Source organism: Cynocephalus volans, chromosome 4, assembly GCF_027409185.1.
Source record: "Cynocephalus volans isolate mCynVol1 chromosome 4, mCynVol1.pri, whole genome shotgun sequence".
NCBI lineage: Eukaryota > Metazoa > Chordata > Mammalia > Dermoptera > Cynocephalidae > Cynocephalus > Cynocephalus volans.
This window is the reverse complement of record NC_084463.1, coordinates 47,470,313-47,542,401: the sequence shown is the minus strand read 5'-3', so window position 1 is coordinate 47,542,401 and position 72,089 is coordinate 47,470,313. Positions and strand designations below refer to the sequence as shown.

General features: G+C 40.5%; 2 protein-coding genes across 2 annotated transcripts; both read left to right on the top strand.

Annotated features, from left to right (window-relative positions):
- The first annotated feature begins 25,358 nt into the window (after positions 1-25,358).
- LOC134374636 (death-inducer obliterator 1-like) lies at positions 25,359-62,878 on the top strand. The gene is given in 15 exon segments (XM_063092480.1): positions 25,359-26,194; positions 26,951-27,272; positions 29,229-29,441; positions 32,715-32,928; positions 52,667-53,111; positions 53,251-53,410; positions 54,554-54,670; positions 54,814-54,864; positions 54,867-54,920; positions 55,183-55,318; positions 55,561-56,065; positions 56,361-56,513; positions 57,246-57,336; positions 58,237-58,432; positions 61,991-62,878. Coding segments are annotated over 15 exon segments (4,173 nt in total). The 3' UTR covers positions 62,671-62,878.
- Positions 62,879-66,647: 3,769 nt separating this feature from the next.
- On the top strand, positions 66,648-67,061 carry LOC134374637 (cytochrome c oxidase subunit 7A2, mitochondrial). The gene has a single exon (XM_063092481.1). The coding sequence runs from the start codon at positions 66,670-66,672 to the stop codon at positions 66,919-66,921; it is 252 nt and encodes an 83-aa protein (XP_062948551.1). The 5' UTR covers positions 66,648-66,669; the 3' UTR covers positions 66,922-67,061.
- The last annotated feature ends 5,028 nt before the right edge of the window (positions 67,062-72,089 follow it).

Here is a 72,089-nt window from a genome sequence, read left to right as displayed (position 1 = left end):
GGACACAGCACCGTCAGGCTGACGAAGGAGAGTTCTGGGGACCAGCAGGACTGACTTCAGCACTTCCTCCCATTTGTAACTCCAGGGGCCTTGAGGAGCTTCTCACACCAACGGCTCTTTTGATCTTCCATTTCCTGAATTTACATCTCCTCCTAAGTCAAGCACATCTTCATAGGTATTTTTCTTAAATTACCTTCAAAAGATTAGGCTTTGTAATATTCCTACTTTCCTTCTACTATCTTTGTAGGAATTTCTACCATAGAAATATATATTTTTAAAATCTAGTTATCATAATATATGCAGAGAGCAGCAAAGGCCATGGGGAAGGGCTTGCATGGGCTGGGTGTGACCTAGTGTTTTGGGACCCGGGCTCTACATACTTTGTACAAAGTGACTGGCAAATAAACCCACGAATGTCTCCATCCAAAACAAGATTCTCCTCCAAAAAACACCACTAACTACCTCCCAGTGCTGCTGGGCCACTTTGGAATCCTGAGATGTGTCTGGCTGATGAGTGGAAAGCCTGGGTGGGGAGGATTCCTGCCAGGGAGCACAGACAGCTGAGATCAGGGTCCTGGGGAAGGAGGAAGAGACACTACCAGGGACCCTGACGTGGCTGATGGAGAGGAAGATGCATGGCAGGCATCCCCAGAGAACGGGACTATCCCCTCAGGACAGTCATCCACAGGCACAAGGACGAAGTAGTGGGTCTTGTCCAGTCCTGGGCCAGTTTGGGTCTGATGATGGGAGTCCCAGTGCTGCAGGAGCCCCTTGGAGGGACGCCCCACCCAGACTAGGGGTGAGGAAAGGCTTTCCTGAGGATCAACATAGTTGGGGTGAGTCGGGCCTACCAGGCAGAGGGAACAGGGTGGGCAGAGGCAGGGAGTCCATAGCAGCAGGTCCTCTGGGGGCCTCAAACGTCATCATGAGAATCTCACTGAATCCTCATAATGGCTCCATGAGGGAGGCTGAACTACTGTCCCCACTTTGCTGATGAGGAAACTGAGACTGAATAAAACTCTCCCCCTCCTAGGTTCTACAGAGGGTGAGAGGTAATATTTGATCCCAGTATCTGTAGATCCCAGGTGTTCCCTCCTGAAAAGGGGGCTGCACCCAGATGCCGCACTAGGGACTCCTCAGCTCTGACGTTCTGTGACTTTGGTCCCAGTGCCCAGAGAAAAACTTTGTATTGTATTGCAGTAGGCTGCACTTGGTACTGGGAGAATCTGCAGTGCCCAGGGCCAACCTTCTCTGCCTTCATGCCACATTCCAGGCATGGGGGCTGATTCTCCTCCCCAAGTTAAGGGCTGGAGACCTGGATGGGCACACCTGGTGGAAGCCAGGTCCAGAGCTCCAGCCGGCTCCAGCACCAACTCTGGCAACAGGACCAGAGCTACAGGCAGCTCTAGAGCTAGTGCTTTCTCCAGAGCTGGTGTCAGCACCAGAGTTATCTCCAGCCCCACCTCCTGAGCAACTTCCAGTGCCAGCTTTACTACCCACTTCAGCCACAGCTGCAGGACTAGAGTTTCAGCCAGCTTTAGACCTAGAGACAACTTCACAACCAGCTCAGGCACTATTTCCAGAGCTAGAACCACCTTTGACAAATTCTTCAGATCTAGAGCTAGTGCCAGCTACAGAGCTAGAGCCAACTCCAGCACCAGTTTTTCCATCAGTTCCTAACAGAGCACCAACTCTAGCTGTAGTTTCATTGCCACTTCCAAGGGTCAGAGGCAGCACTGTCTCTTAAGCTAGAGCCTCCTCCATTGTGATCTCTTAAAACAACTTCTGTCCCAGATCCAGTGATATCTCTAGTGCCAGTTCTAGATCTGGATCCCGCTCCAAAAGCAATCCAGCAATTAGACAACACCAGCTTCAGAGGAAGAGCCATTTCAGCAGCAGCTGTAGCACCAACTGCAGCATTAGAGCTTATCCCAGCTTCAGCTCCACAAGCTAGAGCCAGTGGTAAGTCCAAAGCTACAGCCAGCTCCAGAAGCAGCCCTATCACCAGCTTCAGAGCTGCAGCTAGCTCTAACTCAGGTGAGATCAGGCTTGTGGGGCATCTCAGGTGGCCTGTCTTCTCGTGCACAGCCTACCTGGTGAACAGTACCTGTCACTGATCAGCATCTCCCAGTACTAAGCAGTGTGTGTGTCATCTTTTCTAATCTGAGCCATCCCAGGAGCAGATGCTCTGTCTGGAGACACCTTGTAGTGACCCCCACTCCCAGCTGTAGCAGGATGGCAGTGCTGAGTCCTCACTTCTGTAACTGCTGCAGACTCAAAGGCACTCCTGTGGTCACCACCTCTTGCAGTGCAGTCAGGAGGAGAGATGCTACACCAATCCCAGAGAAGTGTCCAAAACTCTGAGCTCCATTTATCTACTCGGTGCTCTTCCAACAGCCATCTCAGGAGAGTGCATCTAAGCAGGCCAACCATTGTTACCACTGGCCTCCGTGCTGGGACCCAAGAACCTTCCTTGCAGAAGCTGACATTAGACAGCATGAGAATGGCCCGTTCTGCCAACTTCTCAGCACTCATTCCTCCAAGCACTGGATTGGGGCTGGAGTGCAGAGAGAAAGTGAGCCGGGTTCCCTGGAGCACAATCTGAGGTGGAAAGGAGTAACAGACCAAGGAATTAAATATTTAAGTGGGTAAATATTTGTTCACTAGACTGGAAGCCACAAATACTGTCTGTATTTGTTTTCCCTTGCACTGGATGTGCTCTCGGCCCAACACAGTGTCTGCACACAGATAACTCACAATTGAAATAAGGTAAAGGGGTAGAATTCACTGCTTACGTTTATCCCACAGGATCATAACCAAAGACAATGTGTTTTCTCTACCTGTAATGTGTCCTAGAAGCAGAGTATAAGGCTACTTGTGCACATTCATTTTTTAATGGGATGAAGACTCCAGCCTCATTCACCTTCACACCAATGGGATGTCTGTGGTTAGAGGGATGTCATCCCAACAGGAAAGCCCCCTACCCTGGTGGCCGAATCGACCCAAACACAATGCACAAACACCACATGTATATATGTTACATATACTGCAGTGCCTTTTCTTTATCCATTCACCCTTTGATGGACACTTTTGCTGATTACACATCTTGGCTATTAGTGCTGCGATAAACATGGGAGAGCAGGTGTCTCTTTGTCACACTGATTTCATCTCCTTTGGATGTACACCCAGAGGTGGGCTTGCTGGATCACACGGTAGTTCCATTTTTAATTTTTTGATGCATCTTCACGCTGTTTTCCATAATGGCTGCACTAATTACTCACTCTCTTATTTTCTGAGGTCCCGGTTGCAAGACTTAATGGTTTCTGAGAAAAGCCCACATGTGCAAAGGTCTCACATAAGGTAAAAGTCATTTTTCATAGTGAGCACCACTAAGGAGCATTGTGCCCCTCTCTCTGAAACTTTTCAGAAGAGAGCCATAGGGTTCAGCAACAGTATCATAATGTGAATCTCTGTGAAAGCTAAAAAAATTCCACTCTCAGGTAGACCTAATTCTTCCATCTGACCTGTCATTGGGCACAGTGTAGAGTTCTCCTATAACAATTCAGATATGAAGGAGAAATCACTTCATATTTCAAAAATGTGGGCTATATTGAAGCATGAATGAGCCTGGGTGAATGCTTTCTCCAGCTGCTTGACGGTCAAGCCCCCAGATGTTCACCCCAATGACAGAGGCCCTCCAACTCGATCCCAGGTGAGCACTCAGGAGAAAACCTGATTAAACACATGGTGAAAGACACCAAGGAATACCATATGTGGAAAGAAACAATCACCATTCCTAGCTCAAAAAAATGGGCACTGATATGAGGTGCTACATAAAAAATTAAATTTTGTAAAAACAAATTATGTTTGCAAAACAATTGTGTGTAAAAAAAAGTTAAGCTATCCAAATACTAATAATTAATGATTAATTGGCAACTGAATACGATAGATACAAAGTCCTAAGATACACCACATGTTAGATCACATGTTTATCGGTCTTGATTTCATTCATTTCTGCTCTGATCTTAATTATTTCTTTCTGTCTAATAATTTTGGGATTGTCCTTGTTTTTCTGTTTCTTTGAGGTATAGTGTTTGGTTGTTTATTTGAAATCTTTGCATTCACTTCATGTAAGTGCCAATTGCAATAAACTTCCCTTGTAGTACTGATTTTGCAGTATCCCACAGGTTTTGGTATTATGTCTTTATTTTAATTGGTTTTAAGAAAAGTTTTGATATCCTGTTTGATTTCTCCTTCAGTCCATATGTCATTCAGCATCATATTAATTTCCATATATTTGTAGAATTTCCAGAGTTTCACTTGTTATTGATTTCTGGTTTTAATCCATTGTGGTCAGAAGAGATACTCAAAATGATTTTAATGTTTTTATATTTGTCGAGACTTGATCTATGACCTAACATGTGGTGTATCCTGCAGAATGATCCATGTGCTGATGAGGAGAATGTATACTCTGTAGTTGTCAGATGAAATGTTTTGTAGATATCCCTGTCCAATGCTGAGAGGGGTGTTCACATCCTCATCTATTATCATATTCACATCTGTCTCTTTCTATAGATCTAATAGTGTTTGCTTTATATATCTGGTGGTCTGGTTTTGGGTGTGTATATATTTATGATTATTAAGTCTTCTTGCTAGATGGGTCCTTTTATCATGTCCTTCTTTGTCTCTTTTTATGATTTTTGGTTTAAAGTTTATTTTATTGGAAATAAGAATAGCTACTCCTACTCATTTTTGGTTTCCATTTGTTTGGTATATCCTTTTCCATCCCTTTGCTTTTAGTCTGTGTGTCTTTACAGGTGAGGTGAGTCTCTTGAAGACAGCATATAGTTGGGTCTAGCATTTTAATCCCATCAGTTATTCTGTGTCTGTTGAATGGGGAGTTTAATCCACTTACACTTAGTGTGGTTATTGATGGGCATTGTCTTACTCCTAGCATTTCATCACATTTTTTGAGACTCAGCCATGTGGATGGCTGGTAGAAGAGCATGCTGAGAAGAAGAAGCAGTATATGTCAAAGCCTAGAGGTGGAATGTACCTGGGACATTCAGAAGTGGCAAGGAGATCAGCATGGCTAAAAGTGGAGTGGACAAGAGCGTGAGTAGTAGGAGTTGAAGTCACATGCCCAAGAAGTCACAAGCACATTCGTAGAAGCATTATTAATAATAGCCCAAATCTGTAAACAACTCAGATATCTACCAATAGTAGAATGAATAAATTATAATATGATTATATAATAGAATTCTACATAAAAAGAAGAAAGAAAAAAACTATAGGTTCTCTCAATAATATTGATGAATCTCACAAACACAAAGTTTGACAAAAGAGGCCAAATGCTAAAGAATAAAAACGGCTTGACTCCATTTATGTAAATTTTATAAACAAGGCAAAACTAGCATATGTGGTAGTAAGACAGATTAGTAGTTACCTTTGACAGAATAGAGATATGTGTGATTGGAAAGGAAGGACAAGGGGTCTTTTGGCAGGGATGAGGGTATCTAATATCCTGTGTTTGCTTCATGATAATATGCTTAGGATTTGTGCACCTTTCTGTACTTGTATTTACATTTTACTTCAATTTTTAAAAAACGTAATAGTATATGGAAGAATTTGAAATAGCAGATGATTCTTAAAAAGTTTTGCTATAGGGGGAACACAGAAATGGGGTGTTAGCTAAAGGGTTATTTTAAAGATGGAAAAAATGACTGTTTTGGAAACTTTGCTTACTCATATTTACTATTAATGAGAAACAACTGTCCTGTTACGTACTCAGATTTTCTTTGAATCAACTCATTTTCAACTTAAGTTTATTTAAAAAGCAAATTTCTTATCAACACCGTATCACTTGCCATGATAGAAGTAACTGTAAAAATAGAATGAAGTCACTTAGTTAAAATAATTTTCAAATGTAAAAACAACTGAATGCAAATAAAAACCAACCTAATTGAACTACAAATATGAGCACCTAAAAATAAATTCCTCAGTCAGAAAAATGGAGCTGTTAGTGATTATTCAGGAAAAAAGTGTTCCACTAATAATCACTAATAGTCTGTCTGATTATTAGACTATCTAGTAGTCTATCTAATAATCACTGCCACTGCTCGCACATCCCTCATCATCTTCACCTTTATACTTTAAGCATCCTGTTTTTTAACACGTATCTATGTTGAGCTCAACAGAGGGACAAAAAGAAAATACAGCCCCACGCCTCAAGGCAATAGGGTGCTGCTATGCTCGGCACTTGAGGTTGTCCTCAGTTTCGTGTCTCTCCAGTTTAAAGGGAAATTGGGTTTGAGAAAAAGTTTCCACATGCTGCTGACTGAAAAGAATCCCCACTCCCACATCTCTTCTTGGAAAATACTGGTGTCCGTATCCGTGGGTGTGTGGGATGCTGCTCAGCAGTGAATCCAGCAACCCTGCATGAAACCAGGCAAAGGTACGAGACCATCCAGAGGGGCCCCTACCAGTCACTGGGGCCCCAAATCATTTGCTCTATTCTGTACTTCTATAACAATGGAGACAATATTTTCTAAATTAAAAATCAGGGTACCCAATCTTTCAACAACATAGAGTATTTACAGATAAGGACTGTCCAGAAAACCTGGAATTTGTGGTGCCTTATCTAGGACATTCATTTATTAGTCCACAAAGTTAGACTTTTTAAAATCTGTACTAGAGCTAGACATTGAGGATATGAAAATTTGTAGATATAACTCCTGCCCTCAAGGTAAGGTTGCCAGATAAAAATACAGAATGTATGGTTAAATTTGCATTTTGGGATAAACATGGATTATTATTGTTGTATGTCCCAAATATTGCACTAGACATACATATGCTAAAAATGTATCTGTTGTTCATCTAATATTCAAATTCCTGGGTGTCCTATATTATTATTTGCTAAATCTGGCAAACCCACCTCAAACGCTTTTGGACTATTGGGGGACAAGGTGAGAGTATAAGAAATATCAGGGCAAAGGAGTCATCATAGGATACTTGGGTGCATGTTGAACAAATATCCATCTGAGGGAAGACTTCTGGGAACTAGTCATACTGAAACTGAGTCTTAAGGTGAGAATTTATAGAGCATACCATTTATTTCAGAATTTAATAACATCATTATGATTTGTGATCTAGCTTTCTGATGAGCATGTGTTTTGTCTGCAGAACTTGATATTAAGTTCCTTGAAGACGGGCCATCTCTTTGTGTACCCACACCATCTGGGACTGGATGGCACACCTAAGGCATGTATTAAATTACTGCACAAAGTGATTCAAATGGTTTTTTCTTCCCAAAGAGTAAAAATATTCTGTTTGGTGCAATCTTTTTTAACTGGTGGTGTTCTAGTGTCAGTGTTCGAACACTGCAGCCAAAAACCCAGTCTGGAATCTTGGAAGCCAAGTTAGTAGTAAACACATGGGTTGTTTGCAGTGCAGCAACCTCTCATGTTAGTTTCATGATGGATTCAGTGTGGCTGGAATGGGCAGCTTTTTGATTCCGGGGTTCCTTTCTAACACCTGCGTGTATGGTATATTCTTGGTTGGATCTGGGATATTAAAACAGTTACAACAGCTGAGTAGTCCAATCTCTGCCCATATTTAAGTTCCTCTTTGACCTATTGCAGTTTGAAACTGTCTCCTTTTCCCTAGCGGTCTGTCTGTTGGTTGGTTCAAGTTAAGGTCTACTGAAGCCATGGGAAGAGGAAGGGAAGATAACTTTTCTCCTCTTCTCTCCTAGTCCAAACTCTAAAGACTAAAACTGGGAAAAAGCAAAATCCTCCAAACACATTCCCCAAGCGTGGCACCTTTTCAGCAACTTTTAAGGTAATATGTTGGCATGACAGATGTTAGACCGATCATGAGAAGACTTTAAAAGAAGCATGAGAGAAACGTGTAGAGAAGGCAGTCAAACGGAACATTTTTAACAACATTCTTCCGCTTCAATTCCTTGAATTGGGTCTGAATTATTCCTGCTGATCTCTGGGCCCAGAACATACTTGGTGGTCTTGCCTAAGGTTCTTCCCTAATTTTTTCACCACTTTACTACTAAGAGAAGAGGACAGCAATCAGGCCTGGGGTATTACAGGGACTGGAAACCTAGTCCCTGTGGCACCAAAGTCCAAAATGTTCTTAAAGTCTATGCACTCCAAGGCCCCTTTTAAAGTTAGTTTGGTTATAAAGGAAATGTTTTCCCTGCCTTATCTCAAAGATAAATGAAGCCGGACACTAGGTGAAGCAGTAAGGACAGATTGTACTCAGTAACACTACTGCAGTAGGAAAAAGAGTTCAGTGTGAACTGAATTCATTGATTTGTGCAGAGGTGACAGGATGTTTTAAAGAGAGAAAGAAGCTGAAAGAAAACAGGAGAAACACTTCAGGAAGTAGGAGTGGGCACAGACTTCATGCCCCAAAAGCATGGGCAACCAAAGGAAAAATAAACAAATGGGATTGTATCAAACTAAAAAGCTTCTGCACAGCAAAAGAAACAACAGAGTTAAGACAACCAACAGAGTGGGAGAAAATATTTTCAAAATATACATCTGACAAAGGATTAATATCCAGAATATAAAAGGAACTGAAACAACTTTAAAAGAAAAAAACAAGTAAACCAATTAAAAAACGGGCAAAAAAGCTAAATAGGCATTTCTCAAAAGAAGATATACGAATGGCTAACAGACATATGAAAAAATGCTCAACATCACTCAGCATTCAGGAAATGCAAATCAAAACCACACTGAGATACCATCTCACCTCAGTTAGGATGGCTAATATCCGAAAGACTGTGAATGATAAATGCTGGCGAGGTTGTGAAGAAAAAGGAACTCTCGTACATTGTTGGTTGGACTGCAAAATGGTGCAGCCTTTGTGGAAAATGGTATGGAGGTTCCTCAAACAATTGCAGATAGATCTACCATATGACCCAGCTATCCCATTGCTGGGAATATACCCAAAGGAATGGAAATCATCAAGTCGAAGGTATACCTGTTTTCCAATGTTCATCGCAGCATTCTTTACAATAGCTAAGAGTTGGGGGCCGAGCCCGTGGTGCACTCAGGAGAGTGCGGTGCTGGGAGCGCAGCGATGCTCCTGCTACGGGTTCGGATCCTATCTAGGAATGGCCGGTACACTCACTGGCTGAGTACCGGTCATGAAAAAGACAAAAAAAAAAAAAAAATAGCTAAGAGTTGGAACCAGCGCAAATGTCCATCATCAGATGAGTGAATACGGAAAATGTGGTATATCTGCAGAATAGAATACTACTCAGCTATAAAATGAATGAAATACTGCCATTTGCAATGACATGGATGGACCTAGGGAGAATTATAGTAAGTGAAACAAGTCAGGCACAGAAAGAGAAATATGGCATTTCTCACTTATTTGTGGGAGATAAAAATAAATAAATAAATACACAAATGGGGTGGGAAGAAGATATAACAATAACAATTCCTTGAAGTCGATATGACATGCGAACAGAAAGGAGGTTGTTGGGAGGAAGGGTGAAGAGGAAGGAGGGAGGGAAGTTTTGGTAATGGGCCACAATAATCAAACACATTGTATATTGACAAAATAAAATTAAATTTAAAAAAAAGAAATAAGATATCTTGGCAAGGGCAGTGCACATTCCAACCCTCTGTTTGGCTTGAATGGATCTTTTCTGTCCACCAAAATGCACCTCCCATGGTTGGGCCATGGGCATAAAATGTTATATGCATTCTGGATCCTATACCATGTTTGATGGCTCAGGGCTGTGTCCTCTGGAGAAAGAGCCCATTGCCTAGGAAGTTACATGAAGGCCCGTTTTTTTCCATTCCCAAAAATGTACTATAAAGACTACTCGAAATCCTGAAATCCAGGGGCAGCTGAAGAACATGTGTGAAGGCCACCAGGAATCTCCTGAGTCAGCAAGGATACTTTGGATAATCTGACCTGAAAATTTAAAAAATATTAATTGAATTTAGAACTATTGTTTAATTCTGTTTTTGTTGACAAGGACTGAGATCAGACAACCCGCCTGGGTAACCCCCCTCTGAGACATTGAGCTCACACATGGAAATGTTTGGAACCCAGCTTCTCCTGCTCTGCTGTTTCCCAGGAATAAAGTAACATCAGTTTTCCCTTTGTTGACTTCTGTTTCTAGCAATCTCAAGGCCTGGGATGTCCTGCATCGACAGGTGGCATAAAAATTATGGACCTAGAGGGAGATGAGCTGACAGCATTCCTTCCTTACAGCCATGTCTTAGGGACCACAATTCACATGCACATAATTACTCCAGGACTCAGCTGGGTGAGTGTCTGTTTCTCAGCTTCATTAATAGTGACAGCTCAAGACTCAGGTGGGTGGTGAAAGGAAGCAGGATTTTCTCAGTGATGTCTGTAATTCTCTCATAATTTTGTTCTTATATCTCACGGAATTGTAAGTAATCAGTAAGTGTTTCCAGACAAAATATACATTTTGTTAAAGTCAGCACATAAATGAATGGATTTGTGGAAAGAAATTTGAAATTTTGTGATGTTACATTTAAAGTGAAATTTTATTTGACTCTTTATTTTAATAAATTAGTACAACAACAAATTTTAGGAAATTATGATCCTTTTTTATCTTTTAAGGCATGGTAAATCTAAACTAATTCAGAATAATTGAATCAAATTGCTGTGTTTTCTTAAGTTTAGAGATCCTTTAGTATATTTCTAATGTTTTAGGACTATGTAGCTAATAATGTCATAAAACATGAGATTTTTTAACATTTTACAGTAATGAAATTTTATGAGATGACAATATATATGTGTGTGTGTGTGTATATATGCGAATACAGGGTTTTTTTGTTGTTGTTCCCAGAAAACTGTCTGGAAACATTATCTTCTGCTATATATCAAATCTCTATAGAGTGAATGATGACTACCTTATGTAAATGAATAGTAATGTTCATCATAATTTCAAATATTTCTTTAAATTTAATATTTGGTGTTTTCTAAATCTTTGAAAACATAAAATGTTCTATATATTAGCTTGTATGAGATTGTTTAGTGATGACAAAATAATAATTTACAAATGTGAGTGACATGTCATTTCCTTATTAAAAAATCTAAATTTAATCTCCCTACTTTTTTCTCTGAAAGATTCAAATTTCAATAAGCTCAATATGAAAATATAATTCCAAAAATTAAGTAAATTTCTATTTAGTTGTTGAAATTCACAAGTTAACGTGAGTTCAGTCAGTTTAATGCCTTCTAATGCTCATGTGTCTTTAAAATTGAAGACAGAGAGGATGGAATCATGATAAGGTAGAAAATAGAAGAAAGTGGCAGAAATTGTCCATTTGTGGCTCACAAGGGCATCATAACCTTAAAAAACTTGATGAGTAGAAAACTTTTGTTCTTGAGCATTAGAGAAGTTTGTCTTAAATTCTCTCTTGTTAAAAGCCCCTGCATTCCATGTATAGGGAGGATGTCTGAGGATGGGCATGACTGATCCTGACCAGGCTTCCTGGCGCATAGAGGACGGTGACCAGTCATAGGTTTTACAGTGCTGTACATAAAATATAGTGAAATTGATGAGGAATGTGATATTTTTTACTATTATAACAATAAAATAAGACAGAGGATGTTGTTTTGTGATATATAAGGATACATTAAAAAGATCATGGGAAGATTCGCATTATCTTTTAGTTCTCTTTTTCCATGAAGTTTTAATGTACCCTCATAGGTTTATACTTAAATATAAATCGGGAAGAATGTGAAGAACTGTGTTAATATGATATCAGTCCTAAAATAATACAAGTCTAAATATTAGATATTATTATAAATATGAGAAAATAAATGTTATTGAACTTCATTTTCTAAAAATAAAATATTTTTTAATGCAAATAGGGTTTGTAAGTGGCTTCCTCTTTTCATTGCACTCATTCTCTTTTTTGGACATCTGGTCTAAACCCATAGATATTATGATCAGTCTTTGGTTCCTTGTCCATGTAATGATGTTATTTTCCCTACAACAGTTATGATTGCTGATATTCTTTGGGGCTTACAATACTAAGAATATTCTAAGTTGAAAGTAAGAATAGTGAGGATGAACTTGATCTGCATCATCTGTCTTCAGATTATGCTCAGGGACTTCACGCTCAGCCCAAGGACAGCCTGGTTGTCACTGCTCACAGTGAGTGCTGAGATGTGCATTCAGGTTTGTAACTTTTCAAGGCATCAGGACCTTTAAGGTGTTAGGCCCCAATTCTCCTTCACACTCAGACTAGACTATACGACCTCTATGAGTTTTTCTTCTATCCTGTTTCTCCTAGTATGTACCATGTTTTCAAATCCCAGTATTATTTTATGTTGGGGTTGCCAGATTCACCAAATAAAAATACAGGACACAGAGTAAAGTGTAAAATTAAGAAAGAAAAATAACTTTTTAGTATAACTATAAAATCTTTGCATATTTGCACATAATACTTCTATGTAATATCTGGGGATATATTATATATTTTATATATACATGTAATTCATAATAATTATCTGTGAAATGACTTTCATTATTTATCTGAAATTCATGTTTAGCAGACTGTCTTGTGATCTATCTGGTAACACCAGTTCATGGGAACCACAGTCCTCCCCAGTCCAGGCTGAGCACCAGTGCCCTCCAGAGTCTCATCGGAGAAGGATGCACATGATGGAGTAGCAGATACACTCTTTGCTCAGGATGTGATATTCGGTTACAGAGTGGGGCCATGAATTAGAGGAAGTGAGCTGGATATGCCTTGGGGTGAGAAAAGAAACATTAAAATTCTTATCTATGTTACTTTTTCTACTATTTTATTTCATTTTGGTATATGTCCTATAATATACACAGGGCAATAACAAAATGGTTCAGACACGTAGTTATTAAATAATTACACATATATTAGTGGTTCATGACCAAATATTGTTTTCCTTGCACTAGATGGTGAACTTTAAAATGTAGAGACCATTGTGCATAAATCAATATTATTCTGGTGTTTTCCCAAGTGGAACATGCCAACAGATTTCAACTGAGCTGAGAGTGCAGATGTATATTGTTGGGATTACCAGTTTTTTGGTTCTGGCAGTTGAGATAAATAAATGACTTCTTTGCTAAATTAAGCATTTGAAGAAAGAGCAAAAATATATATAAGCATTCCATGTATTTTTGTTCTTTCTTCAAATTCTTAATCTAGCATGTGATAACATATGCTATTATATATATATATGTATATGCTTATTATATATCTATGATATTCATAGATACAGAAGTCATATGTGTGGAACAATGTTCTCCTTCAGCTATAATTTTCTGAGGATGACCCAAGAGCACTTTCTGCTATCTGCATTGCTTTCCATATTTATATTTATGAGCCTGTATAATCTTAAAATCTAATTGAATAGTCTTCTATCTAAAAAGAAATAGAGTGAATGTGTGGATTTTTTGTGTGTGTCATACAGTTGAATTGTTCTAAGCCATAGATTGGTTTAATCTGATAAAATAATAATGCCTGAATTCAGGGAAATATCATGATAAAGTGATTTCAGGATCATTCTGTGAACATTTACAAAGGGTTCTGATACAGATATCTCTTGGTTAAGACAAGAGTGGAATTGTCTGCATTGGTCTTACACAGGGAGGGATCATTCCTAGGTCTACAAAGTGGAGTGGGCGGGAAGGGGAGGAAGGTTGGGGGATAACTGGGTAGGGACACAGAGTACAAAAGTAATTTCTGGTAATGTGTATGCCCCCAGTATGAATCTGGCTCTCACATTATGTGCAAAAGAGGTGACAATTGGGTTTGTATCTTATGAATATCTATAATAAATGAAGGGAGGGAGGGAGGAAGGAAGGAGGGAAGGAAAGAAGGGGGGAGGGAAGGAGGGAGGTAGAGAGGAAGGAAGGAAGGGAAGGAAGGAAAGGAAGGAAGGGAGGAAGGAAAGAAAGGAAAGAAGGAAGGAAAGGAAGGAAGGAAGGAAGGAAGGAAGGAAGGAAGGAAGGAAGGAAGGAAGGAAGGAAGGAATGAAATTGTCTTTACTATTGGAGACCTAAGTATTTTTACAGGCATAGGAGGGTATCCTCATAACTGAAGTCTGAGGAAAAGAATCACCATGTAAATATTTTGATGCAATCTCATCAATGTTACAAAGTAGATAAAAGTACTGCCCTCTTGAAATTGAGAGCTGGGCTTAAGCAATTTTCTTCGTTAGATGAATACTTTACATGGGAGGTCTATGGTCTAGAAAGTAAACTGGGAGAGAGCTGGGATTATTTTGAGGAGATAGTTAGCATAAAGATGTCACACCTTAATCCCCTGATCTTGTGAATATATTAGGGAATGTGGCAAAGGGAAATTTAGGTGCAGATAGAATCAAGGTTAATAATCAACTGACTCTATGATAAGAAGATTATCCTCCATCATCACAATGCTCATCATGTAAAGACAAGGGTAGTTAAATGTAGAGGGTTGATGAAGAAGAAAGAAGTGTCAAAGGATTTGATGTAAGATGAACCACACCCAACTTTTATTAAAAAAACGTTTTGGGGTGATTCTTTTCTAATTAGCATGAAATTTACTTCAGTTCATTTTCACAGACAACCATGGTTTATTTTTATATGCACATCACTGCTCTGGTGGCAAGAATTAAATAAAGATAGTAAAGCAATGCTCTCTAAACAGTGAATCGCAGGTGCTACGGAAGTATAGATAATGTGCACCCTGCACATGTGTGATTGTGGATGTGTTGGTGATTAATGTGTATTGAGTATTTGATAGATAAAATAATATTCAGACTGTACTTTTAAGAATTCATGTAAAAGAAGGTAAATCAGCATAAATGAGTAAAGTTCAAATGATGTTGGTGATAATTTTGACTATGGGGTAAATAACATTAGTGATAAGAGGTCTATTTCTTTTTTTCAGATGTTCCTTCTTTGCCGGTAAAATGATCAATTTCAATTTATATTATTAAAAATGCCTTTCTTTTCCAAGTTGGCATTGGACTCATAGCCAGCACCTTCATTCTTCTCATCTGTATCTTCACACTCTTTCTGGATCGCAGGCCTAGGCCACTGGTCTGATCACCTGTCATTTGGCTCTCATCCACATAGCAGTGCTAACTACTGCTCACTTTCACCCATGAACTGTATTACATACATGTTTTTACTCTGACAGTATCCAGCAATGTCTCCTTTGAAGGGATCATTCTTCAAGTGTATACATGGTGATTCTCTTGGTAATGGTTGTAATGTCACTTAATATGATTATAAATGTGTCAGTTTTGTCATTTTCCATGAATCTTTTTGTTATACATTTTAAACTCTTAGCTCTAACATTGAGAGGGCTAAGTAAATACTCTGATTTGTCAAATTTTATTTGTTTATTTTTCATTTACCAAATTATTTTGTATCTGTTTTTATTAAAATTTGCTTCTCTGATGTGTGTAAATACTGATTTAAAAACAGGTAGGCTAATGTGCTATCTTGATAAAATCCGAAGTCGAATGGAATGCTTCACTGTTTTCCTTTAGATTTAATAACTGTTTGACTCACACAATAAATATGAGTATTAAGTACAGTAATTATAGTCATATTCTCCATCCTATATCAGAAGAAACTTTTGGTCATTCATTAATCACACCAAAGCTTCATTCTTTTAGTGATGACAAAATAATAATTTACAAATGTGAGTGACATGTTATTTCCTTATTAAAAAATCTAAATTTAATCTCCCTACTTTTTTCTCTGAAAGATTCAAATTTCAATAAGCTCAATATTAAAATATAATTCCAAAAATTAAGTAAATTTCTATTTAGTTGTTGAAATTCACAAGTTAACATGTGAGTTCAGTCAGTTTAATGCCTTCTAATGCTCATGTGTCTTTAAAATTGAAGACAGAGAGGATGGAATCATGATAAGGTAGAAAATAGAAGAAAGTGGCAGAAATTGTCCATTTGTTGCTCACAAGGGCATCATAACCTTAAGAACCTTGATGAGTAGAAAACTTTTGTTCTTGAACATTGGAGAGGTTTGTCTTAAATTCTCTCTTGTTAAAAGCCCCTGCATTCCATGTATAGGGAGGATGTCTGAGGATGGGCATGACTGATCCTGACCAGGCTTCCTGGCGCATAGAGGACGGTGACCAGTCATAGGTTTTACAGTGCTGTGCATAAAATATAGTGAAATTGATGAGGAATGTGATATTTTTTACTATTATAACAATAAAATAAGACAGAGGATGTTGTTTTGTGATATATAAGGATACATTAAAAAGATCATGGGAAGATTCGCATTATCTTTTAGTTCTCTTTTTCCATGAAGTTTTTAATGTACCCTCATAGGTTTATACTTAAATATAAATCGGGAAGAATGTGAAGAACTGTATTAATATGATATCATTCCTAAAATTATACAAGTCTAAATATTAGATATTATAAATAAGAAAATGTTATTTAACTTCATTTTCTAAAAATAAAACATTTTTTTAATGCAAATAGCATTGGGTTTGTAAGTGGCTTCCTCTTTTCATTACACTCATTCTCTTTTTTGGACATCTGGTCTAAACCCATAGATATTATGATCAGTCTTTGGTTCCTTGTCCATGTAATGATGTTATTTTCCCTATAACAGTTATGACTGCTGATATTCATTGGGGCTTACAATACTAAGAATATTCTAAGTTGAAAGTAAGAATAGTGAGGATGAACTTGATCTGCATCATCTGTCTTCCGATTATGCTCAGGGACTTCACCCTCAGCCCAAGGACAGCCTGGTTGTCACTGCTCACAGTGAGTGCTGAGATGTGCATTCAGGTTTGTAACTTTTCAAGGCATCAGGACCTTTAAGGTGTTAGGACCCAATTCTCCTTCACACTCAGACTAGACTATACGACCTCGATGAGTTTTTCTTCTATCCTGTTTCTCCTAGTATGTACCATGTTTTCAAATCCCAGTATTATTTTATGTTGGGGTTGCCAGATTCACCAAATAAAAATACAGGACACAGAGTAAAGTGTAAAATTAAGAAAGACAAATAACTTTTTAGTATAACTGTAAAATCTTTGCATATTTGCACATAATACTTCCATGTAATATTTGGGGATATATTATATATTTTATATATACATGTAATTCATAATAATTATCTATGAAATGACTTTCATTATGTATCTGAAATTCATATTTAGCAGACTGTCTTGTGATCTATCTGGTAACACCAGTTCATGGGAACCACAGTCCTCCCCAGTCCAGGCTGAGCACCAGTGCCCTCCAGAGTCTCATTAGAGAAGGATGCACATGATGGAGTAGCAGATACACTCTTTGCTCAGGATGTGATATTCGGTTACAGAGTGGGGCCATGAGTTAGAGGAAGTGAGCTGGATATGCCTTGGGGTGAGAAAAGAAACATTAAAATTCTTATCTATGTTACTTTTTCTACTATTTTATTTCATTTTGGTATATGGCCTATAATATACACAGGGCAATAACAAAATGGTTCAGACACATAGTTATTAAATAATTACACATATATTAGTGGTTCATGACCAAATATTGTTTTCCTTGTACTAGATGGTGAACTTTAAATTGTAGAGACCATTGTGCATAAGTCAATATTATCCTGGTGTTTTCCCAAGTGGAACATGCCAACGGATTTCAACTGAACTGAGAGTGCAGATGTATATTGTTGGGATTACCAGTTTTTTGGTTCTGGCAGTTGAGATAAATAAATGAGTTCTTTGCTAAATTAAGCATTTGAAGAAAGAGCAAAAATTTATATAAGCATTCCATGTATTTTTGTTCTTTCTTGAAATTCTTAATCTAGCATGTGATAACATATGCTATTATATATATATATATGTATATCCTTATTATATATCTATGATATACATGGATACATAAGTTATATGTGTGGAACAATGCTCTGCTTCAGCTATAATTTTCTGAGGATGACCCAAGAGCACTTTCTGCTATCTGCACTGCTTTCCATATTTATATTTATGAGCTGTATAATCTTAAAATCTAATTGAACAGTCATATCTAAAAAGAAATAGAGTGAATGTGTGGATTTTTTGTGTGTGTCATACAGTTGAATTGTTCTAAGCCATAGATTGGTTTAATCTGATAAAATAATAATGCCTGAATTCAGGGAAATATGATAATGTGATTTCAGGATCATTCTGTGAACATTTACAAAGGGTTCTGATACAGATATCTCTTGGTTAAGACAAGAGTGGAATTGTCTGCATTGGTCTTACACAGGGAGGGATCATTCCTAGGTCTACAAAGTGGAGTGGGGGGAAGGGGAGGAAGGTTGGGGGATAACTGGGTAGGGACACAGGGTACAAAAGTAATTTCTGGTAATGGGTATGCCCCCAGTATGAATTTGACTCTCACATTATGGACAAAAGAGGTGACAATTGGGTTTGTATCTTATGAATATCTATAATAAATGAAGGGAGGGAGGGAGGAAGGAAGGAAAGAAGGAAGGAAGGAGGGGGGAGGGAGGGAGGAAGGAAGGAAGGAAGGCGTCGAATTGTCTTCACTATTGGAGACCTAAGTATTTTTAAAGGCATAGGAGGGTATCCTCATAACTGAAGTCTCAAGAAGAGAATCACCATATAAATATTTTGATGCAATCTCATGAATGTTACAAAGTAGAAAAAAGCACTGCCCTCTTGAAATTGAGAGCAGGGCTTAAGCAATTACCTTCGTTAGATGAATACTTTACATGGGAGGTCTATGGTATAGAAAGTAAACTGGGAGAGAGCTGGGATTATTTTGAGGAGATACAGTTGGCATAAAGATGTCACACCCTAATCCCCTGATCTTGTGAATATATTAGGGAATGTGGCAAAGGGAAATTTAGGTGCAGATAGAATCAAGGTTAATAATCAGCTGACTTTATGATAAGATTAGGCTCCATCACGATGCTCATCATGTAAAGACAAGGGTAGTTAAATGTAGAGGGTTGATGAAGAAGAAGTATTAAAGGATTTGATGTAAGGTAAACCACACCCAACTTTTATTTAAAAAATGTTTTTGGGTGATTCTTTTCTAATTAGCATGAAATTTACTTCAGTTCATTTTCACAGACAACCATGGCTTATTTTTATATGCACATCACTGCTCTGGTGGCAAGAATTAAATAAAGATAGTAAAGCGATGCTCTCTAAACAGTGAATCGCAGGGGCTATGGAAGTATAGATAATGTGCACCCTGCACATGTGTGATTGTGGATGTGTTGGTGATTAATGTATATTGAGTATTTGATAGATAAAATAATATTCAGACTGTACTTTTAAGAAATCATATAAGAGAAGGTAAATCAGCATAAATGGGTAAAGTTCAAATGATGTTGGTGATAATTTTGACTATGGGGTAAATAACATTAGTGATAAGAGGTCTATTTCTTTTTTTCAGATGTTCCTTCTTTGCCAGTAAAATGATCAATTTCAATTTATATTATTAAAAATGCCTTTCTTTTCCAAGTTGGCATTGGACTCATAGCCAGCACCTTCATTCTTCTCGTCTGTATCTTCACACTCTTTCTGGATCGCAGGCCTAGGCCACTGGTCTGATCACCTGTCACTTGGCCCTCATCCACATAGCAGTGCTAACTACTGCTCACTTTCACCCATGAACTGTATTACATACATGTTTTTACTCTGACAGTATCCAGCAATGTCTCCTTTGAAGGGATCATTCTTCAAGTGTATACATGGTGATTCTCTTGGTAATGGTTGTAATGTCACTTAATATGAGTATAGATGTGTCAGTTTTGTCATTTTCCATGAATCTTTTTGTTATACATTTTAAACTCTTAGCTCTAACATTTGGAGGGCTAAGTAAATACTCTGATTTGTCAAATTTTATTTGTTTAATTTATTTTTCATTTACCAAATTATTTTATATCTGTTTTTATTAAAATTTGCTTCTCTGATGTGTGTAAATACTGATTTAAAAACAGAGATAGGCTAATGTGCTATCTTGATAAAATCCGAAGTCGAATGGAATGCTTCACTGTTTTCCTTCAGATTTAATAACTGTTTGACTCACGCAATAAATATGAATATTAACTACAGTAATTATAGTCATATTCTTCATCCTATATCAGAAGAAACGTTTGGTCATTCATTAATCACACCAAAGCTTCATTCTTTTATGTTGCACTTCCTGAACCTTTTATGACAACAGTATAGAAAATTTAGAAACATGGAATATGACACATGAGACATAACTACTTGATAGGCACAAATTATCAAAGTAAACTCAAGGAATACATATAGTTAGGCCTACAACAAGTAAAGAAATTGAAATAATTTTTAAAATCTTTCTACAAAGAAAAACAGAATTAGATATCTTGCATGATCAATTCTACTAAATATGAAGAAGAATCAATATTAATTATTCACAACCCCTTTTTTCACAAAAAAAAAACGTGAGGAGAGGACCCTCCTTGGTTCATTCCATGAGATCTATGTTGATATCACAGCCAGACAAAAGCATCACATGTAAGGTATGATATGAATGAGCATCCCTAATGAATGCAGACACAGATGTCCTTTAAAAACTTTACCAAACTGTATCCTGGAATATATAAAAATGACCAACACCATGACCAAATTAGAGTATTTCACAAATGCAATGTTGACTTAACATTCAAAAGTCAATTAATACAATACACAGTATAGTAGACTAAAGAACAGCAAAAACATTACTTCAATTGACACAAAAATATTTCACATATCCAACATCCATTTATAATAAAATTCCTAGCACATTAGGAATAGGAAGGAATTTTCTAGACCTGTAAAGGGTGCCTGTATAAAAGTACTGCTAATATCATGCTTAATGGTGAAAGACTATATGCTTTACCTTAAAGCCTGAGAACAAATCAATAATGTCCACTTTTATCACTTTATTTAATATAGCCTTAGGGTTCAAAACAGTAAGAAAATGGACATTTACAAGGGGTGACATTTTTAACTTTATCATACATTGGCAACCTCTTTACATCTAGAGGCCTCAAGGTAGCAAACATTTTATATTAAAAGGCTGGAAGTTAGTGGAGAGCAGCATGTATACACGGGCCTCTATCATTAGCCAGTACATCTTTGCAATCGGCAGAGGGTGTTTCCTATTGGCCAGATGCAGAGTGTTCCTCCACATTTCCCACTTCTGGTATAGAGGTCTGCCAGAAGGAAGTCAGGGTAGGGCTGGAATACTCAAATGCCAAGGTGGTTCAGGCAGGGAGGTGGAGTGGAGAGAGGTTCCCAGTGCTTCAAGTCCTGGGCCTGGACAATAGGCTCCATTGTGGCACTCCAGGTTTCTACATGCATGTGTGCATGTGCACGCACGCACGCACAAATGTATGCATACATAATATTTAACCTTAGATTCCATAGCATCATCCCTACTTCTAGTTAGTAGGAAGTAGAGCAGTTTTCAGCTGAGAAGAAATTTGTGCTTAGAAATGTAGAAAGATAATTTTAAATTCAGTACATTCAGTCTTACCCTACAGTTTATTTACTTTCCTAGTTTCAGAGAAGCCCACCTTTCTCTTCCTATTTCGAAAAAAAAGTGTTAATATGGTGTGATTGACCATGTTCCCCATGTAATGTGCTGGGTAGTGGGTAGAGTGATACACTAATTCTAAGTTGTGCTAGAAATTTAACAATTTTTTGTTTTACTTTTGCCTTGGTATACATGTTTTTATTTCACAAGCTAACTGAAATTTTATATCAGATTCCCAGTGTTGAAGATATTATAAAAAGATATCTATTTTGCATATATGGAATGATCTGATCTGTTCTGAATATGCCCTTTATCTCATTCTACTTAACAGAAATAACTATATTTTTTCTGATTATTCAGAACTTAAATCCATAAACATGTTTATGTTTTCAGATTAATATAGAATTTGAATTTTTAAAACGTTTTTCATTCCTGAGAACATTGCTTTTATAAATGTTCAGTGTTGTGAAATATAAAAGTGTATTTCCAGGTAGTTTCTGAATTCTTGAAGCAGGCATTTTGAGGGTAGATTTACTACATTAAAGAGATTATGTGACCATGATGATGTCATTGGGTAATCAATGAACACTAAATGGTCACCGTCTCTTTAAAAGGATGAGGTGGAATGTTTTCCTCTCTGTTCTGAGGTCACCAGGGAGACCACAGTTAGAGGTGGCACCTGGAGCAGGTGAGAAGGTAGGAGGTGGTAAGCACTGCTCAGGAGGGTGGGCTCTGGGGCAGATGTGCTAGAAAAAGGTAGATATTCAGGTCCTACCTAGAAATAAAAGCATCTCAAGTGAGTGTTTAGGTGTGGCTATTGAAAGAGGATCTAGAAGGAGAAATGTTATTTAAGTACACGTAGATGAACTGTGCCACATTGATGTTTAGTAATTGTAAACATTAGTCTTCTAAAGATTTTCTTAGTTTTTTGATTAAAATGATGACATAGCTACAGTATTATGAGTTTTTGAATAGTTACATTCATATACAATTTTTTTTTTTTTTTTAAAGTGACCGGTAAGGGGATCTTAACCCTTGACTTGGTGTTGTCAACACCACACTCAGCCAGTGAGCGAACCGGCCATCCATATATGGGATCCGAACCCGGGGCCTTGGTGTTATCAGCACCGCACTCTACCGAGTGAGCCACGGGCCAGCCCCATATACAATTTTATTCAGCCTTTTCACCTTTTGTTCGTGTTTCTCTGCTCTGTCCTGGGTTTTGTTGAGCTGAGTTCACCTCTAAAGCAGGCTTCTCCTTGGAAAGAAGGAGATGCCTGATGGCGGACCTCTGAGCCCTCTGAGCCCTCATCTTCTGTGCCTCTGCCAGCCCCCCCGGGCAAACCCAAGATTGTCCGCTCCTTCCCGGGCTCTCTTAGTCCCTTCTCTCAGAGTGTACTGGTAATATCTGCCTTTCTGTGTTAAAGTCCTTAAAGAGAGGGTGTTATGTGCTTTTTTCTAACTCCCCAGATGTATTTGTGGGTAACATAATGTACATTCAAATATAAGATCACTTGGAAAATGTAGTGCCTTTTTATTTTAAAACTACTGATATGTGGCTTTAGTTACAGTTATTTAAGAGCTATAAAAATTTATTTTTTAATTTTCTTTTAAGATCTCTAGATAAAGTGAGATGTTGAAAATATGAATCCTGTTACTTGTGAACAGTGACCAACAACAACGGTGTTGTGAGGCCTGGCTGTCTACTTGAACCAAGAGATTTTGTCAGCTAGGTTTTTTTGGGTTTTTTTGTTTGCTTTTTGTTTTTTGTTTTGTATTTGGGATTCCAGCAGAAAAAGTATCCAAGCTTTCATTATTGGGCTCGTAAAGTATCAGTTCTGTTAAATGGTAATAACTAAATTTTAACTTAATAAGTTTGTGTCTTCTATTAATAAAGTGGAATTTATTTGTAAGGAGATCAACATAATGGAGCATTCATATTTATTTGAAATATTCTAAACTTTTGCCTAAAGTTTTCATTTGAAAATTATCTGTTAAGAATTAGGTTCACGTGCTAACACCAAGGTCAGTGGTTTGGATCCCCTTACCGGCCAGCCACTCAAGAAACAAACAAAAGGAATTTGATTCACAGCGTCCCTTTATTCCTCCTGCAGAAAGCTTTCCCCACAGAGGCAGGTCCCAGCGGTAGAGGGACTGCATCCACATGCCCTTCTTGGTGAAGGCCCCTCAGACTGCATCTTTAGTAGAAATTCAAAGTGTTATAAGAAAATTGGGACTTGACTTTCTTTTAAAATGTCTGTCAAATTTACTGCAAGTTTGCTGATTTGTGTAAGCAAAGAAACTGTTTCCCAAGAAGTAAAATTTTTAGCAAGAATGAATAAACAATTGTAATTTGGTACTGTATTATAATTATCTATTACAAGTATAATGTAGTATACTGTAGTATAGTAACAGCTCTGCTGTATGTACTGATAAGGAGCATGTCTTTGCTTTTTGTGTTATTTCTCACATTTAAAACCTATGACCTTTTCAGGTCAGCATTGCCTCCTAGATGAGAGCAGCTCAGTGTGATTTGCCCAGTGTCCCCAGCTGGCATGGTAAGCCCCCCTTTGTGTTGCCACCATCACAGAGGATCTTCTGCACAGTACTGGGGGCCTGGGGTTTCCATGCTGATGCAGGGTCAGTGTTGGTGTCTGGTTTAGTTTAGCCATGTTGGGGCATAAAGGAAGGGGTGTGGTCCATGCCTCATCAGTTTCTGGGTGACTGAGGAGTGTGTGGGTCAGGTTTGCAGTCAGGCAGCACCTACGGCTCGATAGGAAACTGGGAAGTGATAACATTTAGATGGAAGCAAAAAGAAAAATTTAGGTTGCAAGTGATCTTAAGTTGTGTGTTTTATGTTTTTAAGGTTTTCATTTTATACCTGTCTGTTCTCTCAGATGGAACATGGCAAAAACCAGAGTCATTAGCATTTAAATGTGATTAAAGCTGGACAGCTTGGAAAAGAATTCTCATGGTATGTACTGTTTTTCAGGTTTTGTTGTTTTAAACAAGAGCAAAAGTTTCACAAACATGATCCTTTAGAACCTATTAGAAAGTGAAAAAAATAGAGAAAAGAGTTATACCTTAAAGCTATTGCCTAGGTTCATATTTTCTAAGTGTCTCAATTATCTGTTGCTGCTGACAATATCCCAGAAACTCAGTGGACTAAAACAATGCCTGTTTCTTATCTCTCAACGTTGTGGAATCTGAGCAGTGCTTCTCCCACATGGCATCCAATAGGATCACTCAGAGTTCAGCCAGCAGGAAGGCTGGACGGAGGGTCCAAGAGCAGCATCCCTCCTGGGCCTGGGTCAGGGCAGCTAAAGGCAAGGGCTCAGCTGTTCCTCTCCCCTGCATGTAATCTCCAGCAGGGTGGTCTGCAGCCTAGGACTCCAGAGCCAAGTAGATGTGGCCAGTCCCCTTGCTGGCTGTCTGTCGACCTCACTCTGTGATCCTGTCTTTACCAAACTTGTGCTGGAGCTTATTTCCTTTGTTCCCTGATCCCTGTTTTGTAAAGCCCTGTCCTTAGCAGGTAAATGGCAGCAGGACACATTTGATTGCTGACTGTTTTTTCCTACCAAACATTACGTATGTAACTATTAAAGTTACCTTAATGAGTCTCCTGAAATCATCTTATGTGCCACACTTCACGAAACACTGGTCAACAGGGCTTACTTCATGCACAGTCCCACATCTTGTAGGTAGAGGATTGTTCCATTTCATCCTGTTCTTATTTACATTTAGACAGGTTGTGCTCCCTCTTGTGTGTGGTTGAGGTTGTGTCATCTTTTTGCTCAGTGGCTTGCTGGTCATGATGTGATTACATTTTCTCATTAGGTATGGAAGGTAAAGGTGACCTGAGCAGTGAAGAGGCACCTGATATGATCAAACCCACAAGGAAAGCCTTCATCAAAACCCAGGGATTCGGAAGAACAACTGTTGCTAAGCGAGAGAGTGTGGGAGATGTGGAGGCAGGCTCACAGGGGCAGCAGCCCCCTCGGCAGCACAGCCTGGCCTTGGGACGCAGTGGGAGGTGGTCACAGTGCATCGAGCCAGTAGAGGAATCCCTTACAATAGTTCAGCGCCGAGGAAGGAAGAACGCTCATGTCTCCTTTGAAGATTCCAGTGAGCCAATGTCTTGTCCAGTCCCAGATGTTGAAACTGCCTTGGAAGGGAGGATAGGAAGTACCTCTGAGATGAAAAGTGGCCCCCATTCTGGTTCCTTGAGTGTACAGGAGCGACCTGCCTCTTCTGGAAAGGGCACAGGAAGCAAGGAGAAGGAGGACACCTCCGACAATGACAGTGATGGCCTGACTTTGAAGGAGCTTCAGAATCGCCTTTGGAGAAAGCAAGAGCAAGAGCCACCTGACAGACCCCTGAAAGGCATCCAGAATCACCTGAGAAAGAAGCGTCGGGAGGAGAATCCCACAGACACTGTGCATGTCGAGGCAGGAACTACTGTCGAGAATGCTCTGCCCAGCAAGCAAGAGCCAGAGACTGTCCAGAGGGTTGTGTCCCAGGCAGTGACCGATGACCAAGAGAGTCAGCGGGAGAGGGCAGCAGCTTAGCAATTTAAAGATGAAGAGAGCAGGGACTCGGGCAAGCCTAAGCCTGAATGTGAGCTGCACGACCCCAACACCCTGGACCGCATGTGTCTCCAGCCTCGTAACAACAGGTGGGTCATGGGAGGACAGGGATGGGCTGCCCCAGCTTTATAAGAAATCTGGGTGATGAAAATAGTGTTTATGTTTGTTTTGATTTTAAATGTTACAAAGCTGGGCTCCATGAATAATTTGTTCATTCAAAAAAGACGAACACATCATTATCAGGGAATGAAAGGCCTGCCTAGAGCCGCCCCTCCCCTGTGGTAGCCACCGGACTTGTGGCTGTTTACAGTCAAAGTGATGAGCATGAGAGGAGGTGAGATGCTCCCTGCCCCCACCCAGCCATGTGCAGCCAGTGGCTGCCGAGTACCCCACACGTGGTCTCAGTAATCTGTCAGAGAGTGCTCCCCTAGACTGTTCCTTGGGAGACAGCAGAGGGCCAGGTGCAGACTGGTTGAACCCCAGTGTGGACATGGGGGCAGCTCAGAGTCTTCGCTAGACTTTGGTGTTAAGGAATCTCTGTTGGCTTGTTGGTGGGACAAAGGCATCACTGCTGTTTTGAGGAGACATATACTGAAGTAGTTAGGGTACAATGCCTTGAAAGCCTATAGCTCACTCCAGCCAAAAAAGGATAAACAAATTTAGTTGAATATTAGTAAAATCAAAAGAGGGCCATATGTGTTCTTTGTTCTGTTCTCTGTACTTTTATGTATATTTGCATTTTCTAAGCAATAGAATGTTAAAACCTATTGGACTTCTTAATTTGTCAAAAAGTGAGTGTTTGTCCCTCACGTCCCATTCCTAATATCACTGTTTTGTGATTTCAGGTTTATGAGTTGCTGTGACCGATGTGAAAAACGGTTTCGTGGTGATTGTGGGGGCGCTTCTCAGGCTCGAGGAAGGCTTTTGGAAAGGAACAGGGAAGGTTATATCTGCCCAAACTGCACTGTTCTGCAAGTGCAGGATGAGACTAATGCAGAAACCACAGATCATCGGGAAACTAAATTTAGACCTGGAGATGCTGATGACACAGAGTTTACAAGTACAGGAACAGTGGAGCAAAAATCTAGTGAAGACCGAAAGATAAAGAGGAGAGTTGAGAAAGCTGCAAATCCAAGTGGCAAGAAAAAACTCAAGCTTTGCCAGCCTGTGAGTATTTTGCCTACTGAGGTAAACATTAAGGGGATGAACTTATGGGTTCCAGACTTGCTATTGGCAGAACTATCAAGGCTAGGAAAGTTTCTGTCTTGAAATAAGCTAATTTCTACCAGGACAGGTGCTGCATCTGGGTGGGGCCTCCTGAGCTCTGCCCCCATCTCCTGCCCACACCATCTGGACAAGCATCTGTACCTACCTCATCTGCTGTTGTGGACTTAATTCTTAACAATTCACTTTTATTTCCATGTACTTGATGTTACTTATGTATTTTATGTGTATCAGCAGAATTGTTTTTGAATTGCTGAAATGCGTGTGCCCTCCTGTCCACCCACACACACCATCTCGAGCTGCCTTGTGGTTCTTTTGTCATCTTGGTGTGGGAAGCCCTGAGCGGTCTTGGTGCCTGCAACAGTCTGACCCTCACTATTCTTGGCTCAGTGTGTCATTTCTCTGCCTTGTGGCTATTTCCTTGACTCTCCTTGCCACCTGGTTTTTATGTCCCTCTGGGGCTGTGATTCTTCATCATTTTTTCCACATATGTCAGCTTCTGCTGTTGAGGAGAGATGTCACATGCTCATAATCTCCATTCCAGTGCCCATGAGGGGGCGTGACTTAGCATGTTTCACTTTGAGCCTTCCTGAGTCCCTGGCCCACCCCTACCCCGGCAGCTTGTCCTCTAACTGGGGCCAACCAAACAGGAGGCTTTGAGGTTGCTGTGTCTCAAAGCATCTCTGCCTTATGAACACTCTTGCACTGTTAGCTGCAAGGTGGAAGTGCAAGGACTGAGCCATTTAAATAAATGTGCCATGAAAGTATTAAGAGTGACTAAATGGAAATTTGACATTACTGTTAATATCACAGTCATTAAGAAAAATTAATAGGAAAATTTCTCCATTTCATCTTTATCATCACTGTGTTTTACGTAAGCTTACATAAAATTTTGTTCAAAGTAAAACAGATTCTGTGGAAGAAATATAACTGTTAATTATTTAATTTGAGAAATAAGTTTTCACTTAAGTACATTTGAGGGATGCCTTCATGTGTATTTTAGTCTTGACCATCAACACAGAAGCAACCAAGTGTACATCTTGTGATGTATTAGGTTTTTGTTACTATATACCACACTACCACAAACTTAGCTTAGAACATCACACATTTATGGTTTCAGTTTCTGTTGTTCTCAAGCCTGGGCATGACTTCACTGGGCCCTCTGATTGGGATCTTAACAGGACTGCAGTCAGGCTGTGACTTTTGTCTCATCAGAGGCTCAGCAGGGGAAAGATCCCCTTCCAGAATCCCTCATGCTGTTCAGTATATAAGTATGTCCCATGCAATTTTTGTGGCATACTTATATAATAATTTTGTTTGTTTATTTGAAATCCACATTTAGTTGTGTGTCCCGTATTTTATCTAGCAGCTGTACTCAGATCCTAAACTTGGTTGGCCTTCCCCAAGCAGGGTAGCTTATTTCACAATCAGCAATGGAGTCTCCTCTCTTTAGGAAAGGCCCGTTTCTCTCTTAAGTGTCCTTTCTGGTCATCTCATTTGGGACCTTGCTTACCTTTGCAAATTACTGCACATTTGCCCTATAGCAGAACCTGATTGTGGGTATGAAATCTCACCGTGTCCATGGACCTTGTTCACGCTCAAGATGGAGGGAATCATACAGAGCATATGTACCAGCGGCAGGTGTCCTAAGGGTCACCTTAGAGTTCTGCCCACTACAGATGGTTTGAAGGACAGTTAAAATTTGAATACCTTGCCTCGGGGAAATACACTCATGTAGTTTGAATAAGTAAAGATAGGATTTTATTCATATTAAAAATATTATCGACATCTCTTAATTAAAAACAGTGAGTTTGGTACTACACATAGTGATTTTACACAGCATTTTAACTGCTGAAATTGTCAAGCAAACTGTCTGAAGCTCCCTGTTTTGCTCTGCAGGTGGTAGAGGCTCCAGGCACCTCCAGGTGTACCAGACCTGGGCGCTCCAATGTGGTGCAGCCCAACCTGGCCTACTGCAGCAAGGACCGCATTCTTAAACATGCTGCAGCTACTATGAAATGCTTAAGTTCAGGCAAAGAACAGAAGCCAAAACCTAAGGAGAAGATCAAGATGAAGCCAGAGAAGCTCCGTCTTGCACAGTATAGTGTTCAGGTAAGCTGACTAACACCAGCCATTTGAACAATTGGAGCAAAATTTGTGTAACAGTGTTTCCCCCTGAGACTTGTTTTTTTATTTATTTATATAATGTAAGGGAAACCAGGTACAGATGTACTGCAGATAGTATCACCTTTACCTTTGTCTTCCACTTTTTCCACCTATTTTTTTCTTCATAACCCATTAGCTGAAATTCAGTCACATAAATGCAGTAAAGCAAACGCAGCTAACTCACTGCTGCATGGAGAACATAAGACTTCAGGACACTGGCAGCAGTCTTGAATAAAAGAGTTGGTAGTCACCTGATGGAGTTTGTATAGAAAGTAGACACACAGGGCAGTTGGGAGGGAGGTGAGCTCTGGACAAGTCTGTGTTCTTCATTTGAGACCTCACTCACAAGATTGTTTGTTTATTATTTTTATTCATTTATTTTTAATAGACTTTACTTTTTAGAGCAGTTTTAGGTTCACAGCAATATTGAGCAGGAAGTACAGAGATTTCCCATGTGTATCCCTGACCCACACATGTGTAGCCTGTCCCATTATCAACATTGCCCAACAAAGTGGTACATTTGTTACAATTAATGAAAAGGATTTATACATCATCATCATCCAAAGACCAAAGTTTACATTAGAGTTCACACTTTTTTGTGTATTCTGTGGGTTTGGACAGATGTTTAATGATGTATGTCTACCATGATACTGTCACAGAATTTCATTGCCCTGAAATCCTCTCTGCCTATTCATCCATTCCTCCTCTATAACCTCTGATCTTTTTACTGTCTCCATAGCTTACCTGTTTTTATTTATTTACTTCTTATGTTTTATTTTTTGCTAAAAGAGAAATTTATTTAATATAAATGCATATATTAGTAAAAAAGAAAGATCTCAAATCAACAATAACCTTTCCACCTCAGGAAACTAGAAAATGAAGAGCAATCTAAGCCCAGACCTAGCAAAGAATGTAAATAATAATAATTAGAGCATAGAAAAAGAAACAAAATAGAAAAAAATAGGGAAAATCAATGAAAGTAAATGTTGGTACTTTGATGAGATCCACAAAATTGGCAAACCTTTGTCTAGGTAGACTAAGAAAAAAGAAAACTCAAAAAACTAAAATCAGAAATGAAAGAGGGGTCATTACAATGAAATTTACAGAAATCAAAAGGGTTATAGGAGAATACTATGCATAATTGTTGGTCAACAAATTAGATCATCTAGATGAAATGAATAAATTTCTTGAAACACATCACCTACCAAGACTGAATTTTCTAAGAAGCAGTATGAACAGAACTATGGCTAGTAAGATGGGTGATTACCATTTTTTGAATTGCTGGTGTAGGACTCCCTTGAGGATTTCTTACAGGGCTGGTGACATGGTGGTAAACTCCCACATTTTTTGTCTGGAAAATACACTGTTTCTCTCTCATTTCTGACGGATAGCCTTGCTGGATATGTTATGCTTGGCTGGCAGTTTATTTCTTTTAGTATTTTCAGTATGTCATCCCATTTCCTTCTGTCCTGCAGAGTTACTGTTGAAAAGTCTACTGGTAGTCTGATAAGGGCTCCCTTATAGGTGACTTGATGTTTTCCTCTTGCTTCTTTTAAAATATTCTCTGTCTTTGAGCTTTGCCAGTTTGACTATTGTGTGTCTTGGGGAGGATTATTGGGGTGAGTGTGTTTGGGGATCTTTGAGCTTCCTGGGTCTGGAGGTCCATGTCTCTCCCTGTTCCTGGGAAGTTTTCCATTATTATTTCATTGGATAGGTTTTCCATGCCATTTCATTTCTCCTCCTCTTCTGGAACACCCATGATTTGAATTTTTGTGTGCCTAAGGTTGCCTTGTAGCTCTCTTAGATTTTCTTCCTTTTTTAAAGGTTTTTTTTTCTTTTCTTTCTTTCTTTCTTTTTTTTTTTTTTTCCTACCTGGGTAATTTTTAAAAAGCCCATCTTCAAGATAAGAAATTTTTTCTTCTGCTTGTTCTATCCTGCTGCTTAAGGCTATTCATTGTGTTATTTTGTTGAGTGAATCTTTCAGTTCCATGAGTTCTGATCATTCTTTTATAAGATATTAATCTAATCTCTTTGTAAATTTCCTCCCTTATATCATAGATTTTTTTTCTCATTTCTTTATGTTGTCTGAGTCTTCTCTTGTCTCAGTGAATTCCTTTAAGATTGTTGCTCATAATACCCCTTATGTCCTTGCAAGGGTTTCTTGCTATATACAGTCTGGTATTTCTGAGTTACTGTATTCTTTTGGTGGTGTCATATTTTCTTGGATTTTCATATTTCTAGTATCTCTATATTTATGTCTGGTCATCTGTTAGAGAATAGTTGCTGCTGCTTCTGTCACTCTGGAGTGGGCTTTGCAGAGAAGGATGTACTCTTCTTTTTCCACACTCCACTGGTGGCTTTCCTTGTGTCAATGCAATCAGGTATCTGGTAGGCTGTCTGCATGACACCTGTGCTACTGTGGTGGTCTTAGCTGCTTTTGCAGCAGCCATGGCTGTGGTAGTGGCTGTGGTGGCCCACCCATGTGGAAGGGGTGTTTTAGTGTGCTCCGTGTCTGCTTCCAGGCAGGAGATGCTGCCCTCAGGTCCTGCCTTGGACTCCAGGTATGCTCTGCTTCTTGCCTGCTTCCAGGTGGATGAGGCTGCCCTTGGCTCCTGCCAAGGTTGTCCTGCTTTGGTACTCTGTGGAATTTGGGGAGAATTCAGGGATGGCTGGAAATCACAGGTTCTTGTCTCAGGCCTGTCCTGGGGCTCAGGTTGATGTTACATTTATGACAAGCAAAGTGTAACTAACACTGTTTGGAGAGTTTTCTTGATTAATTCCAAATGCTTATTTTACTTTTAGGTGACTTAATTTCTAAAGTTGGTAGTTTTGAATCATAGAACTGACAAAGAAGTGGTTGCTGCTGCACCCAGGAGGGAGAATGGCTGCACCCAAGCATGCCCTGGGCCTTGCAGAGGATAAAGAAACATCATTTGTGCACTTCATGCATCCTGTATCACTGCTCTCATACCTCAGCAAGGTTACAGGGGTTTCTGTGTCAGCGATCTTCTTGTCACTCAAAAAGTTGGAATCCTGAATAAGAGGTGGGAGTGCTAAAGGTTGGCTTGATGTGTAAAGGTAGCCAGACTGCTGTGGTGTGCAGACTCAGGGTAGATGACCCAAAGAAGGTATAGGATTATGACCTTTCTTTCTCAGTGAAATGAAGTGGAGGTGTACTTTCTGGCCTTCTTAATAATTGGGGTTTTACTTATTATCCAGGGAGGCATTAAAAGCTCTTCTCTGCACGAGAGACCAGCTCTAGAAAAAAAAGGAGGCACAGTGAAGAAGGCGGTGGTAGCTTTTTCTAGGAGCAAATCCCTCGGGAAGGAGACAACTTGTGAAAGCAGCATGTCGTCCTGGGCTAGCAACCAGAATTACAGTGCAGTAAAGCTGGAAAAGATTTCCACTGTCTCATCATCACTGTTGTGTAAACGTATGTATCACCTGGGGGCTGGCCTCTTGGACCCCTCCCACTCTTTCCAGAGAGCTGTTTCCTGAGCCTGTCCAGGACTGGGGGTTGCAGTTGTGTTTTAATGCTGATCATAAACACTGGCTGCACCATCAGTGCTGGAAGGGAATGCCCATGTGCAAGATGCCTCCTGACACTGAGGATCTATCTCTAATCTCTTGGGACTTCCAGTCCGTGTTTTCCAAAAAGGTGTACAAACCTCATTAGTAAATGTTTCACCTTGATGATTAAGTTTTTAAAGCTGTTTTCCTTGTCAGGCTCTGATAAGCATTTGTATTGTCTTCAGCAAAATCTGAATAGACTGCCCAGAATTTAAAATTCCTCATTGTCCAAACATCAGTTAGTCTTCTTACAGCCCGTATAAAACTTAAGTTTTCCCACATGATCCAATCTCAGCACATAAAATCAGCACATTTTTTTAATATGTTTTGGGAACCTCTGCAAATTAGTGTTGCATCTGGTATTCAACTTAGGTATGCTTTTCAGGAGTTAAGTTTATCTCTGACTGGACAGGTGGAAGTTTTTTCATGTCCTACTCATATACTACAAACCCACGTAAGATGCATTTGAATTGTGAAGGGCATTTACTGCTGCTCTGTAGATCCCACAGTGAGTGAGGGGTGTGCTTGCCCATGTGGAACCGCAGGGTGTCCTCACTAAAGAGAAAGTGTTGAGAATTCTAAGTGTGACTGGTTTCCTGGCTCATCTTTTAAGCTATTATTAAAGATCAGACTATTAAAGGTCATACCCTGGCATACATTTCAAATTAATGTAATGAGCATATTCCAAATAGATCCATTAAACCCGATGAGATCACGCAGCTTGTTGATTTGATCATGCATCTTGTTTCTCATACTAATGTTGCACAGTTAAATTTTAGAAATTTAAATTCAATCCATCATACATTTTATTCTATCATAAAACTATGGTCAAATTAGTTCTCATTTATGGTGTTGATAGTGCATTTTGTGCCTTAAAAAATAAACACCAAAAAGGTTAAATAGCCCTAGATTTCAGGATTATAAATGTGTTCTGTGTTTTCCTTTTTATTGTCCTTTGAACACATCACTTGGCAGGGGAGTACTTGTGTAGGTAGGTGCTATATCTATTGTGGTCTATATATGTATATAAAAAAGTACTTCCTTTTGGTTATGTAAGCAGCCCAAGACGTAAGAAATGGAATCCCAATTGAGTTATCCTGTTACTGTATTATAATGAATCTCCATACACCTTAGCTTGTTTGAGCTGAGAATTTCAAGCCAGCAAATAGCATGTTTCATATGTTCATCCAATCATAGCACCTGTGCAAAATAGCACTTTTAGAGCCAATGAACAGATGTTAAAATAAGTATCCCATATCTGTGAAAGGGGGGTGGGAGCAGTCACTTTGTAATATTCTGCTAAAATGCTTTAATTAAATTGATTATATGCACTTAACAGAAAAGGAAAGAAAAACTGGAGGGTATAAATAAACACAGAAGAGATAATTTGGATGATCAATTTCAGTTCAGTTAGTTTTTCTCTGTGTTGACCAGAATTGGAGAGCTGACCCCAAGACTCCAAGTATGGGGGTTGAGGAGACTGTGCACATTGGAGAGAGGAAAAGATGGGGAAGTAATCTCCTACTTCACTCACCTTTTGAGGGGGGACAGGGATGGATGGAAGTCCAGATCAGAGAGAGTAATTTCTGTACTCATAGGTTTTCTCCTTTGACCTTGCCCACTTCTTCCATCAGCTTTTCACTGACACTGATATCGCTAATTAACCTTCCCAGCACATCTCTACATCTCAAAATTGAAATTGATTGATATCTCAAATTTATAAGGGACATACATTTTAGCTACTTGCTTCTGATCATTTTCTGTTTCCCCAGAAATGTCATTTTTCCAAATGGTGATTGGGAGGAGAGTATGGTCATGGGTAAAATAATTCAAGTTCAATGTGCCTCTGCCTCTCTCTCCCACCAAACATCTCTGACTTTTTGGTAGCAGGGCACATCCTCTGAGTCCTGACAGGTATAGTGGGAGGGGGCAGCATGTACACAGCCCATCATAACTGCACCCCATGAAGACCCTTGTCTCCCTGACTGGCTGCAGAAATGCTTTCAGGGGGCGGGGGTCTTGAGGCTGATATCGGGTCCATTTCCAGTCTGTGTGACTGTATACATTGTGAGAAGTCCTGTGGTGTAGAGCTGAGCATTGCTGCTGCTTGTGGAGGTGGCCTTGACAACATCTTCTGCTCCCACATGGCTGGTGCTGCCCTCAGTGTGTGGTCACAGGTATAGCTGCTCAGTGAACTGGGCCTTGCTGTGCAGGAAACTCTCTGCTGCTGCTTAAGGAGGTGCCTTGCCTGTTAAAGTATCCTTCACATTCTCAAGGTGATGCGATTAACATGCAATTTTTGTAAATTTTGGGGGGGCGGATTTCTGTATAATTTCCTTAGTTTACAGACACAGTTTGCTTTTCAGTTCTCCCCAAGAAAATGATGTTTCTCTTGTGTTTTTATATCTGTTTGCTTCCATATTGCCTCTCTTTGTTTCCACTGTTTACCCCCCATTACTCAAGGCTTGAAGTGGGCTGAAAATTCTTTTCTAACGTATTTCTGCTTTATTGCAATTTTGAAATGGAAGTGCCTGGTCTTTATATTTACAGGCACAATTCCCAGTATATTGGACTCCCTAAAGTCTTGTTAAGTAACTTAAAACATTTGGGATGTGAACAGGTTATAAGTAGAAAACAGATTTCAGCAGTTTAATTCTAGCTGTGGGAGTTGAAAAGGAAAACCTTAATAGCCTGCAGACGTAAACCCAGATAATTGCTTGTGTGAGTTCCCCATCTGAAAGCCTTGTCCTCCCGCTCATGTGTGTGTGCCACACAGGTGGCCAGGCACAGTGTGAAATGGATCCAGGAGAACATGTGTCCTCAAGGATAAATTCTGGCATTGGCTCCAGAAGCACATTGCATTGAAATCATGAGCAAATTTCCTTTAATAAAACAAACATATGGTAGAATACCAGAACCCAAGATCGTTTTGTAGAAATTTAAAGCTGGTGGTGGAGGGTGTGTCTGTGTTTTACAAGTTGCATAAGCCATTTTCTCTTGTCTCTCCCAGAGTTGTCAGTGACAAATAAATGAAGCTGGGAGTAACCAGATATTGTTCATGTAAACCAGCATTCTCCTCCCAATTTGAAGAAATACCAAAATTTGTTCTGATAAAGGATTTAGCTTGACAGCTGGTTTTTAATGTAATCCACATAGCTGGAATTTTCTTGAAGAACAATAATGACATTCTTTTTGTATTTAAGGTGTTACTTTTAAAAATATTGTTATTAGCATATTCATTATTACAAATTGTGTTTTTTCTTATGCCCTTTACCTGACCCATCATGCCCCAAACTCCCTCCCTCCCTCCGTCCCCCCATCTCTAGTAACCTTTGGTTTCTTCTGTCCTTCTGAAAGTTCAAGGAATTGTAGTCTTTTCTGTTTCTTTGTTACTTTGCTTCTTTGTTTCTTTCTTTCTTAGCACCTAGTTGTAAGTGAGAGCAAGTGGTATTTATCTTTCCTTGTCTAGCTTATTTCACACAACATAATTTTCTCCAGACTCATCCAGGTTGTTACAAATGGCAGAATTTCATTCATTTTTTATAGCTGATACATGTGATACATGTGTACATGTATCACATTTTCCTTATCCAGTCATCTGTTGATGGGCACGGAGGTTGGTTCTATATTTTGGCTATTGTAAATAGAGCTGCAGTGAACGTGGGAGTGCAGGTAACCCTTTGAAGTGATTTCCATTTCTTTGGATATATATACAGTAGTGGGATTGCTGGATCATATGGTAGTGCTGTCTGTATTTGAGGAAGCTTCTTTGCTGTTTTCCATAGTGGCTGTGCTAATTTACAGTCCCACCAACGTTGTAGCAGAATTCTCCTTTCCCCATATCCTCAGTAGCATTTGTTATTAATGATCTTTTTAATAATGGTCAGTCTAACTGGAGTGAGATGATAGCTCAGTGTGGTTTTGATTTGAATTTCTCTGATGTCTAGTGATGCTGAGCATTTTTTCATGTACTGTTGCCATTTGTATGTCTTTGAAAAATGTCTATTCATCTCCTTTGCCCAGTTTTTATTGGATTACTTGATTTCTTACTGTATAGCTGTTTGAGTTCTTTTTGTATATTCTGGATATTAAGCCCTTGGCAGATGTAGAGTTTGCAAATATTTTCTCCCATTTTTTAGGTTGTCTTTCTGCTCTGTTGATTATTTCCTTTGCTGTGCAGAAGCTTCTTGGTTTGATATTAGCTCATTTGTTTATTTTTTATATTGTTGTTTGTGACTTTTGGGATGTTATTCAGAAAGCCTTTGCCCCCTCCTCCTTCCTGGAGTGTTTCCCCAATGTTTTCCTTTAGTAATTTAATGCTTTGGGGTCTTATATTCAGGTCTTTAATCCATTTTGAGTTGATTTAAGCATATGGTGAGATACTGGTCAGTTTCATTTTTCTGCATTTGGATGTCCAATTTTCCAAGCACCATTTATTTACTGAAGAGGCTGTCTTTTCCTCAATGTATGTTCTGGCTGACTTTGTCAAAGATCAGTTGGCTGTAAGTATGCAAGTTGATTCCTGGGTTTTCTATCCTGTTAGATTGATCTGAGTGTCTGTTTCTATGTCATTACCATGCTGTTTTGAGCTTTGTAGTATAATTTGAAATTGGGTAATGTTATGCCTCCAGCTTTTTTTCGTTTAAAGCTCAAAATTGCTTTGGCTATTCAGGGTCTTTTTTTATACCTTATGAATGTTAGCATTGCTTTTTCTATTTCTGTGAAGAAAGTTGTTGATATTTTGATAGAGATTGCATTGAATTTGTAGATTGCTTTGGGTAGAATGGACATTTTCACGATGTTAATTCTTCCCATACAAGAGCCTGGTATGTCTTTCCACTTTTTTTGTGTCCTCTTTAATTTCTTTCAGTAGTGTTTTTGGTTCTCATTGTAGAGATCTTTCACCTCCTTTGTTAAATTTATTCCTATGTATTTTATTTTTTTTGGTGGTGACTATTGTAAATGGGCTTGCTTTCTTGATTTCTTTTTCTGCTAGTTCATTTTTGGAGTATAAAAATGCTCCTGATTTGTGGGTGTTGATTTTGTACCCTGCAACATTATCAAAATTGTTAGTCAGCTGTAAAAGTTTTTTTGTAGTGTTTAAGGTTTCTATATATAAAATCTTGTCATCTGCAAACAGGGACAGTTTGACTTCGTCCTTTCCAATCTGGATGCCCTTTATTTCTTTCTCTTGCTTGATTACTCTGGTTACACCTTTCAATACTATGTTAAATAAGTGTGGTGGGAGTGGGCAAACCTAATGGTTTGTCTATTTTATTTATCTTCTCAAAACATAACTTTTTGTTTCATTGATCCTTTGTATCATTTTTCGGGGCTCCGTTTCATTTAATTCTGCCCCGATGCTAATTATTTCTTTCTCTCTAGTTCTTTTATGTTTGGATTGTTGTTGTTTTTCTGGTCCTTTGAGGTGTAGATTTAGGTCATTTATGGGAAGTTTTTCCGTTCTTTTGATGTAAGCATGTATTGCAATATACTGCCTTCTCAGCATTGCTTTTGCAGTATCCCACAGATTTTGGTATGATGCATCTTTTCTCAGTTTCAAGAACGTTTTTGATTTCCTTTTTAATTTCTTCTTGGACCCATAGTTCATTCAGGCATCTGTCGTTTAGTTTTCGTGCACTGGAGTATTTTCCAGAAATTTGCTTGTAATTGATTTCCAGGAAGGATGTCAGTTTTTAAAAATTTGCCGAAACCTGTTTTGTGACCTAACATGTGATCTATCCTGGAGAATGTTCCATGTGCTGATGAGAAAAAATGTGTATTCTCTAGTCATTGGGTGAAATGTTCTGTAGATGTCTGCCAGGTCCAATTGTTCTAAGGTTAAGTTTAAGTCCTGTGTTTCTTTGTTGATTTGTGGCATGGAGGATCTTTCCAATGCTGAGAGAGGGGTGTTCAGTTCACCCAATATTATTGTGTTAGGGTCTATCTTTTTTTAGGTCTAAGAGTGTTTGCTTTACATCTGGGTGCTCCAGTGCTGGGTGCATACATACTTATGATTGTTATGTCTTCTAACTGGAAAGGTTCCTTTATCATTATTTGATTACTTTCTTTGTCTCTTTTTATGGATTTTGGTTTGAAGTCTATTTTATCTGGTAGAAGAACAGCCACTTCTGCTCAGATTTTGTTTCCATTTGCATGGTATATCTTTTTTCATCCCATCACTTTTAGTCTGTGTTTCTTTATAGGCGACGTGGGTCTCTTGAAGACAACATATAGTTGGTTCTAGCTTTTGTATAATCATTCAATCTGTGTCTTCTTAATGGAGAGTTTAGTCTATTTGCATTTATGGTTATTGGTAAATATTGCTTTTTGCCTGTCATTATATTGCTTTTTATTTAGATGTTTTATATATCATTTGTTCCTTTCTTCCCCTTTTTTTTTTCACCTTCAATGTTAATTAGATTTTTAAGGTGACATGATTTAACTTCTTTCTCTTTCTTATTAGTGTTTTGGGTTTTTTTTTTATTTTTTTTTTATTTTTTTATTTTTTTTTATTTTTATTTTTTTTTAAATTTTATTTTGTCGATATACATTGTAGCTGATTAATGCTCCCCATCACCAAAACCTCCCTCCCTTCTCCCTCCCCCCCTCCCCCCCAACCATGTCCTTTCTGTTTGTTTGTTGTATCAACTTCAAATAATTGTGGTTGTTATATCTTCTTCCCCCCCCCCCGGTTTGTGTGTGTATGTGTGTATGTGTGTGTGAATTTATATATTAATTTTTAGCTCCCTCCAATAAGTGAGAACATGTGGTATTTCTCTTTCTGTGCCTGACTTGTTTCACTTAATATAATTCTCTCGAGGTCCATCCATGTTGTTGCAAATGGCAGTATTTCATTCGTTTTTATAGCTGAGTAGTATTCCATTGTGTAGATGTACCACATTTTCCGTATCCACTCATCTGATGATGGGCATTTGGGCTGGTTCCAACTCTTGGCTATTGTAAAGAGTGCTGCGATGAACATTGGGGAACAGGTATACCTTCGACTTGATGATTTCCATTCCTCTGGGTATATTCCGAACAGTGGGATGGCTGGGTCGTATGGTAGATCTATTTGCAATTGTTTAAGGAACCTCCATACCATTTTCCATAGAGGCTGCACCATTTTGCAGTCCCACCAACAATGTATGAGAGTTCCTTTTTCTCCGCAGCCTCGCCAGCATTTATCGTTCATAGTCTTTTGGATTTTAGCCATCCTAACTGGGGTTAGATGGTATCTCAATGTGGTTTTGATTTGCATTTCCCGGATGCTGAGTGATGTTGAGCATTTTTTCATATGTCTGTTGGCCATTTGGATATCTTCCTTAGAGAAATGCCTACTTAGCTCTTTTGCCCATTTTTTAATTGGGTTGCTTGTTTTCTTCTTGTAAAGTTGTTTGAGTTCCTTATATATTCTGGATATTAATCCTTTGTCAGATGTATATTTTGCAAATATTTTCTCCCACTCTGTTGGTTGTCTTTTAACTCTGTTAATTGTTTCTTTTGCTGTGCAGAAGCTTTTTAGTTTGATATAATCCCATTTGTTTATTTTTCCTTTGGTTGCCCGTGCTTTTGGGGTTGTATTCATGAAGTCTGTGCCCAGTCCTATTTCCTGAAGTGTTTCCCCTATGTTTTCTTTAAGAAGTTTTATTGTCTCAGGGTGTATATTTAAATCCTTAATCCATTTTGAGTTGATTTTAGTATACGGTGATAGGTATGGATCTAGTTTCATTCTCCTGCATATCGATATCCAGTTATCCCAGCACCACTTGCTGAAGAGGCAGTCCCTTCCCCAGTGAATAGGCTTGGTGCCTTTGTCAAAGATCAGATGGCAGTAAGTGTATGGGTTGATTTCTGGATTCTCTATTCTATTCCATTGGTCAGAGTGTCTGTTTTTATGCCAGTACCATACTGTTTTGGTTATTATAGCTTTGTAGTATAGCTTAAAGTCAGGTAGTGTTATGCCTCCAGCTTTATTTTTTTTGCTGAGCATTGCTTTGGCTATGCGTGGTCTTTTATTGTTCCATATAAATGTCTGAATAGTTTTTTCCATTTCTGAGAAAAATGTCTTTGGAATTTTGATGGGGATTGCATTGAATTTGTATATCACTTTGGGTAGTATGGACATTTTCACTATGTTGATTCTTCCAATCCAAGAGCATGGAATATCTTTCCATCTTCTTGTATCCTCTCTAATTTCTCTCAGCAGTGGTTTGTAGTTCTCATTATAGAGATTTTTCACCTCCTTGGTTAACTCAATTCCTAAGTATTTTATTTTTTTGGTGGCTATTGTAAATGGGCAGGCTTTCTTGATTTCTCCTTCTGCATGTTCACTATTGGAGAAAAGAAATGCTACTGATTTTTGTGTGTTGATTTTGTATCCTGCTACTGTGCTGAAATCATTTATCAATTCCAACAGTTTGTTTGTAGAGGTTTTAGGCTGTTCGATATATAGGATCATGTCATCTGCAAACAGGGACAGTTTGACTTCATCTTTTCCAATCTGGATGCCCTTTATTTCCTTCTCTTCTCTGATTTCTCTGGCTAGTACTTCCAACACTATGTTGAATAGGAGTGGTGAGAGTGGGCATCCTTGTCTAGTGCCTGTTCTTAAAGGAAAAGCTTTCAGCTTTTGCCCATTCAGGATAATATTGGCAGTGGGTTTGTCATATATGGCTTTAATTATGTTGAGATACTTTCCCTCTATACCTAACTTATAGAGGGTCTTTGTCATGAATGAGTGCTGAACTTTATCAAATGCTTTTTCAACACCTATAGAGATGATCATATGGTCCTTGTGTTTGAGTTTATTAATATGGTGTATCACATTTATTGATTTGCGTATGTTGAACCAACCTTGCATCCCTGGGATGAATCCCACTTGATCGTGATGAATAATTTTTCGTATGTGTTGCTGTATTCTGTTTGCTAGTATTTTAGTGAGGATTTTTGCATCTATATTCATCAAGGATATCAGCCTGTAGTTTTCTTTTTTGGTTATATCTTTACCTGGTTTTGGTATCAGGATGATGTTTGCTTCATAGAATGAGTTTGGGAGATTTGCGTCCGTTTCAATCTTTTGGAATAGTTTGTAAAGAATCGGTGTCAATTCCTCTTTGAATGTTTGGTAAAATTCTGCTGTGAATCCATCTGGTCCTGGGCTTTTCTTTGTTGGGAGCCTTCTGATAACAGCTTCAATCTCCTTTATTGTTACTGGTCTGTTCAAATTTTCTACGTCTTCACGGTTCAGTTTTGGGAGCTTGTGTGTGTCCAGAAATTTATCCATTTCCTTCAGATTTTCAAATTTGTTGGCGTATAGTTGTTTATAGTAGTCTCGAATGATTCCTTGTATTTCAGATGAATCAGTTGTAATATCGCCTTTTTCATTTCTAATTTTTGTTATTTGAGTCTTCTCTCTTCTTTTTTTTGTTAGCCATGCTAATGGTTTGTCAATTTTATTTATCTTTTCAAAAAACCAACTTTTTGATTCGTTGATCTTTTGAATTGTTTTTTGGTTTTCAATTTCATTCAGTTCTGCTCTGATCTTAATGATTTCTTTCCGTCTGCTAACTTTAGGATTGGATTGTTCTTGTTTTTCTAGTTCTTTAAGGTGAAGTGTTAGGTTGTTCACTTGCCATCTTTCCATTCTTCTGAAGTGAGCATTTAATGCAATAAAATTTCCCCTCAATACTGCTTTTGCAGTATCCCACAGGTTTTGGTATGATGTATCATTGTTTTCATTAGTTTAAATAAACTTTTTGATTTCCTGCTTGATTTCTTCTTGGACCCATATGTCATTAAGTAGAATGCTGTTTAATTTCCATGTGTTTGTATAGTTTCCAGAGTTTTGTTTGTTATTAATTTCTAGTTTTAATCCATTGTGGTCTGAGAAGATACATGGGATAATTCCAATTTTTTTGAATTTATTGAGACTTGATTTGTGACCTAATATGTGAACTATCCTGGAGAATGATCCATGTGCTGATGAGAAGAATGAATATTCTGAGGTTGTTGGGTGGAATGTTCTGTAGATATCTGCCAATTCCAATTGGTCTAGAGTCTTGTTTAGATCTTGTGTTTCTCTACTGATTCTTTGCCTAGATGATCTGTCTAATATTGACAGTGGAGTGTTCAGGTCCCCTGCTATTATGGTATTAGTGTCTATTTCCTTCTTTAGGTCTAATAGAGTTTGTTTTATAAATCTGGCTGCTCCAACATTGGGTGCGTACATATTTATGATTGTTATGTCTTCTTGATGGATCAGTCCTTTTATCATTAAGTAGTGTCCCTCATTGTCTCTTTTTATGGTTTTTAGTTTAAAGTCTATTTTGTCAGATATAAGAATAGCCACTCCAGCTCGTTTTTCTTTTCTGTTTGCATGGTAAATCTTTTTCCATCCTTTCACTCTTAGTCTGTGTGAATCTTTATGGGTGAGGTGGGTCTCTTGTAGGCAGCATATAGTTGGGTCCTGCTTTTTGATCCAGTCAGCCAGTCTGTGTCTTTTAATTGGGGAATTTAAGCCTTTAACATTAAGAGTTGTTATTGAAAGGTGTTGATTTATTCCTAGCATTTTATTGGTTGTTTGGTTGTCTTAGGTGTCTTTTGTTCCTTGCTTTCTGATTTACTGTTTGGTTTCTGTGTTTGTTGGTTCCTTAGGTTGTAGATAGTGTTTTTGTTAGCTTGTTTTCTCTTCATGAATGCCATTTTTATTGTACTAGCGGGTTTAGATTTTTCTTAGGTTTTTATGGCAGTGGTAGTTATTTTTCAGGAACCAAACCCAGTACTCCCTTGAGGATTTCTTGTAAGGGTGGTCTTGTGGTAGTGAACTCCCGCAGTTTTTGTTTGTCTGAGAAATATACTATTTGCCCCTCATTTCGGAAGGATAGCCTTGCAGGGTAGAGTATTCTTGGCTGGCAATCTTTGTCTTTTAGTATTTTGAAAATATCATCCCATTCCTTTCTAGCTTTTAGGGTTTGTGATGAAAAGTCTGATGTTAACCTGATTGGGGCTCCCTTATAGGTGATTTGACGCTTCTCTCTTACAGCTTTTAAGATTCTCTCTTTATCTCTGAGTTTTGCCAATTTGACTATGACATGTCTTGGAGAAGGCCTTTTTGGGTTGAACACGTTTGGAGATCGTTGAGCTTCCTGGATCTGAAGATCTGTGATTTTTCCTATACCTGGGAAGTTTTCTGCCACTATTTCGTTGAATATGTTTTCAATGGAATCTCCATTTTCCTCCCCTTCTGGAATACCCATGACTCGGATATTTGAGCACTTGAGGTTGTCTGATATCTCTCTCAGATTTTCTTCCATGTTCTTGATTCTTTTTTCTTTCTTTTTGTCTGCTTGTGTTATTTCAAACAGCCCATCTTCAAGTTCAGAGGTTCTCTCTTCAACTTCGACAAGCCTGCTGGTTAAACTCTCCGTTGTGTTTTTTATTTCGCTGAATAACTTCTTCAGTTCAGCAAGTTCTGCTACATTTTTTTTCAGGACATTGATTTCCTTGTATATTTCCTCTTTCAGATCCTGTATACTTTTCCTCATTTCATCATGATGTCTAGCTGAGTTTTCTTGTATCTCATTCAGTTTCCTTAGAATTATCACTCAAAATTCCTTGTCAGTTATTTCAAGGGCTTCTTGTTCTATAGGATCTAGAGTATGAGATTTATTAACTTTTGGTGGTGTACTTTCTTGATTTTTTGTATTTCTGGTGTCTTTTTTTTGGTGTTTATTCATTGTGGCAGGGGGTTTCACAGTCCACCAGTTTAAGACTAATGACTAACTAGGATGTTGCTGTGGTTGCCAATTTGGTATGGCTCCCACCGTGACTGCTCAGTTGGCCTCTAGTGTCTTGTGTGTGTGGTTGCCTCGGGTCTTGGGCTTCTCCGGGGATCCACCTTTCTGGTCAGCTTGTACTCTGCTGGGCTGGTGGATCACGTACCACAGGGTGTGTGATCTCTGTTGAGCTTTCACTTTCTGTACAGGACTTCTCCCCGTTCCGTGTGCTCTGGCCCAGGCTGTTAGATCGTGCAGTGGCGACCCCACCGGGTGTGTGGTTTCTGTCGAGTCTCCGCCTCCCTGGTCGCACGTCTCCCCCCTCTGTGCACACTGTGCTGGGCTGGGGCGTGTCTTCTGCACCCCTCGTCTATCAGCTGGGCCTTCAAGACCCTGCTCAGCACCGCCTCGCCCAGGAAGTCTACCAGGTTTCTGCTAGGCACAGACGACCGGTCTCTCTGGGTGCCTTTGTAGCACTGTGTAGATCTTTCTCGGGTCTTGTTCACCTTTGTATCCCCCCGGTATAAACCGAGTCTAGTGCCCGCCTGCAGCCTGCTCTCCGGCAGGTTCAAGCGGACCTGGGAACTCTCCTACCACACTATTCCCAACCAGAAATTCGTTAGGCTTTTTTCCAAACTGGTGGTGGCAGAGATGGTATCTGCCTCCCAGTAAGAGGAAGTTTACCGGGGCAGAGTCCAGGGTGTGGTGGAGTGACAGTCGGCCCGCCCGTACTTCCTAGCCCTCCCAAAACTGGTTGGGACGCCCCACACCCCCAGCCCTGCCAGAGAACCACGGCGGGAGTGGGAGAGGAGGTCGGCCCGCAGGGTCCGGAAAGCCCCGCGCCAGGCCAAGCAAATGGGCTCAGTGATGGCCGAGCAGGGCGGAGCTGCCCGCACCTGGGAAAATGGAGGCAGCACCGTGGCAGTGAGTGGCCTGGTGGTGCAGGCGGGAGCCGCGTGGGCATCCACCCCCCGAACAGAGCTGTGCCAGGGATCACTCACAGTGCTGTGCCAGGTCGGGCGCTCGCTCTGTCTCTGGTTTGTTGCCTTCCGTGTTCTCGGCGCTGCCGCCTCGGGCTGTTCAGTCGCGGCGCCGCTCGGGTGCTCCCAGGAATCTTCTTTAATGCCAGCCTGAAACCTCGAATCCTGAATAGGGCAGCTGGCCGCCTTCAGTGCGGCCCCAGCCTCCGGGATCCTGGCTGCATCCACAGCAGCCCTGGCGCCGTGTTCCCTGTTTCAAGACTCACTTTTGCAGCTAAGAATCAGTTCTTTTCCTGCTCCACACTTCAAAGCTGTTGCCTGTAAATGAGGCAGCCTCTCCTGCCGGGGGCAAAGTGGCGTTGAGCCCCCACGACCGGCCAGCAGCAGCAGTCCTCCCTTAAGAGATGGCCAGAGGAAGGTCCACAAGTTTCCCGGCTGCCTGAGGCCCAGTGGCCACCTTTTCCACCTCAGCTACTCCGCGCCAGCCGCCGCAGCCGCCGCCATCTTGAAAACTCTAGTGTTTTGGTTTTAATGGTGAGTTTGGCTCTTTCTTGTAAATCCATGAGAGTGATTATCATTTTTCAGTTTCTGGATGCAAGACTCCTTTGAGAATTTCTTGCAGGGTTGGTCATGTGGTAGTGAACTCCTATAATTTTTGTCTGTCTGGGAAATACACTATTTCTCCCTCATTTCTGAAGGATAAACTTGTTGAGTATAGAATTGTTGCCTAGAAGTTTTGTCCTTTTAGTATTTTTTAATATATCATCTCATTTTCTTCTGGCATGTAAAATTTCAGTTGAGAAGTCTGCTGTTAGTTTGATGGGGACTCCCTTATAGGTGACTTGACACTTTTCTCCTGTTGCTTTTAGAATTCTGTTTGTTTATAAATTTTGCCAGTTTGACTGTAATGTGGCTTAGAGAGGATCTTTTTGGATTGCATCTGTTTGGGGATCTTCAGGCTTCCTAGATCTGAAAGTCTGCATCTCTATGCCTGGGAAGCTTTCTGTCATTACTTTCTTAGACAGGTTTACAATGACTTTTACTTTGTCCTCCCCTTCTGGAATACCCATGATTTGGATGTTTGTGCACTTGAGGTTTTCTATTAGCTCTCTTAAATTTTCTTCATTTCAATTTTTTTTTTCCTTTTTTTGTCTGCCTGGGTTATTTCAAAAAGACCATCTTCTGGGTCTGAAATTCCTTCTTCTGCTTGCTCTTGCCTGCAGCTCAAGCTTCCTGTTCTGTTTTTTATTTCACTGAATGAATCCTTCCTTTCTAGTTTTGTTACATTCTTTTCAAAATTATTAATCTCTTTTTAAATTTCCTCCTTCATTACCTGCATAATTTTTCTCGCTTCATTGTGTTCTCTAGTTGATTCTCCTCTTATCTCTCTCAGTTTTATTAAGATCAGTGCTTGCAATTCCTTTTCAGACATCTCAAGGTTTTCCTGCTTGATGCAGTCTGGAACTTAAGAATTACCATATTCCTTTGGTGGTGTCATATCTTCTTATTTATTTGTAGTTCTGTTATTTTCATTGGTGTTTGGTCATCTGATAGGACATTTGTTTCTTCTGTTACTCTGGAGTGGGCTATGAGGGAAGAGACTTCCTCCTCTGTTTGTAGGCTGTGGTGGTGACTCTTCTTGTATCAATGCATTTGAGTGCATGCTTGGCTCCCTTGGCTCCTTCTGGGTCAATGTGCATGCCCCACTGGGGCTCTGGTGGGCAGCGGTGGGCCTACGGCTACATAAGAGTTTGGCTTGCAGTATCCTGCACTCACTTGGGTGCTGGCTCTGTTGGTGTGTGTAGGCCCCTCCAGGGCTCATGCATGTGTGGGTGGGCCTTCAGCTTCCTTAAAGAAGTGTCTTACATTTCATAAATTTAAAAAAATAGCCTATTCAGAAAATTAGGTCAGGGAAAGGTTTCACATCTCTGTAAACTTGAACCTGCAAGGTGAGATCTTGTCAGCACTGTCCTGTGGCATCCTTCAGTCTGTCCTTTACTTGTTCCCTTCTTTCTTATTCTTCAGCCACTTTGGAGAAGTGGGATGAGAAGAGTAGAATTTTCAGCAGGAGTGGTCTCAATAAATTCACCTGCTCCTCAATAACCTTCATAGAGCCTTTTAGAGCTATGGATCTACTCTAATACACCTTAAAGATTAATAATCTTGGAAAGTCCCTTTGAAGGCATTATCAGTGTCATAGATTGCAAAGGTCACCTCTGAAGACACTTGGTACAATTCCTCCAGTATGGTATACAATCTTCAGATACATCTGTATAAAGTCATAAACTATTTAATAGTTGTTTGTTATATATCAACACTAATATAGTTATAGCCAGCTTGTGGGAATTAGAGAAGCAAATTTAGGAAATCAGTAGGAATTTTTGCTACTTTTTCTACTTAAATGAAAGTTGAGTCAACTTTTACTTGATGCAAACCTGGAAGTGTTCAGTGAGAAGAACTCAAGGTTGCATGTCCTGCACCATGATTTGCATGGTGTCATCAGCTCTGGGTTTTATGTGCATGTGACTCTTTGGGACAGGGGGAGTGCAAATGGACTATTTTAACATGCTTCTGTCTTGCTGGGTTTAAGTAGTAAACATTTAGGCACAAAAAATGATCTTGGTTTAAGTTTAACCTTCTCAATGTGAACAATGCTTGTTTCTGGCTTGGAAAATCTGGAAAAGCAGCATCTCTGCTCCCAAGTGAGCTTGGCAGCCAGGCACACCACTGCACAGCTGAGAGGTGACCCATGATGCAGCTGAGAGCAATCCCCATCTCCCCTCATGACATGAAATTTACTTGAAAATGTTTAAGCAGGGGAGCAAAAGCAAAACATTTTCTTTTGCTACTGGCACCTTGATTTTTCATACCAGGAAAAATCTTGACAGTGAAGAAACAGTTGAGATCGGAAACTACAATGTGCATGTGCCTTACTGAGGTCTAAAAATAGAGCAGAATTTACTCACACACTTTCTCCTCTGTGTCTCTTCAGAGACCTAGCTTGCAGGTTCACAGAAGAGAAACAGTCCTTACAGCTGTAGCTGTGATGGTGAGGATTCAGGACACAGTGTGAGAGAAAGAGGGTCTGGAACCTGACTTCCCTAGATCAGTCACCAGTACTGAGAAGGGGTGTGTCTCACCTGTTTCTTTGCATCTGAGGACCCGTCCATTGTGCGTGGTCATTGGACATGGGTATCTGTGGGGTTGGTTGGGACTGTGCAGACTTGAGCTCTTGCCCTGTATTTTTCATCCCTGTCCTGCTGCAACTTCCATGTGGGTTACTGGGAAGATTCTACCCAGAGGAGCACATTATTAGTATAGTTCCTTTGCTGGAGGCCAGATTATCTCCTCCTGGTTTCTGTGAGGCCCTCTAGTTCCAACGAGTGTCCAGTGATGCTGTACTGCCACAGTAACCCTTGTAGTGAGACAAGACACCTAGTTTCATGATTTGGGGAAATTAGCCCACTAGGGTGTGCTGCTGCTCTCTGTGCCCAAGGGCCTGCTTCATTCTATACTCGGCTGGACCCCAAACAACTTATTTCCATTGTAAACAAATGGCCAGGCCCGGCAGTAGCAGTTTCATCTGGGGCAGCAGCCTGGCCATGGGCAGCTGTTTCTCCTGCTGCTAAGGTTTAAGCCAGCTCCCTAAGGTGACACATTTTCTCCCCCATCAGGCCCCATGGGTGCAGATGCTGAAAGATGCTGTGTGGACAGAATGGCTTCCCTCCTGTCCAGTGGACAAATGGGAGGGGACTGGGTGTCACACCTCTGATCATGATGCAGTTAGTGCTGCCGTTGACCAGCAGAGAGCTCAGCAGCTCGCAGGAGTGTCTCAGCCCTGACAGGTGGTGCTGCTATTTTTCTAGAATAGGTTTTTTTCTGGTTGGTCACAGAGTTACTCCTTGCCATCCTGTAAATTTATACACGACATAATTCACTAAAAAGTGAACTTGCAAGTTTACAATTTAGCTGTGCTCAAAAATGAGTTTCTCTTTCGCTGCCATTCCAGCAGTGCTGACCCAAGTCCAGCACCACCGATGCGGTTGCCACTCACAGTGGGACAGAAGTGCGTGCAGGTCCCTGGGGCAGCTGCTGGGTAGAACTTTTGGTATGTTTTGAACATTTTCCGTCGACGTAGAACAGAGGCTTAATATGTGTCATAGGAAACCAGCAGGTAAACTGTGGGCAACTGGCCACTGAAGTCTCCCAGTTATAGAACATTTTACCAATAATTTACTTATTTCTATTTATATACTCAGTAAAGAGTAGGTAAAGGATAACAAAGGTTGGCTTTTAAGAGAAGCAGCTAATTTTATAAAATAGCATCTTCATGGTTAAGGAAGGCAATCACCTTTTGTAATGTATTACATAATTTACTACTACTGCTTTTGGGTAATAAATGACTTTAGACACATGTGTTGGAAAGTCCCAGAAACAATCCCTTGGTTTTCCATGAATGAGGGAGAAAATACATAACTAGACCAGTCGTGGAAGTATTAATCATTTGTGGACGTCTCATTTTAAAGCTTATAATTTGGAGAAATGTTGTTAATATTTTTGAGGTGGTCATGTATTTGTAACCTGAAACAAGGTGATTGTTAAATGTCACTAAGGTTTGGCTTCAGGTCACATAGCACAGGTGTCCCATGTGCTGCATTCAAGGTGTTTTGTTGAGGTTTCTGGAAATGTTAAAATATTCTCAGAAAAATTTCTGTTTGTAGAAACAGTGACTGAACTGGATTTAGGTCTCAAGTTCATTCATGCCAGGTTCATTCTTTTCATGACTGCTGGATGGTCAGCTTCCTGGCTGGTGGTTAGTTACACACCTCTCTAGGCCAGTAGTTGGTTCATGGTGCCCTGGCTCAGTGTCAGAGTCCTTTTGACATTGTCATGTAGCACTTCACCCTTGCTGTGCTTTATATGTTCAGCCATTTCCTGCCTCCACACTTCTTCCCCCGTGGACAGGGGACTCTGCCAATTTCATTTAATCTAAACTCCAGGAGCCAGTCAAGTTAGATGCTGCAAACCTTGCTACCTAAATCTGAGTTGTTAAAAAATAAACTTCCAAATACTAACGTACAGTGATCCCTTAGGTATACAAACTTGATCTGATAAAATAATACACGTAAAAATGTTAAAACAAGGTGTCTGGACATTAAAAGGTAGTCTTTGTCATTGTTCCTAGTGTGTCCCTATTTTTGATTTTGTCAGACACTGTCATTGCTGTGTAGTGCACTTCATTTGAAGACCCAGAGGTGCCAGAGGCATGAAGCATTTAGAGGGGTGGCTGTTGTAGCATGTGAGCCGCAGTCCCCTGGGGACACAGTGGTCTGTGGAGAGCCTCGACCATTGAGACTTAGAAATGCTGCCAAGTATGGAGTGCTGTGGGCAGACCCCCTGTGGCAGGGGACAGGACAGGCAGGGTATGAGGTTGGAAGGGCTCTATGAGAGGAAAATGTAGGATTTGCCATTTGTGTGAATTACCATTAAAAGGACGTTTAGGACAAAAAATACGAAAGCAGTTGGAATTAAAGTGAACTGTAATGCCTGTTAACACTGTCTGACTGTCCTAAGCTTTGGATCCATGTGGTACTGTTGCAAATTTGTAAAATTAAAGAATTTTATTTGTCCTGTAAAGTGGGGAAACTGCAGCTCCCAGGTTTTTAGTGAATTGACTGAGAACTTACAGGATCACTCGAATATGAGTCGAATTCTCCCACTAAGATGTTTGGGAATTTGGAGGGTTGCTGCTGAGTGGATAGTTTGAGAAGAACTTGTACCTTGACCACTTCCCTGGGAAACCCTCATCCCATGCAGCCCAAGGCCGCCTGCAGCTCTGACCTGTTCCCCCGACATTTCATGCCTTGTCCCACCGCCTGGATTGCTGCTGTGTTACACAGTTTCCCAAACAAGCATCATCCACTGACATGCCGTCTGCACCAGAGCCCCTGCCTAGCTGAGGGGCTGCAGTGCTGATCTTTGAGTTCTGGTGGACTATATAGGATTATAATGCAATGGGTTCTTTCCTGGCATGTAAAGGTTTTTTTGCAAGTTGGGGGCTTTTGAGGGTTTTTTTTTGAGCTTTTGACTATAATCCTTGTTTTAATTAAAAGCACTAATTTACTGTTTACCACATTAATTAAATAATGACTAGAGGGCTGTAAAGGGGGACATTTAAACAGCAACATTATTATATTGTTGGTTGCCAATTCTTAGTATGGAAACATGATTGACTTTCCCCATCTTGCAAATTCCTCTCACCTTTCCATATTTCATTAATGGCATCACCTCCAAGTGACTCGTCTAGTAGGACAATGTGGCATGTGAAACCTCCCCCACCCCCCTGCTCAGATGTGGTTGCCACAGAGGTCCACTCAGGGGGTTGAATGTGCATGGAAAGCGCACTCGTCTGTTTACCCTTCCTGAGAAGAGTTTTGAAACTCAAGTTTACAAAAAAATTTCACTTGAATTCTTTAGTGCTATCCTAAACCCACGTAGGGTATTTTTGTTTGTTTTTTTGGTAAAATGAAGTTTGTCCTTCAGTTTTAAAGCTCAACTGAGGAGTAAATTGAGTCTTTGATTATGGAGTTTGTTGGTCGAAGTAAAAGCTTTAATATAGTAATATAATAAAGCATTTTTATATCTCAAATAAGCTTTAGTCACTATCATAAATACTGCTGACAGCCCTTAATTTTGCTTCTTTTCTGAATTTTAAGATTTTAAAAATCCTTTTTTCTAGATGTATCCTATTCAGTAATGCCTAGTAAGCTCCTGCTAGTTAAGGGTGGGCGTGTTTGAAGCCTGTTCTCCTGTGTCACCCACACACCTGCGCTCTCTCTTGCAGCCAGGAAGGCAGACGGAAGAGCAGAGGAGAAGGCAGCGGTGGCCTCGGGCTCAAAGAGAAAAGCCCGCCCGGGCTGCTTGGTGGGCAAAGGACCATCGCCAAGACATCTCGCTCCAAAGAAGTCTCCTCCTTTTGCTAATGTGGCAGCAGCTCAACCGTCCATTAAAAAGGCACCCTCTAGCTTCAAGGGCACCATCTCCCAAAAGCTGTGGCTCTCGGCCACCCCATCAGGTGGCACTTCTGCTGTCAGGCAGACGGCGGCTTCCAGACAGTTCCCTAGATCTGCTGCTTTGGTTGGTGCCATTGGGAAGCCGGTAACAACTTCTCTCCCTGTGGCCTCTCCAGTCCCAGGACACCTTGGGACCTGGAGCCCTGCCCAGTCACAACCCAGTTCACAAATTCGGCAGAATATAAGACGCTCCTTGAAAGAGATTTTGTAGAAAAGGTGGGCTGTTGTCCTTGGCTTTTATCTGTGGCAGCTCTTCCATGTATGGCGTGATCACTTTGAGATTGCCCCACTGTTTCAAAAATGTAATGTATCCAAATTCAAGGGGTTTATGTAGTTTCTTTTTCATTCCATTCAGAGTCAGTGACAGTGATGACTTAATCATGACAGAGAAAGAAGTAGGAAACATCACCCTTCATCTGGAGAAGGAAATGTTTAACTTGTTTCAAGTTACAGATATTCGCTACATGAGAAAATACCGCAGCCTCCTGTTCAACCTCAAGGATCCTAAAAATCAGGTGTGTGTGGTCTCTGTGTACTGCAGTATTCCTGACGCAGAAGGAAACTTGGTGTGTGTTTTCTATTCGCTGAGTTTCACAGTAATACATCAAAGAGCATTTGCAACATTTATATTCTTTCCATGAAAGTTAGAAAGTATTTTTATCCTCTGTGACACTTCTGTATGGCCCCATGTACTTGGTGTTACTTGCGGATCTTTCTGTTCCCTACCTTAAGTGGACTCTTATCAGGGATCTCACTGGCTGAAGTTCATCTTTTATTTCACCAGATTAGCCTCTTCTAAACATTGCAGTGCCAAATTACATGTCCATCCCTTCATTTGCTCTAAAGTAAAGTACAGATTCTTTAACCTAGAATATGGGTGTGACCATATTCTGGCTACAGACAGCCTTTTCTGCCTTATTTTCTTTTCTCTCCTCACTTGAGTGAGCCCAACAATTTGGGCTACTTCACAGTAATAATAAGGAACAGCCCCTCCAGTTCTCACCATTTGGACAGGTGCTGCAGGGCAGCTCAGTCCTCATAGCAGCCGTGGAGTGGGGGCTGTTCTCCTGCAATGAAAATGGAAATGAAATCTGAGAAGGCTGAGCTGCATGTCTGGTACAGTCTCTTGCCTCCTGCCTCCAGGGCTCACAGTCTTCTGGTCCTCTGTGTCACTCTCTGAGCTCTTAGCTGTGCAGTAGAACCAGGGTCAGATACTCTGTATCTCATCGTGGTTAAAAGCCCCCCAGCACAAGTCATTTCATCCTGTCTGTATTCCTAAAACTGTATCTTACTGACCTGTATTCCAAATTGTGTACATGCTTTTGTTTTTCCTGCAGAGGTGACTTTTTGTTTTTTAAAGAAGAATCAGTGCAACATGGGCCTTGCTTGACTTTGAAACCCATGTTTTCTGTGCCTCCATTTGCTCTCAGCTGGGCGGCCTGGTGCGTGCTCTCAAGGGACTGTTTGGGGAGGCAGGTGAGGTCGCGCCTCTGCAGGGCTCTGTGCAGTGCAGCCTTCCATTGAAAGCTTTGGTTTATGTCCAGTGGTCCTTGAACCTCCAGGCAGAGCTTCTTGTGCTGCTTTGTTGTTTCCGTAGCCTCCACATTAACACACACAGATATTGTTAGGATGAATGAATGAATGATGTTTCTTTATAGGGACTCTTCCGTCGTGTTTTGCGTGGAGAAATCTCTTTGGCAAAACTTGTGAGAATGAAGCCAGAAGAACTTGGATCTAAGGAAATTTCCCGGGGGAAAGAGAAACTGATGACATCTGTGAGTACTGACTTAGAATGGCTGCTTCAGATACCAGAGACTTAACTTTACCAGAAGTCAAATAATACACTGTTTGCAGGAGTGATATGCTTTCCTCCTGGAAAACAAGGTGGAGGGCTTGATTTTTGTCTTTTTTATTTTAGGTGATAGAATCCAGAAGTAAATTGTGCCATGAAAGCAAAAAGACTGACATTAAAAACAGGAAACCATTCCGAATATAAAAGATTATACACCCGTGTCAGACTTAGGTGTGAGCATTTGGTATTATCAGGGTTCAGAAAAGATAGAGTAAAATTTCTCCATTCAAAATGTTTTTAGGTGTCTTAAATTATTGGGCAGGACACTGAGCTTATAACAAATATATATAATTTCATTACTTCTCAAGGACTTGTATCCAGTGATCTTTTATTTTCTTCTGATGGTTCTTCATCACATCCACCTTTTTTCATGTGTGCTGTTAATTTGGAAGTGGCATTGGAAAATAAATGACCTACCTATTTGTTTTCTCTGAGGAACAGCAAGAATCAGTACAAGCTGTCCCTGAAAAAAGCCCCCAGCACCTTCTGGACATTCGTAGCAGTTTGTTGAAAGACACAACAAGCCACCATGAGGCGCATCTTTTTAATCTAAATTGTAAAATCTGTACAGGTGAGCATAATTTTGGGATAATGTTAAACTGGATTTTGTTTAAAATCACTAATCCTTGTAAAGGTGAGTTTAAACCAAAAAAAAAAGGGGGGGGGGGTAGAATGGATTTCTGGAGTTCATGAAGTTAGCTCCTCTCTTTGCATTGTTGCTTTTGGATTCTCGTAAGCAATTACCTGCTCGTGAGCACGCTGTGGTCTTGGATGTGTCAGATTTCTCACCATGTCTTTCCTCATCTACCTCAGGTCAGATTTCCTCATCAGAAGATGAGCCACCTCTGAAAAAACAGAAATTGTTAGCTTCTGCTAAGAAAGAAGACTTAAAATCCAAGTGTACCAACTCTCCCTCTGATCCAGTTCCTAACTCAGCTGATGAAGGGATACCAGGAACTCTGCCCAGAAATGCTTCTGAGCCAGACCTGGAAAGTGCTTCTCATCCAGACCTGGAGAGAAAGTATTTCCCTGGGCCCCCAGGAGATGTCATTCCTGAGCTCTCCCCACTGGAAGGCCGTGGGAATGCGGTTGTCACCACTGTCGTCATGTCCAGCTGGGACTCCAGGACTGCTCCAAGTGGATCGTGCACAGTCACAGCCTCCATAGCAGCCCAGCCAGACAGTGCCCACGTGGTAGAAACCAAACAAGACACACCGATGCCTGCTTTGACTTCTGTGATGGTGCCCAGGTTCATACTGGCTAAGCCGTCCTCATCCCCTGACCCAGGACACTTGTCAGTTCCATCACAGAATATCAGGTGTGTATTTCAGATATAGTCTGAAAGAGCCAGTGAAGTTTTCTTTTAAACTAATGAATGGAAAGACAATTGGTGATTTCAACTCTGAATTTTACTCAGAAATACAATTCAGGTTATTTTTTCTTTGACCAAAATGTCTATTTATATCATTATGATTAAAGCATTTAATTGGCAAAAGTAAGCTACTAAAACTTGTAGGAATTTACTTTTACTTTTAAACACATGCTCTTCATTCTTTTGAAATTCTGATTGTACACAGAGAGATTTCCTTATTTTTCATGGTTTTGTTTTACAGTGTCTCAGGGTCACATTCCTCTGCAGAAGGAGATACGAACCGCTTTTTATCTGAACTCAGCACCGTTTGGAAAGGATTTATTAACATGAAAAGTGTAGCAAAATCTCTCACTAAGGCATATCCTGTCTCTGGGTGTTTTGATTATCTCAGTGAGGTTAGTACCAAAAGTGTATGTGTGTGTGCTTGTGTGTATGTGTCTTTCACAGGAATTCCTCTACTACAGGCAGACATGTGACACTCTTACGCTGGCTGCCTGGGCACTTAAATACCTCCAAAGGCAAGATAATGGTTGCCACAGTGGGTCAGCAGGTCATGCAGTTTGCACAGAGCCGAAATTTGACTGAGCAGTTGGGCAGCCCAGTGATCTGTTTAGCAAGGGCATTTACCACACGTGTGTGCCCAGCCACCAGCATGGCCAGGCATCTGTAACCTGCATAGTGTGGGTGGCAGGTGTAACCCCCTGATAGGTCTTTCATTTTTCAAAGTTAACAAAGATGGCACTAGAATTTATGACCTTAGGAAGGAGTGGCAAGTCAGTTGTCCTGGTAATAACTGAATCATTACTGTGTGTGTGTGTGTGTGTGTGTGTGTGTGTGTGTGTGTGTGTGTGTGTGTGTGTGTGTTCACAAAAGATAACGTAAAAAGGTTGGGCAGCAGTTTCTAAACAATCCTGTTTGTCAGAAGGTTATTATACCACCTTTGAGTTTGGGAGCTCGTAATCCTTGATGGTAGTTCACCAGTCAGTATTTAATACAGTTATCACCATTTTCCTTGGAATTGTTGTTTTCTTGAATTTTGGGTTGTTTGGTGCCTTCATGTTACTACATTAGTCTCTTTTTGAACACTAGAGTTTCACAGGTGATTTACTCAAAGTACTTTTTTTTTGGACTTGCCCAACATAATTCACATCAGTGGGAGGATCGCACCGAAGATGGTTTGGGATTATGTTGGTGAACTCAAGTCTTCTGTGTCTAAGGTATCCGCTTATAGTATAGTCTCTGCAACAATGGAACATAGAGCTTATTTAAACATCTTTTTTAACGTTTCATTTTGATGGTTAACACTTGAAATGTCAGCCTGCAACTTATTAGATACTTTCAGGTGAATGTTAAAATAAGTTTATATAGTTCCATTCCTATGTGGCGGTGTGTTTGAGAAATACAATGATAGAAATTTCTTTTCTTGTTTATTGTAATCATACATATATGATTACATTTTAGTAAAAAAATGTGAAAACTTTATTTCCTCATTTTTATGTTTATTTTTTTATGATTGAAGGAGTACAATGGGAATTTGGAGGTGATCTGGCAAAGGGCACCGAGCCTGGGCTCTTGAATGGGTTTTGATTTTCTGGGAACCCCTGAGGTTTAGCTACAGCTGCGTGTGTCTGTATGTACAGTTTTCCATCAGATTCCCAAAAGGGTTTAGACCCTGTGCCTAGTTTAACCCTCCCATGTGGAGACACACAGGGAATGGCTGCAGATCGTGCAGCTGCTCACCGTGCCCACAGCCGCTGTGCATGCGGGAAAGCTTACACGTTGCTCCAGACGCAGCTAAGCCTACACCTTACATGGCCTGTGCCTCTCACAGGACAGTTCTCTGAAATTGAGGCTGTGAGTAGAAGTCATTTTAAAGGGTGTCCTGCTGAAACCAAGACTTGAGTTAAGCATTAGGATGCTTGATTGTGAGTTTCTTTTACTACTTCATTATTTCATTGTTTCAAATGTTGGACAATAAGGCTATGAAAGTCAAAATCAATTGCTAAAATCTCCCATTTCAGGCTGTACCTTTGAGGTGTGGGTAAAAATTTTAAAGCAGATGCTTTCCTCGCATAGCCACAGGTGAAGGCTTCCCCTGTCCTCTGTTTGCATTGTAGGAGCTCTTTCTGATCCGCTTTCACCCCCTGACAGAGGAAGAAGAGGTTGCCTACATTTCTCTCTACTCCTACTTGAGCAGTCGTGGCCGTTTTGGTGTTGTACCTAATAAGACCAGGCACATCAAGAACCTCTACCTCATCCCACTGGGTGCTAAGGACCATATTCCATCTGCACTCTTGCCCTTTGAGGGACCAGGTAAGCACCAACTTTCTGGGTGGCAATTACGAGCATGTGATACCCACACATATTCTCCCCTGACATGGAGTCCTGCTGAGTTGGGATCCTGTATGGGCCCCTCCACTTCCTGGGCTTGTGTTGGGGGCTGGAATCCATCACCCCCAGCATGGCCCATGCACCGACTGGAGCCCACTCTTAACACCTGGCATGGGCTTGGCTTGTGCCAACTTTCTGGAATTAAATGCCCATAGAGGTATTGATTGGTATCAGTATGTACCCCTTGTCCTTGGTTTCTTTTCCCATACATGTGACTTAATTTTAACCACTGAGTCTGAGGCTAGACCTTCCACCATGAACTCAAGGGACACAGACATGGAGCTAAAAAGTCTTCATATACACAGTACATGCTGGTGTTTTGGAGGGCATCAGGTGGGGGTGTCGCTTCTGTGGAAGTGGAAGATGGCACATTTTAACTGCAGCTGGTCTTTCAATATCTCACATACCTACTTGCTTATTTTCACACACTTTATGAATTGTAAACCTCACAGCAGCCCTCACATGGGAGGTGGGTAAGTAGCATCCTATGCCCAGCTGGTGCCCGGCCTCCCACGGGGCAGCCTCCTCCCTGCTGCAGCTGGCATGGCCTCTGCTTCTGTGCTTTCTTGGGACACACACCACTCTCCAGGTAAATACTCATGACACAGGAGCTGTCAAAATGGGGTGAGCCCAGAGAGTTACTCCCGGGAAACCTGGGCCTCTCTCGCTCCTCCCCTAGATGTGGGGCACAGTTGGGGGTGCTCATGTTGCCCTTTGCCCTCATTTGTTTGGTATTGTCATGCTGGACACAGCTGTCTGACAACAGTGTAGAGCGCCATTAAATTTGAGACAAGTCACTTCAACTCAGTAAACATTGCTTCTAAGGTCCAAGATAGATAAGTGAATTTTATTGTTTCATCCATGAATATAAGTTATTTCCAAGGTGCTAGTTATATTTCAAATATTCATGCAACCATAACATAACATAAATATGTGAGTCAAGTGATAAGATTTGACTATTTCAGGATAGGAGTACACATTTTGGGACAGGCCTATTTAAATTTAAAATCTTTGGGAAGATTGCTGGGGATGTTCAAAACCATGGAGCTTCACTAGATCATTTCCCAGTGTGTGCAGATGAGATGGGCAAGAGTTGAAGGTATCTAAAAACCAGCTGCTTATTAGATGCCAATCTCTAGACAGCTTGCTGTTTTCAAGACAAACATAAATATTGAGTAACCTCACCTATGATGAATATGACAACAAAGGTCAAAGCCAGCTTGCCAGGGCTGGGATATACTAATTGTTTTTATCAATAAGCATATTAGGCTATTAAAAGATAGTTGGAGTGAAGCACTTTACAGAGCCCCGGGACCGTGTCTTCCTGAGTTTAACACAATGGCTTGCCTGGGCAAATCACATGCAGTTGATTCATGCAAGAAACTTGATTTGTGCAAGAGCCCTGATGTTGGCCCTTTAGAAGTTGAGCCTTTCCCTGAGTGAGGTAGTCCCTGGTGACTCCCCCATGCAAAGACCCCCCAGTCCTTGCCGTCCAGTGCCCCACCCCCACCCCGGCCAAGCCCACTCCTACTTCTGCTCCTGAGACCAAGTTCTGTAGGGAGAGAGCCTGGCTTACAGAACTGCCCCACAGACAGAACTTCAGCTGTGACTCAGTAGGTCCGAATGTGCTCAGCAGTTAAACCTGTACTGAAGCTCTGGGACCATCTTTAGCAGAGGTACTTGGTCCACAAGGCCGTGATAGCTGATTTAACAATTGACCAAACCCCAAAACTGTCTGTTTAAATTAGCTATAAAGTATTCGGTAAATAGCTATTACGGTGAAAGAAGTAGTATTTGAAGATAAAATACCCATAATGAATGCTAATTAGGAAATTAACTTGATAAGTTGCTCTTCGCATTGGCCAAGCAGGAAATTTTGGCAGTGCTCTTCAGTGTGGTGGCCAGACGCCAGATGCTATCCCCTCCTTTGCCTTTTCTTTTGCTGACACACTGCTGTTCCCAGATGGGGCAGGGAGAGGACATTATGACAGAAAGTTCTCATGAGAGGAGGGTGGCGTGGTACTAGGATATGTTGTGATCACAGCTCACCCAGGGGTGCCTTCAACACAAATCTCTTACACAGCAGCCTGTGAAGCAGGAGGCCTTAGGACACCCTTAAGCAGGGAGGGGAACAGAGCGGCGTCAGTCTGCGGAGGCCGGGTTGCCCCAGCTCAACCTGGTGTCCTCCTCCTAAGTGGCGGGCAGGACATCCACCTGCACTTGTGTGCTCAGCTGTCGGTAATCAATTCCGTACTGAATTTTGGAAGACTCACAGCAAACATATTTAGAACTATGAAAACAACCATGTGAAGTGATGTGTGATCATCTCTAAATCACAAAAAGAACAGGACAATCTTAGCACTGGTTTAAATTGTAAGAAAAAAGTGTGATTACCTCCTGTATATTATGTAATGTTATCTGTAAATTGAATTTATACAGGTTGACGGATTGTATCCTTATGCTATTGAAACAAATATTCTGTCCTTTGTGAATGATTTTTCTGTAAGTTACTGTTTGTGATTTGGCTGTTTAGTTAGTTCCCCTTTGGGAATTCTTGATGGAGTGTGAGTGTGGGGGTGGGAGATCATTATGGGAACGTTAGCATTCCTGATGTAAGTTGTCACAACTTAGGATCTTTGGAGTAACCGTCTCTTAACAAATACCTATTCTGTAAACTGATGCTGTGCCCTGAAGCTCCCAGTCTGTCTCCGTGTGACTGTCCTTCCCCACCAGTGTGCTGAATGCCTCGGCGCTTTACTTAAGCACAAGCCCTGTGTTTACAAAGACTCAAACATTAGCTAGTTTTTGATAAATTAATGCTCATTGAATTTTTTTCTAAGCCTCAAACATCTACTTTAGCTATTTCAGTCAGCATTATTGTTTCATTCATTGTAATTCTGGTACCAGAAACTAATGAATATACCTAATGGTTTTTGTGCTTTATTGATCATTATAATCCTATTGGTCATTGTGTTGCAACTCATAAGTGAACGAGAAAAAGTGCTGTTACCTTCTGGATATGTCACAAGAGGCACCATAAGAGCGTATCTGAGATGCGTTCGTTTAAAAGACATGTGGTCCACACGCACTTTTGATTCCTGCAGGTTAACGTTAGTCATTGCTGTAGTGCCCTTCCTGCCACCTGCACCATGCTATTGCTTTAGCACTGTGTGTAATTTTTTGTAAAATATGTAACAAGTTCTGACAATTGGAGTGAGTTTATTCGTGAATTGGGCCCTTGGTTCTGTAGTTGGTGGCTGGGGGGCTAATCCCTCCCTTTCAGCAGCCGCCATCAGGGCTCGGTAGGACTGGTGGTGACTTCGTGGGATGGGAACCATTTGGTCTTTGGCAATTAGCTTATCAATCACTTGGCTTTATTTTGCTACATAATTTCTCCATGAAAGCCCTTAATAAAATTTACCTCTGAAAGATGAAAACTGGATTTAGATTCTAAAATTCACACAATATTTTGTTTTTCAGGTCTTGAGTCACCATGTCCAAATATAATCCTTGGGTTAGTAATCTGTCATAAAATAAAACGTCCTTCAAGTGCTGGAGAATTAGACAAAATTGAGAAGAAACGGCCCCGACTTCAACAGGAAGAAGTGGAAGGTTCCATCTACCCCAAGATAACTGCAGCCCCGTGGTCTGAGGAGAAGCCCTCCAAGTGTCCCCTGTACCCTGCAGGCACCGCTGTCGGCACCGCACCCACAGGGTCCCCTCCACCTCCACCTCCACCCTCTCTTCCAGAACCATCAGAGTTAAAAATACAGTCATCCGTCAAGCCAGAAGCTACCCAGATTGGCACAGCCTCCACTAAGCGAGCAGCAGTCACTACAGCAAATTCCTCTGTTGTGTCACCGCTGGAATCCATCTTGCAAATTCTCTTCAGAAAGAAGAAATCATCTGAGCCCCCTGCCAAGGAGTCTGTCGGAGCTCTTCCTTCCTTCCACCAGGACTCCAACACCACGGCAGACGACGGGGTGTCCGCAGCTCCTTGGCCAGATCCGACTATTCAGCAGTTTGGTCAGTTCTCAAAGGCTCAGGCTCTAGAGGAAGAGGAGGAGGATCAGCCGCACAGCCCTGAAGAAGAGCAGAACCTGGAGAGAGCCTTGGATGCACAGCTCGCCAAGCGAGGGAAAATAGTGATTATTAGTTAAAAAACTACAAACTAAATAGAAAACTTTTCACTGTGAAGTACAGGATATGCCTGTTGTATTTTTCAAGTCCTTCTGAAGTGTGAAATAAGAGAAAACCTGGCTAATTTATTTGACTGTACAAATACATGTTGATAATTTTTATATTTTCATGAACTTTTTCAGATGCAAAATTAGAGAATTTCATATGTTCTTTTGGAGTCTATTGCATTACACATCACTACAGATTTTCACTTTATAGCACAAATTTTTAAGGAAATATGGAGAACATGTCTATTTGGGGTGTTTGTGTTATAAACCAAGTGTCGCTATGTTAAATTACCTTAAAGCAGGGGTCATTTCCAATATTTAATATGTTGTGAAGGTTTTTTTTCTTCTAATTTAAATATACAAAAGTAAAAATGAAGTTAGTTTCTTTAGGTTTTGTTGATAGAAATTTCTGTAAGTTGTATTTATATTGCAGAGTATTTTATCACTGTATATTGGGCTGTCAGGTTCTGTTAGTTGAAGTAGAATAAATATCTACAAAGAGTTTTTTCTCGTGTGTCTTCACTCAGCCTTTTTGTCCTAACACTGGGCAGTCAGAGGTTGGACATGGGCACCTGGACCCCCAGCTTCTGTTGCCCTCGGCCCCTTCCTGAACTTGGGGGATGAGCCTAGTTCATGGCTGGCCACCCGGGTTCCCACATTCTTCATCACTCTGCAGGTGTCACACACTCCTGCTGGGGGCCACCAAGGAGCCTCCCTCCCATTGAACCACAGAGTATGATGAAGGGGGAAACGTGGTCACAGTGTAACAGTGAGGAGGTGCAGGGATGGGCTGAGCATGTGGCTCCTGGGCAGGAGTTTGTCCCCTAATCCCAGTTCATTGGGGTTCAAAGGAGCATCCAGCTGCCATTCAGGCTTCTTAGGAAGTGACTGGTTGGGCAGAGTTGGTGGCCCAGACTCAGTACTTGCAGGTGAAGGGGAGATGGTGTGTGGCCACGACTAGAAGGAGCATGTGGGTGTGGGTCTGGCCCACCTTCCACATGACAGATCGATGTGGTCACCCTTGGGCCAGCACTTAGCTTCTCAGCAAGCACCTATGTCCACAACTCTGCCGTGAGCATAGACCCTAAGGGAACATTCCTGAACAAAGCATTGACCAGCCCAGACAGGACAGGCCTTGTGTGGCAGAGTGTTCAGTGGGGCTGGTGTCTCGTTTCGCAGACAAGCTCAGGCAGACCTGAGGCAAGTGTAACAAGGGAGGTGACTTCATAAGGGGACCCCTCTGACCACCTGTGCTGGCCACACAGCCCCCACTCCCTTCAGACTGCTGTCACAGCCATTGGCACTGCCTCCACAATGGCCCCATCACCTCAAGGGCCTTGTCAAGCCGAGTGGTGGCACATGTGTAGGTGTCCCTCATGGAAGACTGCTCTGAAGTGAGCTCCTGGTAGCTGACAGTGAGGAAAGTGGAGTTGGTTTGTCAGGTCCCCTCACCTCATATCCGGCTGGGTGTGACTAGGTACATCCTTTGTAAACAAGTGATGTAAGAGTAGAGTTAGTGCACATGAACCCGGGCACCCCTTGGCTCATTGCCGCTGTTGTGTACTTCGTATGGAAGGCAGCGGCTCTGAACTGCAGGTCGGTGGAGCTCGTGTCTGAAGAATAAAACATGTCCACTTTGCCAGCAGCTGCTCGGTTTTTCTTTCCCTTACCTGACTCAGGACCTGCACAGGACGAGGCAGAGGTGTCTGCGATCCAGCCCAACAGTGACACTTTGCCAGAGAGTGGAAGTTCCAATTCCACTACACAGACACTAAGGGGTGCCTGGCACAGCCCCTGGCTCCACACTTTGTGGCCTGCAGGTTCCCATCAGGGTGGCCTCCCAGATGCCTGGGAAAATATGCCCCGACTTGAAAGCCCTCGGGCCTTGCAGGCCTCGGATATTGTCTGGTCTCATTCTCGTTCACCCCAAAGCCCTGTTGAAACCCTCCTGCTGCATCAGGCAGCTCTGCCATGCTCCTTCCACTGCTCAAGCACCTGTCCACCCCGACATCCCCTCCAGGACCAGCTCTAATGGCTCCAGCCCATAGTGCCATTTGGCCGACGTCACCCACAACACTTGTGCACTGTGCCATGCATGGCTCTCTAGAAACCTGACAGGTGAGCAGTCCAGCCCCAGCCCGTCCCTAGACAAGGGCACAGCCATGTCCACCTCACAGGGCAGAGAAATACCCAGGCCAGAGATCCTGGGCTGCCAGTGCACAGGGACCACTTGGGTGTGGCTCCTAGTCCTGGCACATCTGTTGAGGCAGGTGTCATAAAGTGGAAAGAGCCATCTCTCTAGAAAACTCGAAGGTGTTGGTGCCTCCAGTGGAGGGTAACACCCAAAGGGAGTAGGTACCCCGTGCCCCTCCATGCCACACCAGACCCTTCGCCCCACTGAACTCCATGGCATCAGCAACGGTGGCAGCAGTGGGGCCCTTAGCTGTGGCTGTGCCCTGGGAGGGGCCTGAACAGGAGGGTTGAAAAGGAAAGGCAGGAACCACGTGGGTTCAAGCACAGACAGGACCTCATGCACTCAGTGGCAGGGCAGGGCCAGGCACTCGACTGGTAGCCACCGGGTCCTGCACCTGCTTCCTGCAGGACACTCAGCAAAAGAGAGGAAGGAAAACCAAAGTCACCCATAATTTTATACCCAGCACTAACTGCTGTTGACATTTTGGAATATTTCCTTAACCTTCTTTTCCTCTCTCTCATATTTTGTTTAACATCCTATTTCCTAGTCCTATAAAGCTATTGAATAATATTTTTAAAAAATATTCAAGGGCTGAGCCCGTGGCGCACTCGGTAGCGTGCTGCGCTAGCAGCGCGGCGACGCTCCCGCCGCCGCGGGTTCAGATCCTATATACGGATGACCGGTGCACTCCCTGGCTGAGCGCCGGTCACGGAAAAAAAAAAAAAAAAGAAAAATTCAATATTGAACAAAGTTAATTTTTCCAAATATTAATATATCAGTTACGAACATATTTAATCAAGTACTCCTAAGGACTTAATTAAAATCACATCCATAATGAAGGTTTATCAGATGCTCTTAGGTACTTACATCTTTAAGAGCAAACAAAACACAAATCCCAGTGGTGACAAGACACGCATCATGTGGTGTCCACACTGCTGGTGCCACAGACACACGCCCGTCCCTTCCTCCTCCTTCCTCTTCCTTGTGTCAGCCTGTGGTCAAGGAGGAGAATGTGACAGGACCAGACAGATGACAGCCAGTGAGGGGGACAGTGGGAGACAGAGACAGAGAGATGGGGTGAGACAGAGACAGGGAGAGACTGAGACACAGAGTCACAGAGACAGAGATAGAGATACAGAGATAGGGAGACAGAGAGAGATGGGGAGAAACTGAGACAGAGGGACAGAGACAGGGTGAGACAGGGACAGACAAGGAGGGACAGAAAGAGGGACAGAAAGATTGAGACAGTGAGAGAGAGGGATCGATATGGGTACACAGGAAGAAAGTGAGGGACAGAGGGACAGACAGGGAGAGAAAGAGCAAGAGAGTGAGAGACAGAGACAGAAAGAGATAGAGAGACAGCAGGAAATACAGAGACAGGGAGAGGTAGATGGGGACAGAGACACGGAGAGATAGCGAGACAGAGTCAGAGAGAGATAGAAATAGGGAGAGACAGAGACAGACAGAAGCTGGAGAAAGAAGCTCTTTCAAAGAACCATCACTTACTTGATCAGAAAACCACAAGCAAACCTCTGTGAGAAGCGCTCCAGGTGGCAGAATCCGAAACTGGAATTGGCGAATTCATTAAGTTTGAGTCAAAACCTCTGGGGTGCCCAGTCTTGGAAGTTTCCACAAATTAAGGAGTTTTACCTCCAGAAACACGACCAGGCTCTCACGTAGAAGATCACAAAATGATTGCTTTCAGCTTCAGCAGGAGGGGAAAGTAGGCATTTAAAATACGCCCATTGAGGCAGTTGGTGGGCAGTAACTGAGCAAAGATGCTGCGCAATCTGCCGGCTCTTCGTCAGATTGCCCAGAGGACCCTAAGCACTGCTTCACGGAGGCATTTTGAAAATAAAGTTCCAGAGAAACAAAAGCTGTTTCAGGAGGATAATGGAATTCCAGTACATCTAAAGGGTGGGGTAGCTGATGCCCTCCTGTATAGAGCAACCATGATTCTTACAGTTGGTGGAACAGCATATGCCATATATCAGCTGGCTGTGGCTTCATTTCCCAAGAAGCAGGCTTGACTTTGGTCATCCCAGCAATCACTTGGTTCATCTTCATTCAGCTCTCTATGGACCAGTAATGTGATAAATAACTGAGCTTTTTGTGGATCAGTATTTATTGACTTCTACTAACTGCAACTAATAAAGCAGTCTTTACCATGCTTTGTCTGACTTTATCACTTTAGAATACGTTATACCAATAATTTCAGCTGTTGATCAGCCTTGTAAATCTTAGATGAGGAGTGAAAAAATGATTTTTTTTGTCATCAAGCTTGTATAAAGCACCATTATTTTGATATTATTTTACTGAAGTTTACTTTTAGCAGCTCAGAAGTATACAGTGGGTGGTCTTCAATTTCAGTTGAGCATAACACTTGAAAGCATGTTGCTTTCTCTCCCCTTTCTCTGTTCTATATTCTGGGGTATGATAGAAACTGGGGGTAGTAGGAGTAGGTTATTTTTGGTTTCTGGGGTTTAAGTTTTTTTTTTTTTCCTCAGCTATGTGAGTATGTTTAAATATTCAGTGTATTCCACAGCTTAGAATTAGGCTTTAGTCGAGTGAGTGGCTGTAAAATAATTCAATATTACTTTTTTTCTCACTTGGGTTGGGCCTTTATTATGTTACTTTAATTCATAACATAAAGTGTAAAATGCTTAGGTCATTTCTAAAAGTTATCTTCTAGGGGAATATAGGGAGTCAAACTTTGTTTTTCATCTGCAAGGTGTACTTTTGAATTGCTACATGAAGATTGGAATCTAGCTTTGTCAGATCTAGGGGAAATTGATGAGTAAGGGTTTTATAAACTTTAATTTCTAGATAAAATTCACAAAAGTATATTTGGAAAAATTGAGTCAAGTCTGAAATAGCCAAGTTAAGCTTTTTGGTATCAAAACATTGAGGCTTATTGGTACAAATTTCTCAAAAAGTAACCAATTAATGATATTTTAGCCTTGAACCCTGAAGGTTGTAAAGGATCTTGGAGGCCATATTATCTAACCTGCCAGCTTTTGAAGGGAGTGTAATAAACATTATTAGACATTTTTAAACGCTGAGAAATTTCTTAAGTTGGCCTGGAATCTGGTCCAGTTCAGTGCTCCAGAGCTCAAAACCACTGATAATGTTTTGAAACAAACTATATCAGCATTGTACAAAGGAGAATTTAGGTAACTTATAAATGTGATGTAAAATGCCTTTATGACATGATGTGAAAGATAGTTTTGTAGCAGAAAGGAAAAACAGCTTGATGTCCTGTACAACTTTTATCTCTCAATATTGTGAGAAGTGTTTTACTATATCTGGTGTAACCTAGTGAAACAATGTATAAAACATTTCTGGTAAGTTTTTTATGCCAAAATGTTCTGTTTGGGCTATGTTAATGTGGTGGGATTGGATAAATTAAAATTAGGTTAAATGTGTAAGATACTTTAAAAATTTTTTAAATAAACTCTAAGATTAACTACTTAAAAAAAAAAAAATACGCCCATTGAATTCTGTCCTCCTTAACAGGTGCTGCCTTCAAAGGAAACGATTTCTTAAGAGCCTAATAACCAACGAGATTTTACCGGGGTCAAACCTCCTGGGGCAGGGGAAATGCCCAACTCCATCCCTCTCGAAGCTTCCAGTCCCAAGAAGGGGATAAGGACTGAGAAGCACTTATAAATGTCATAAGCCAAAGAGACAGAGTCTTCCTAACCACTGGAACTGCCAGTGACCTCTCGGATGGAGCACCCCTTCTACACTTCACCGTGGTGGGAGGGGGCTAGCTGCTTTCTGAAATGTGAAGTTCCTCGGAACTGTACCATGAGGTAGAAATTGAGGCAAGAAGAGATCCGCTAACTGATTCAGGATGGACAACGTTCTGAACGTGACTTAGCTGTCCTGCCTCATTGCCCCCACTCTTCCTAGGCACCCCCATGCTTCAGGGCATGTCAGGAGGCCCCTCGTCCCCAACACGTCATGATCCTCTACACCTCTGATGCTTCTTGTTCAGTCTGCTCCCTCTGCCTGAATGCTCTCCTTTTGCCCCTTTTCTTATTTTTTAAGCAAATTTAAATTTTATGTGTTGTTTCAGTACATGCATACAGTGTTTAATGATCCAGTCAGGGTAGTTAGCATAGCCATCATCCAAACATTTATCATTTCTTTCTGATGGTGGCATTCAAGATCCTCCGTGCTGGCTACCTTGAAATGTACAGTACGATATTGGTAGCTATCGTCACCCTAGAGCACCGGAACTTAGTTTTCCTGCCGGACTGTAACTTTGTGCTCATTGACCAATCTCTCCCCCGCCCCCTCCCCAGTACCCTCCCCAGCCTCTGGTGACCACTATTTTCCTCTCTACTTCTATGAGAACAACTTTTTCTACATTTCACATATGAGTGATGTCATGCAGTACTTGCCTTTCTGTGCATGGCACATTTCCTCAACATAACGTCCTCCAAGTTAATTCATGTTGCCTGGAATCCTACAGTATCAATGCTGTGTGTCAGGGACATATTTCTATAGTTTTCTTCAAGGCTCTTTTTTTGGTTTTAATATCAGGCTGACACTAGCCTCCTAAAATGAGTTTAGAAGTATTCTCTGTATTTTTTCTTCTGTTTTGTTTCTTTGGAAGTATTGAAGAAGACTTGGTATTGGGTGACTGTAGTTAACACAAAAGTGTTTTATAGTCGTGAAAAGCCAGAAGAAAGAATTTTGAATGTTCCCATCACACATATTAAACTGGTACCTAAGGTGATGGATACACTAGTCATCCTCACTTGATCATTCCAGTTTCTATACAGGTATCCAAATGTCACACTGTCCCCTAGAAGTGTGTACACATTATATGTGAATGAAAAGGATTAAAGGATAATGATAGTTATTAATATTTCTTTGGGTGTAGGTAGAATTGACCCACAAAGTTATCTGGTCCTGAGCGTTTTTTCATAGGAAGATTTGCAGTACTAATTCCATCCCTTCTTTTGTTGTCGGTACAGTCAGGCTTTTTTTTTTTTTTTTTTTTTTTCCTATCTCGATTCAGTTCTGGTAGGTTGTGTATGTCAGTAAAAAGGGATTTATTTTTTCTTTGTTATCAAATTTGTTGTCACATACTTGTTTAAAATTGTCCACTATGATTTTTTGATCATTTTGAAGTCATATTGTTATGTCTCTTTTCAGTTTCTGATATTTTTATTTCTCTTTCTTTGCATAATAGACTAAAGGGTTTGTTGACTTTGTCTTTTCTGATGTTTTGTTTTGTTTATTTGGGAGGGAAACATTTTTTCTTGTTTTTCTACCCTTTATTAAATTCTGTCCTAATCTTATTTTCTGTCTTCTTTTAATTGTGTGCACAGTTTGCTCTTCTTCTGCTTCCTTGAAGTGTAAAGTGACATTGCTTATTTGAGATCCTTTTAAATATAGAGGGTGATGGTTCATAAGATTCCCTCATAATACTGCTTTGTTTGCAGCACAAAGGTTTTAGTATCTTGTGTTTTTATTTTCCTTGATTTGAGATATTTTTCTAATTACTTTTTAATTTTCACTTTGGCCCAATGGTCATTCAAGTGTGTCTTGATTAGTTTTTCTGTACTAGTAAATTTTCTTATTTACTTAAAGTTATATATTTGTAGTATCATTACAAATGATCATTACAAGTAACATTGTTTGGAAAAGATACTTGGGATTATTTTGAACTTCTCAAATTTTTTAGACATTTTATAAGCTGATACACATACTATTCTGTAAAATGTTTCCTATGTTCTTAGAAAGAAGTTAGATTTTGCTGTTGGGTGGAAATTTGTGGATATTTTTGCTAGGACACTTTGGTCTAGAGCATTATTCAAGTGAGCAGGTTCTTTAATCATTTTCTCTGTGGGTGTTTCTTTCAATATTTAAAGTGAACTATTTAAGTTTCCTACTGTTAATACTGCTGTCAGGGTTTTTTTGTGATACGTCAGTATTCATAAATTATAAATGTGTACAATTATACATTATGGAAAAATATATGTGTGGATTTATTTATGGGTTCTCTGTTCTGTTGGTGTATATTCCACTTTGTATGTCACTACCATGTTGTTTTCTTTACTATAGCTTTGTGATATATTTTGAAGTCAGGAAGATTGATGCCTCCAGCCTTTCTATCTTTACAAAATATCCCTTTGACTATTCTGGGTCTTTTCTGGATCCATATAGGTTTTGTGGTTGTTTGTTCTGTATTGGAAAAGAATGATAGTGATTTCTTTAAATTTGTAGATAGGTTGAGATAATTTGGATATTTTAATGGTATTAGTTCACTCATCCATGAACACTCTATGTGTTTCTACCTACCCATTTCGTTTTAAGTTTCTATCATCAATATTTTATAATCTTCTGTAGACCAATATATTAATACTTAGTTTAAGTTTATTCATATGTATTTCATAGTTTTTAAATATATGAGAATGTTTTCTTCATTTTAAAAAACATTTTAAATTTAAATTTGTGTTTAGAAACAACTCTAGTTTTGTATCCTGCAACAATAGTAAATTTGTTAGATATAACTAGTGTTTTCTACATTTATAAACATCTCATCAACAAATAGGGACAATATTACTTCTTCCTTTTTGCTTTAGATTCTTTTTATTATGTATTTCTTATATAATTGCTCTGGCTGGGACTTTCAGGGCTATGTTGAATGGATGAGGTAAGAATGGGCATACTTGCCTTGTACTGGATCTTACAGGCCAATATATTAGTTTCTCCCCATGGATTTTGATGTTAGCTCTGTGGCTTTATTATATACCCTTTATTGTAATAATGTAAGTTTTCTATACAGATTTGGTTGAAAATTTTTGTATCATGATAGATGCTGGATTTTTAAATGCCTTTTTATAGCATTTTGAGGTAATCGTGTAGTCTATATTTTTCATTTTTTAAACGTGGTGTATCACAGTAAGCAATTTTTGAATGTTGGATGATCCTTGAATTCCAGCAGTAAATCCATCCTGATTGTGGTATATATTCCCTAATGTGCTGTTGAATTTGGTTTGCTCATATTTGGGGGGAATTTATACATCAATGCTGTATGTCAGGGACATTTTCCTGTTTTCTTCAAGTTTCTTTTTTTAGTTTTAATATCAGGCTGATACTAGCCTCCTAGTATGAGTTTAGAAGTGTTCTGTGTATGTTTTCTTCTATTTTGTTTTTTTGCAAGTATTGAAGAATTGAT

Excerpts from the sequence above, each read along its gene's own strand:
- LOC134374637 (XM_063092481.1), top strand. The coding sequence starts at position 66,670 with ATGCTGCGCAATCTGCCGGCTCTTCGTCAGATTGCCCAGAGGACCCTA.